The 72,089-nt window shown below is 31.8% G+C and overlaps 2 protein-coding genes across 3 annotated transcripts; both read left to right on the forward strand.

Moving 5' to 3' along the window:
* Positions 1-14,529: 14,529 nt before the first annotated feature.
* Positions 14,530-19,276, forward strand: LOC107892277 (DNA (cytosine-5)-methyltransferase DRM1). Its single transcript, XM_016817310.2, has 12 exons — positions 14,530-14,710; positions 14,941-14,984; positions 15,183-15,320; positions 15,778-15,877; positions 15,953-15,999; positions 16,159-16,258; positions 16,337-16,383; positions 16,629-16,745; positions 17,014-17,113; positions 17,530-17,621; positions 17,785-18,519; positions 18,678-19,276. The coding sequence occupies exons 2-12, from the start codon at positions 14,982-14,984 to the stop codon at positions 19,107-19,109; spliced, it is 1,911 nt and encodes a 636-aa protein (XP_016672799.1). The 5' UTR covers positions 14,530-14,710; positions 14,941-14,981; the 3' UTR covers positions 19,110-19,276.
* A 9,348-nt stretch (positions 19,277-28,624) lies between these two features.
* On the forward strand, positions 28,625-33,455 carry LOC107892276 (DEAD-box ATP-dependent RNA helicase 14). Of its 2 annotated transcripts, XM_016817309.2 has the most exons (10): positions 28,625-28,789; positions 29,456-29,570; positions 29,643-29,797; positions 30,095-30,250; positions 30,391-30,459; positions 31,001-31,270; positions 31,434-31,784; positions 31,914-32,188; positions 32,279-32,668; positions 32,800-33,455. In XM_016817309.2, the coding sequence occupies exons 2-10, from the start codon at positions 29,480-29,482 to the stop codon at positions 33,044-33,046; spliced, it is 2,004 nt and encodes a 667-aa protein (XP_016672798.2). In that variant the 5' UTR covers positions 28,625-28,789; positions 29,456-29,479; the 3' UTR covers positions 33,047-33,455. The 2 variants fall into 2 exon arrangements, with proteins under 2 accessions (XP_016672798.2, XP_016672797.2); XM_016817308.2 differs by having other exon boundaries at positions 29,456-29,797.
* The last annotated feature ends 38,634 nt before the right edge of the window (positions 33,456-72,089 follow it).

Here is a 72,089-nt window from a genome sequence, read left to right on the forward strand (position 1 = left end):
TTGTATCACAAACCAACTGGCCAACTTACCTTGTTTTTAAATAGGTAGTCAAGTAACTCATACCTGATCGTTTTAGCTCGTTTTACACCTTCGATCACAACTTATCATTGCCCGTTGAACCATTCGGAATTTAATAGGATACTCGGATAATCACATATATCGAACAATGCCAACGTCCTAGACGTGGTCTTACATGCTATCTTATATTGATGCCACTATCCCGAACAGGGTCTTACACGAATCAAATACGATGCCAATGTCCTAGACATGGTCTTACACGTAACCACATATATCGATGTCATCGTCCCAGACGTGGTCTTACACGAGAAAACATATCGAAAATCCTATGTCATGACATATGTATCCTAGCTATTCCTAAGGTTCGTACGGGGCTTTCGGACGTCGTAACTCAGTCGAAACGAATTCATAAACATAGCTTCCAAGCTTATTTTCATTTGGTTAACACATGTATAATTTCACATATTTCCTTTCAGCAAATAAAATTCATATTTAATTAAAATAAACAATATATTTGCTTATAGACTTACCTCGGATATCGACGGTATATAGAACGACTATTCAACTACTATTTTTTTCCCGATCCAAATCTGATTTCTTTTGTTCTTGATTTTGAATTAGCTCCAACAATGGCCGAATGTATGAACCTCTTCTTCTTCTTTTTTCTTAGTATTTTCGGCTAGTTAATGGACAAAATGAATGACCACTTTCATTTTATTATATTATAACATATAATATATTAAATCATTTACTTAATTAACCTTTAATAATAAATATAAAACCTTTATATAAATAAGTCAAAACCGTCCACTAACTTAAATTATGGCCAATTTTCAACTTAAACACTCCATGTTAAAAAGACAAATGCAATTCGGCCCTTGCACATTAAACCACCAAATTTTCATTTTACGGGATTAAGCCCTTTTATTAAATCGGACATCTAAATGATAAAATTTTTAAACGAAATTTTAACACATACTAATTCACACATTATAAACACTAAAAATAATTTTAAAATATTATTTTTATTTTTTTGACTCAGATTCGTGGTCCCAAAACCACCATTCCGATTAGGATCAAAATCGGGCTGTTACAATAATTGATAACGAACTAAGATGGAAATTGTATTGAAAAGTGAATTAAATACTCTATTAACTAGTCGGGCTAGTCGGATATAGTTGGCATGCCATAGGATATGGAAGAGTACGGGTTTTTGCCGGCTTACTGATCAGGCATTTATATGTCGACTACTGTTACTGTTACCGATTCGACACTTTGTGTGTTGAATATTGTTACCGTTATTGTTACAGATTCAGCACTTTGTGCGTTGAATATTATTTCTGTTACTGCTACCGTTACTAATTATTGTTTAGGTGCTGTGTACCGTTAAGGTACAATGTGTAGTACTAGTGTGTTGGTTGGAATTCGTGTATCCGCCGAGTCCGAGTCAAGTTAATAAGTGAAAATGAAATAAATTTACTGATAAAACTAAATTTGCATGATATGACATATGTGAAAGGTGAGAATTGAAATAAAGAAATAAGAATAGTATATATATAATCAAATGATAATATAAAAGACTGAATTGTTCATTAAGTGATGATAATTGTAATGTAAAAGTATGTGTGTGTGATTTAATGTATTTAAATATAAATTGAATTATAGTGATACCACTGAGTATATGTATACTCAGCATACGGTTGTTTCCGTGCGCAGGTTGTAGAAGTCAAGTACTAAACCAGCATCCAAAGCTAGACCTGACTTCAGCAAACTTTTGGTGATGTATATTTTCTTTTGGTAATATGGCATGTACATAGGATGTATATAAAGGTTATTATGTTTTGAATATAAATGGTTAAAAATGTTAGTAGTACAAGTCTAAGAATTATAATGAAAGATGTTTATCCGTTTCAATTTAATTTTTACATTGATAAATTTAAATTGATATTATATTCAATTGGTTGAATTGGTTATTTTTGGAAATGGATACAGTTTTGTTTGCAGGGGGTTTTATGTGAAAATAAGCAGAAGTGTTGTCGCAAAAAAAAATTACGGAGTACTTGAACGAGTCCTATTTCACTTTTAATAAATGTTTTAGACTTCGAGAGTTCATTATAAGGATTTAGTTATTCAATTATACTATGAATGTCATTTTATTTATGAATTATTCGTAAGTTGTCTGATATGTTCGGTAATACCTCATAATTTTGTTCTGGCAACGCTTCAGGGTTAGGGGGTATTACATAGTGACATTGAAGAAACAATTCATATGGTACAACTAGAAAACTTTGAGTTGAGAGACCTAAAGAATATGGTTTGAAAATTAACAAAATCTATCTATGGACTCAAACAAGCTTCCCGTCAATGGAACCAGAAGTTTCATCAAGTAATTGTCTCGTTCGGTTTTGAGATGAATATTATTGATGATTGTGTGTATCAAAAATTCAATATGACTAAGTATATATTCCTAGTTCTATATGTCAATGACATTTTGCTTGCCACTAATGATATAGGCTTATTGCATGAAACCAATAGGTTTTTATCTAAGCATTTTGAGATCAAAAATCTTGGGGATGCTTATTTTATTTTAGGAATTCAGATACATCAAGATCGATCTTGGGGTAGTCTTGGTTTGTCACAAAAGAGTTATATCGATAAAGTACTAAAAAGGTTTGGCATGCAAGGTTGTAGGCCAAATGACACCCTTATTGCTAAAGAAGACAAATTTAATCTTACTCAGTGCCCTAAAAGTAACCTTGAAATTCAAGAAATGCAAAAGATTCCCTATGCATTAGCTGTTGGGAGTCTAATGTACGCTCAAGTATGTACGTGTCTGGATATTGCGTACATTTTTAGGATGTTAGGCAGACATTTAAGCAACTTAATATGGGCCATTGGATAGCAACCAAGAGGGTTATGAGATATCTTTAGAGAACAAAAGATTACATGCTCACATATTTGAGGTTTGATAAGTTAAAGATCATCAGGTATACAGACTTCGATTTTGATGGAATATTGATGCAAAATTTTGCCACTAGGGTGCAAAATTGTGATAATAATTGGTAGTCTTTTATTCCAATAACAACAGGAGCACATCAAAGTCAAAGCACATAGACTTTAAGTTCCTGGTTGTTAAAGTAAAAGTTCAAAGTTGTTAGGTACTTATAAAGCATATTAGGACAAACTTCATGATTGCGAACCTGCTTACTAAGGGACTACACCCAAGGTTTTATAAGTGCACACTACTCATATGGGTGTAATGTCATTCTAAGATATTCAGTTTTAGTGGGAGTTTTTAATTTTAAATACTTTTCTGTTATAGACAAATTTTTGATTATTTCAACTTAAGGTTATTTTCTACAGAAATAAAGGTTATTTGGTTTATTCACACTCTGATTTTGGTAAGGTTTGATCTCATTAAGGTTAAGGAGGGCCAGTCAGAAATAGGAATGTTTGGTTCACATTGCATGTAATTTCCATGCTACACATCCATACTTGATCTATGACATTTGGTTATGTTAATATACGTGATCAGGGATGGACTTAGTTACGATATATGTAACGAAAGTCGTCTTGATTCTACGCTAATATAGTTAATGGACGAGATTGTTCGAAATAACTTTTGGATATGATAGTAAAGTTTTGAGCTCATAAGATTATATAATGACATGTAATTATAGAGTAATTAATATATATGTGGTCCAAGTGAGAGATTGTTGGAAAATATGGACATCACATATATAATAATAGTAATTACATGTATATTATTTACTATCATAAAAGATTATCTAAATTAAAAGTGACTAATTTGGTTAAATTTTATTGAGCTTTAGTTATCAAATAATGTATGGGTTAAATATGTATAGATACTCTAGTAACTACATTCTAATTGATGATGGGTTTATTAGAAATTAGGGTCAATATGCAAAAGTTATATATTAAGGTTATGGTCCCCAAATTACACATGCCTAACTTTTCTAATATCCCATCTCATCTTTAGAAAAGAGAGTCACCTTCTATAAATTACTTGTGTGCTAATTTGGAAGATCAAAACTATAAGATCCGAAGATTTCAAGAAATTGATGGATTTAGATATGCTTCTGTATCTAGTTTTATTTTTTAATTTTATTCTTGTTGATCTGACATGATAAATCTTAATTTGTTAAGTTTTATATTATATCTTATTTTACAGTCCTAACATTTGGGTCAAACTAAATACTCGAGCTTAAAGTTTTTTTTTTTTTTTGCGAAATTCGAATGGTGACAAGCTAGGTAAAGACGGATAGAGGCCATAATCGAAATATTAGAACAATTGAGCATGGATTTGAAAGATGTAAAGAGCCTATATTTCTAGTTTCAAATATTCAAATGGCTTAAGGCAAACCCATTCTAATGATAATTATAAATAATAATAAAAATTGAGAGAGATGAATGAAGGCTTGTGGCTCTAGTGTTGAAAGAAAAGAGAAAAATGATGGCTTTTAATACCTAAAAGGAAAAAGGGTTAGGCGTAAAAAGAAAAGGTGATGAATGATGATGATGTTAAAGTTAAAGTTGTGTTATTTATTGCTTTTCAGATGAGCTTTTGTATGTAAAAGTAATTTTTCCTGAAAAACAATAAAGAACAGACATCGTTTCAGAAAAAATTTTAACTTAAAAAAAGTATTTTTTGGCAGATGGAGAAGTTAAAAATTTTAACTTCTCCATCTGCCAAAAGTGCTTTTGGCTTCTATTTTCATTTTTAACCTTTGTCTTCTCCCAAAATTTTTAGTATTTATATTTGGTATATAAATATTATCCCTTTTTAAAACTTTAATCTAAATATATGTAATATTTTAATTTGTTAGGTTTATATTTTCTATGTTATGTTAATATCTAATATGAGTTATATATTCAAATACATTTTAAAATAAAATAATACAAATGTGTTAAAAGCATTAATTAAAAATAAAAAATAATTTTTAAAATAATACAATTGTGTCAATATCTAATTACAAACATTTAATTATTATATTTAAATATTTAAATATAGTTTATATATTCTAATTAAATTTAATAAATAAATAATATTAATTACTTATAAATATTTAAAATTAATATTATATATTAAAATATTAACAATAAGTTATAATAAATTATTTTTTATAATTTTGCAAAATATCATAATATTAACTAATTTGAACATTATTTAAATACATATTTGTTACTTTATAATATCATGTCTAAAATGGATATTTTATTTTTCAAAAAACACTTCTCAAAAACACTTCTCAAAAGTAATTTTCCACAATACTTTTCAAAAGCAATGAAGAACTGGCCCTAACGCATGAGATGGAAAATTTTGGTGAAAACAACGAAGAAGGGAAGAAACCCAAATAGCTTTTTTGCCAATGTTATAAAATAATTAAATGTATTAAATAAATTTTTGTAGTTGTGATGGTTTTAATTGTTGAATTAATTAAAATTAAAACTAAATTGATAAAATATGTAAGTGTTGAGAATTAAAAGTGTTATTGTATAAATTTAAAAGGTCACATCATTATTTTTATTAATAATTTAATGAAGGTAGATCAAAACAAAATCAACCGAAAACATTAATGATAAAATTGAATGTTTGCATAGTTTGATGATAAAAAAAGAAACACCACTAATGGTTAAGTGACTAATTATATAATTTATCTTAATTTTTTTATAAAAAGTCATATTTGATATTTATCATGATTATTTTTATATGAATATTTTAAAATTAGGGGGTAGGTTTACCAAATTCTAGTAAATAGTTAATGAGAAATGGGAGTTAGCTCATTAATGTACTTCACATTTTTACTTTCATCTTTTGTCAATTTTACCCTTATTTATTTATTTTTGTCTTTTAGTCATACTTACAATTATTTATTTAAAGTACGAATCTCACATCATAATGAAATAAGAAAAGATATGACAAATAATGTCACATGTTGCTTTGGAAAAGTTAAAGGAAGCATTCTATACATTATTACGAATGAACAACACAAAAATCAAGTTTCCATTTTCAAAACTTCTTTTATAGTTTTAATTATGTTCTTTAATATTTATTTAAATGAAATAAAAGTTTAAATACTTTTATGAGTGTTGCTAACAATCTCTTGATTTACTTGAAAAAAAGCATTGTGTTGTAAATACGATAGCATTCTCCTTCTTAATTAAGAGAAATAGAGAGATTTATCTTCAGTCATTTCAAAATTAAAGTCTCTGGAAAAACTTCAAGTGATCCAAATGGTTAAGAGTAAGGTCTCTAACAATAAAATCATATATCTCTAACAATCTTGTTATTTTTAAACAAAACTAATATTGGCCTAACGGCCTAATAACAAATTTGATCTCAAATTTAAAAAATTTAATAAATTTAGCCCTTAATGTTTACAAAATTTTTCATTTTAGTCCTAAATATAAAAATTATAAAAACTATTTAACAAATCTTAAAATTTTAAAAAGTAAATATAAAAACATTTTCAAGTTTTTGTACCCAAAATGACTTTCACAATTTCTTTCATTTTTTTCTTTCATTCAATTGACGAAATTGGAAATATAAAATGCTATGGCCTTCACCTGCAAGAGAACGCTAGAGCCTAAAATTGATACTATCTTTATGGCAAAGAGTACGGCCGTCGGAGTTGGTGTCATTAACTCAACCATTTGTCTAAGTTTTTAAATTTGTAAATTTTGAGTTTCTTTCTAGATTTTAATAAGCATTTTAGAAGAATAATGTAGCAAAAAAAAAAAGGACTAAATCAAAAGAGATTGAATAAAAAATAGTTTTACTTTTTGGGTTTTTGACATGTTTGGTTGATGAGAAAATGAATATGGTTGATAAGAAAAGGTAAATATAAATAATACAAATTTCAAAATTAAATACAAGTTTTTAAAAAGATTTTTAAATATACTTTTAGAAATTTTAGAATTAGAACTAAAATGAAAATTTTTGTAAACATTAAGGGATAAATTTGTTGATTTTTTTAGATTTAAGATCAAATTAATAGAATGAGTAAATAATTGAGAGCTAAAATGCTATTAGGCCAATAAAACAAAACCCACATTAGACTTCTGTTTGACAACTAACAGAAGAGTGACTAAAATATTTAATTTTAAAAAATTAAGTGATTAAATTGAAAATTTAATAGTTGGGTGATCAAAATAAAACTAATTGAATAGTTGGACGACTATCCTTGTACTTTGCCCATATATTTTAAAATTAAATTAGGTAATACTAATTTATTATTATTTTATACGCACATTCGCAAAGATAAAAAAAAATAGTTTATATATATTTGAATGTATATTTATATTTTTTAAGTTGTATTTATATAAAATTTTGTTTGCTAATGATCATGTTATATAAATTTCAATATATCTATAAATTGTTATTATAAATTTATATTAATTTTTTGGGTAAACTATACCAATAGCCACTCAATTATTAGCATCCTTTTGTTTTGGTCGTCAAACTATAGAAACTTTTAATTTCGTCATTAATATTTTCAATTAATTCTATTTTAGTCATCATTCGTTAAATTGTTATCGGAAATGATCGACATTACCTTTTTGAATTTATGCAATAACACTTTTAGTCCCCAAAAATTATACATTCTACTAATTTAGTCTTAATTCTAAATAATTTAACAAGTTTAATATTTCATATTTACGAATTTTATTAATTCAGTCCCCGAACATATATTTTTTAGTTATGTAGCAATTCTAACCAATAAAAAATGGCATATAGATAGAAAATAATCAATTGATGTGTAACATATCATTTAACTATCAATTTGTTTAAATTTTCAATAAATAAAATTTGTTATTATTTCTTTAATTTATTTTAAACCCAAAAAATGTTGGTAATTATTTTTCAAAAAGGGGTGATGGTACTGTTGGTGACCACCATCATCGATAGTTTTTTTTTTTTTTTCAAAAAACCATTAATAACAAGCTGAAGCCACCTTGACTGACCCAACCAAAACTACATAGCCTCTATCTTGAACTCGCTAACCAACCCAAACCAGAGAGAAAAAAGAACTAAAGGAACCCCAAAGGCTTTAGGGCTCCTTTGGATGCCCGTTTTCCTGTGGTGTGGTGAGATTGAGTGTTATTTTAATGTAATTGTGCTGGTGGAAGCTGTTTGGATTGCACAGCATCAGTGCGTTAAATGCTACACAACACCAGTAGAAATAGAATTTTTCACTGGCCAAAAAACTTGCAGTGAGTTCAACGCAGGCATGCTTTTACCATTTTGCCTTTGTGATGTGATTTTTTTTATAATTTATATACTTTAGATAAAATATATCTCATTTTATTTTTTATCCCAATCTCTTTTATATTTAAAATTTTAGTTTTATTAAATTTAAAAATAATGTTTCATTATAATAATATTGTTTGTATTTTCATGATAACAAATAATATTTTTAAGTGAATTTTTATAAAAAAATATTTATATAATTAATTAAAATATTTATAATAAAATATCAGAATATACATTTTAATATTTTATTAAATGAATTTATAAATCTACATATTTTAGTAATTTAATAAAAGTAAAATAATTTAAAAAAACTTCTATTATATACCAATTCTAATCTGATGTCCTTAATAGTCATTTTTTATTTCTCACCTCACCGCTACAGCTGCGTTTGGATCCAAACACACACTCCACCATTGTTTCTAATCTCACCGCTACAGTATCCAATCTTACCATTACAGTAACTAATCTCACCGCCACCGCTATTTTTAACCTCATCGGAGCTAAACACACCGCCCATCCAAACTAAGCCTTAGGTCAAACCAAATACTCCGGCTTGAACCATTTTTTCTTGATTCTAAAGTGCAAATTGAATTGAATTTCGATTTATTTAATTTTTTTATTTAATCAATTTTATGTTTAGTTTAATTGGTTTATTCGATCAATTTTTAATTTTAATATTTTAAATTGAATAAACCGAATGAGCCATGATTCATTTGCTTGCTTACCTAAACTTAAATTTGAACTTTAAACTTTCACGCTTTAAAATGCCTAAACCCATTAATATTTAAAACCTAAATTAATAAATTAAATTTTTTATGATATTTATTTTAATTTTTATTATTTAATATATATATACATATATATATAACAAAATTGATATATTCCTATTAAGAATAGTAGAAGGCATGAAATTGTATGTTGCACATGTAATAAAATAAATATTTTTTGAGTTCATTAAAATTATTTGATTTAATTTTAATATTTTTATAATGAATTGGATAAAAATAAATTTAAAAGTAATACAATATATTAAATTGAAGAAAGAAGATAATTATGTGAAAAATTAAAGAAATAAAATTATAAATACTTCAATTAGAAACTTTTTTTAACTAAAAAAAAAGTTAAAAATCGAAAAACTGAATTGAACCAAAAAAGCTTCGGTTAGGTTTATTCGGTTGTGCTCTCCAAGTAAATTCGATTTTATTTGGTTTACATAAATAGTTTGATTTATTTAATTTTTTTGTATAAAAAAATCAAATTGATGGACTGCACACACCTACTAGATTTTTTTTATACATGAACTATGATTTAATGTGTAATTGTATACATGAACTTTGATTCTGAGCAATTTTATACATGAAATTTTGATTTGATCAAATTCTTATAAATTATTAACACAATTATTGATATAACATCATTTTATGTTTATATATTGCATACATAAATATTTATATTTATTCAATATAAAAATAAATTGATGTATTTATTTCTTTAAATGTGTATGATTAAATCAAAATTAAAGTTTCATATATACATTTGAACCACAGTTAGAGTTTCACGTGTATAATTGCACCAAATTAAAGTTTATATATACAATTGCACATTAAATCAAAGTTCATGTATAACTTTGAGATTTATTCCTTTAATAATTAAAGGAAAAAAGGTTGGGAATAATAAGAATAAGGTGATGAATAACGATGACGTTGAAGCTAATGAAGAAGGAAAATTTTGGTGAAAAGTTGATTGAGTCTTAGTTTAATTAGTATGAGCATTGTTATCAATGCAAGAGGATGTGATTTGAGTACGCTGAAGCGCATTATCCTCCTATTTATGAGTTGGTGAGAGACTATGAGTAATTCTAGATATTATATATATAAAAAACATATATAATCAGAACCTATAATGAGATTGTTAAAAAAAATTGGTGAAAACAAAGGTAAGAACCCCAAATAGTTTTTTTTTTCTTTTGCTAATTGTATAAAGTTATAAAAATAATCAAATGCATTAAATAAATTTTGTTTTTTTTAATTGTTGAATTATTTAGAATCATAATCAAATTGATAAAGCATACCAGTGTTGAGGATTAAAAGTGTTATTGTATCAATTAAAAAGATCACGTCATTATTTCTGTTAACAATTTAATTATGAGTGACCAAAATAGAACCAAACAAAAACGTTAACTGCAAACCTGAAAGTTTTTATAATTTGGTGACCAAAATAAAAATACACTAATAATTGATTATTTTGTATAAAATGTCATATTTTATATTTATCATGATTATTTTTTAATTAGTATTTAAAATTGAGAGGTTGGTGTACCAAATTCTAGTAAATAGTTAATGAGAGATGGAAACCAGCTTATCATTACTTTACATTTTTACCCTCTTATTTTTTTTGTCAATTTTATCTTTATTTATTTAGAGTACGAATCTCAATCACATGTTGCTTTGGAAAAGTTAAGGGCGCGTTTGGTTCAAGAATTTTTGTATAAACCATTATATATGAATGAACATAAAAATATAAAAAGAGATAAGTTTTCATTTTAAAACTTTTTTTATAATTTTAATTATCTCTTTAATATTTGTTAAAATGGAAAAAAATAAACAGTTTTATTTATTAAATGATAATTAAAATCATATCATCATCTTAAATTTCATTTTAAATTGATTTTTATTTTATTTAATTATGTATTAAATCATTTGACAAAATAACACTTTTTTATATACAAAAATAGCACTTCTTTTAAAAAATATTTCAATTTAATAAAAACGATTTTCCTCGAAACCCTTTAAAAGAAATTCTAATTTTAAAAACCAGCTTATAAAATAATGTTATTTTTAAAATCAAGGTAAAACCCAAAATCCAATGCTCTCTTCTATCTACACGGTCTTGTCAACTCTCAACTAAAGAGAGAAAATCTCACGTGGGTGAAAATAAAATATATTTGTAGTTTGTTTTAAAATTTAATAAAATTGTATTTGATGTGCTGCATGCATCAATAAATTTATTAATAATTATTAAAATTAAATATAATTATATTTTCTATACCATTAATTTTTGGTCAAATTTTTCATTTCCGCCATAAATTTTAGTTATATTTTTTTAGGTTAATATTTGATGTCTTTTTAATTCATAAACAACTTTAAAAATTATCATTTATCTCTTTTTTAAATATTTATTTTTAATATTTTACTATATTCCGATAAGGTATTTGTTAACCTCCTGGCCCTATTTATGAAGTTTAAAAACTACATCGATAGTGTACTAAATATTTTCTCATATTTGTTATAAAATTTAACGGAAGAATATTTGATGCATTATTGATGTATAAGTTTCATATAATATTACTGAATAATAACATAATATCTTCTCATTAAATAAAAACAAAAAATAATTGAAGGCGTATAATTAAATAATAATTAGTGATAATATAGTACGTTATTCATTGATAATACTGCAGTAACCACGTATTAAATATGATTTCACTTTGGAACAGAGAATATCTTTAACTAGTGATATCTTATCCTTCGTATCTATTCCCAGCTTTTTAGAGCACTTTATCATGATGTAGGTATGTACGAAATTCGGTTAATAAATAGGAAACGTCAAATTACAAATAATTAAGTATAAAATAGAGTGCAAGTGTCCGTGACCATTACTGTGAGAATTTTTAAAATGTAAATTATGAAAATATATTATAAAACTTTTATTTAAATATTTTTAAATATATTTTTATAAAATTTAATTAACTAAAGTATTTTAAATAATTGAGATTAATATTTTAAAAAAAATATCAACTCTAACATTTTCATTTAGATTAAAAAACATTTATTTTACCAATTGAGTGTTAGCTCGATTAGTATGAACATTGTTGTCAATATAGTAAGACGTAAGTTCGAGTGTGCTGAAGCACATTATCCTTCAATTTATATGTTCAAAGAAATTATAGATTAGATATTATATTAAAAACAGATATAATCAGAATTTATAATGAATATTTAACTTTAGTAAATATTTAATGCATAGTGGAAACCAGCTCATGTTTACCCCTACTTATTTAGAGTAAGAATCTCAACACAGAACCAAAAGACAAAAGAGAAAAAGTAAGGCAAACAATGTCACATGTTTATTCTTTGAAAAAAACAAAGGTGTGTTTGATTCGATAAACTTTGTATAAGAATTAAAGAATATAATATATATTAATATTTTTTTTAATTCTTAAATAAGAGAATAAACATATTTTAACATACTTAAATTAATATTGATGTCAATTAAATTAAGATTTAATTGAGAACTTAAATTATTATTTTAAAGTATTTTGTAGTTAAATTTAAATAAATATATTTACTTAGTAATAATTTGAATAATATCCGTTTGAACTTTAAGAAACGCTAGAATTATAATATCATCTTATATGGTTTCATTTGGATGTTCTTTTATTTCTTTTATGTATTTTTATGAAATTACAATTTTTTAAATTGACCCTTTTTCTTAATGGAAATATATTTTTTATTTTTTAAAAAAAAACTAATTTTGATACTTGTATACCATAATTTCAAATTTTAAAAGTCATATGGAATATACAATAAATTCAGGGGGTAGCAAGGGGTTGTAGCAAGGGGAAGGTAGGAGTTGACCCCCTAAAATAGATTTTTTTTTATTTAGACAATTTATTTTTGAAAATTTTTAAATTAATAAAGTTAAAATTGTACTTTAATCCTCCCTAAAAATGATAAAATTTCTATTTAATCATTTTAAAAATATAAAGATGTATTCAAATGATGAAATTACATTTTTATTATCGTAAAAATTAAAATATAATTTCGACTTCCCTAAAAATTTTTTTATGTCTTTGTCCTTGACTAAGAGCTTGTTTAGTAATACTTAAAAAAATATTTTTAGCTTGAAAAACATTTTTGAAAAAAAAAACTATGCTAAACAAGTTACCTTTGATTGAAATTTTTGACTTTTTAAAAAGCACATTTGAAAAGCATTTTTTATCCTAAAAGTATTTTTGGTGCTTAATTATTTTTTCACCCCTCCAACAACATATTACTTTTCCTTCTTCTTTTTTTCTTGGTACTTAATTTCACATATGTTAAATTCATTAATTAAAATAAATTCTTTTTTTAAAATAATAAAAATGTGTTAATATTAAATAGTTTTATTTAAATATTCACAATATAATTTATATATTCTAATTAAATTTTATAAATAATTAATATTTATTGCTTAAAAATATTTAAAATTTATATTTCATATATTAAAATATTAACCACAAGTTATAATAAATTATTTTTTATATTCTTATTAAAATATAATAATACTAACTAATTTAAACATGATTTAAATGCATATCTGTTACTCGATAATACCATATCTAAAATAGATATTTTATTTCTGAAAAGTATTTTTTAATAACAATACCAAACCAAAATTTTCAAACCATTTCTCAAAAATATTTTTTAAAAGCATTATTAAACTAGCATTAAATTAGGACAGTTGTGGAAAATTTTTATGTAAAACATAAAAAATATTAACATAAACAAATAATAAGTTTTAAGTTCAAAAATTGGAGTTTTTAAAAATCAAATAGCGTCCATGGCGTCCAATAATTTCAATTCAACAGCCAAACAGGCCCGAGATTCGATACTTTCACTTCCATCTATACGGTCTCGTCAACTCTCAACTAAAGTGGGGAAATGATAATCTCACATGCGTGTGTATGAAAAGTAATATATATTAGATAATTTAATAGTATTTTTAAAATTAAGTAATTATCTATCGTCATGAATTTTGATAATTAATTTGAATTTGAATTATCAATACAATTTATAAAAATAAACATAAATTTTAATTTATTGATTGGGTGTTCACTTTTTTAAAAAAATTTTGAATTTAAATTTAAAACAACTTAATTTAATTAGAAGGATAACTAGTTTATAACTGAACTCCAACGACCTCGCAGTGGCACGATTATTCCATGCTACCTACAGAGGAAAACGGAAAACTGCTGCAAATTTTAACTGCGTTAGATTTTATTTATTTATTAATCTACTTTACTTTTCACTGCCCCTCAAGAATTCCGATTCCCTTTTTATTTATAATATAAAAAGAAATAATATAATATTTTTATAAATAAAGAATTATAACACTTTTTTTCTAATTAAATATATTTTTTCATATTTTTTCAATAAATTATTATAAAAATTTATAAATAATTACATAGGTGACTTTTCAAACACAATATCATTATAGAAAAAAATTGAAAAACCCTGTGAAAACTGAACCCACAGCTCCTCGTTTCCTCTTCTTCTCCGTTACCGCCGTTGGGGCTTCCCCTATGTATATTTTATTTCTTTTCCTCCACCGGTAACTTCTTTGTCAGAACTCGTCGACGATCGCCGCTGCTGCCGTGTATCCTTCTTCTTTCTTTGTCTTTTCCTCCATTCTCTTTCCTTTTTCTCCTCCTGTTTTTTTCTTCTCCTCTCAGTTCTCCCGCTGCCGTGTCCGTCGGTTTCCGCCGGATCTGATCTCGTATTCAGTGTCGGAAATCCGTGTCGGATCGTGTCGACACTGGTACGGCACCCCTAATTGCCGAGTCCGGGTAACGGAGTTCTGATAAGTTTTCATTGTTTCTTTTACAGGTTAAGAAACTGTTCTTGGGCTGTACTATAGCTCAAGGAAAATGGTACTGTCAAGTTCTATTACTTTTTTATTCCTTAATGTTATGTGTCGTCGTAATATTCTTCCTGTATTTTTCTAAAAATTCTCATTTGTGCACTAGGCTGTCAGTTGGCTAAAAGAAATGAAAATTCTTTAGTTATTTAATCTTATATATATTGTATTTGATATTATGAATGTGTGTGTGGTTTTGTAATTTTTGTAGGATCAAAATGGTTCTGGTGGTGATGCTGATAATTTTGACTGGGATACCGAAGATGAGCTGGAAATTGATAATTATGCAATCGCCTCTCGCTCAGGAGTGTCACTTACCAATGGGGAAGCTGTTTTAGGCACAGCAGAGGTACTTGCCCATGCATAATTGCATCACATGGCATTCTGGAAATTTTAACATGCAAATCGTTTTAATGATTATGAAAATTATCTACGATGAAGTTTTCTTTCATTTTTAATTTCCAAAGAAACATTATAGATATTAATTGATGAGTTCCTATGGGAATTTTCTCTGGAGGTCACTGTAGTTTCGCATCTCCCTTTCATGCACTGCTTTATTTAGTTGATGACATTACCAATGTCCCTGGCTTAAATTTCATTGATTAGCCTCCATAGCAATGAATATGTATGCATTCACTAAGATCAAGCCTTTTTACTTTTGTGTCTATCCCAGTTATTCAAATACCTGTGTTTGCAAACAATTAATCTTCTCTCTTGTACTTACATATATCTTTTTCCTGGCATATAATAGCTAAGGGACAAATTAATGTCAAAACGAACTCACGGTTAACTTTTATTGTCTCAAGGTGAGCTCGTCTGCAGATTCTCCGAATTCCAAGTTAATTGATCATTTTGTTGGGATGGGGTTCTCCCAGGAACTTGTTACGAAAGCAATTGAGGAAAATGGTAAAGCTTCTAGGTCTTTACTACTTAGAGCACAAGTTTTTAACTCTTTTATAATCCTGCTTTCCTATTGTCCAGGAGAGGAGAATTCAAATTTGATACTTGAAGCTCTCCTTCAGTATTCTGTGAGTTGTACATCCTATTTAAAGATGCTTATTAGTTACACACCCCTTGATGATAGAGAGCTGCTGCGGCTTTTGTGGTGGAACTGTTACTGTTAAATTACTGACGTGTTAGTGTGCAGATTTCATAATAAGTTCTTGATTTCTCTTTTTCGCATGCAGGCAAGCTCGTTGGCTAGTTCTTCCAATTCCAAGTTGATTGATCATTTTGTTGGGATGGGATTCTCTGAAGAAATGGTTCTCAAAGCGGTTCAAGAAAATGGTAATAGTCCTTTCTCATTTTATTAGACATCACTTTTGACCTCTATTGCTTTATCTGTGGTCATGTCTATATTTTCAGGAGAGGGGAATACAGATACCATATTGGAGACTCTATTGACATATTCGGTAAGCTGTACACCTGAAACCTTTGTTTAGTTATTTCTGAAGCATTTATTATTTGTTTGGGAAAGAAACCTATTGACGTTACTTGGAATCTTGATATTGATGCAATAACAAGTCAACATATTCAGTGGTTCAGGTTATATTGACAATCCTCCCCAAATAGAATCGTCTTTCCGTTGTTGAACTATCTAGCAAATTAGTTGTTTGCTCTCTCTGTTATATCATGAATGATTAATTTAAGATTGCAGGCTCTTGAAAAGTCTGCTCCTGTGCAACAACATGCTGATTCTGATGACTTCTCGTCAGATTGTGAAGGGAATTTTTTGGATGATTTCACAGATATTGATAGTTCTTCTGATACCGAGGTATCTATCCTTTAATGTTACATTTGCACAATTTGCGGAAATTTCTAAAAGTTACCTTTTGTGAATACAATGAGAAAATTTAATTTTAAAAGCTGTTGTGCTTTAGTTTTCTAGCCACATGGATAATAAAATGTGGCCTATAGTCATTGATTTGCCTTTTTCTTTTTATAGATTTTATAATTTAGTTACTGAATAGTTATGTATTTTATCGCATTTTACTTGTAGATTATTTATGTATGTTGTTTCTTTTTGTATTTCTGTGCTCTAGGAAATAATTAATCCTGGTTCTGATGAGGAGAGTAAACTGTTGTACTTGACAAAAATGGGGTACTCAGAGGCTGAGGCTTCAGTAGCCATGGAGAGATGCGGTGAGTGTTTTTATTTTTTTCAAAGGAAGAACAACAAAACACAACTTTAGATTTGGTGCCATGTTAAGCATCCTACACAACAGATTGATTACATGCGAAGGACATGACTTGAATACAGGACCACACGAAAGCGAATAATTAATAGATGTGGAATAACACCACTTAACATAAAGTATCAAAATTGGAATTCCCAATAACCCATTGCAGACATGATAAATTTGCTCCAAGGGTCTGTACTTGTAGGGAAACCCAAGTGTTTTCTTTAACCCAAGGTTTCAGTAATTAACTTTCTCTCTCTTTGGCTTCCATCTTTATAGGAGAAGATTGCGATACTTTGGAGGTTTTATCCTAAGTCTTTTATGTTGCAAGAGGGGAATGTATTTCTTGCACTAACATTAGCTCTTCAAATATTGCAGGTCCAGACTCATCAATTGCAGAGCTGACAGACTTTATATGTGCTGCTCAAATGGCTAAGGCTGCTGATGCACTTTTCCCTGTTGAAGACAGGGTAGTCTCTTTCCCCTTTCCAAGAATTCACTTATTATAAGCTTTCTGAATATTTTGTACTTTATTGTTTCATGTTTACATTTTAATTAAGAGAATATGCCAATTTGCTGTAGTTTCTGTGTATGATTTTCGGTAAAACTTACTCTTGCCATCCAATCTAACAGAAGCCATTCTGCAATGGCTCTAATTACAATAAAAGGCGAAACTTGGGCTATGATTTGTGGAAAAGGAAGAAGCAGATGAAGCTTGAAAAGAAGCTTCTTAATGAAGATGATGATGCCCTTCATCTTCCTAATCCTATGATTGGTTTTGGGGTCCCAACTGAACCAGATCTGATAACTCAAAGAACACTTCCAGAAGCTACTGTTGGGCCTCCTTATTTCTACTATGAGAATGTGGCACTTGCTCCAAAAGGCGTTTGGAGCACCATTTCACGGTTCTTATATGATGTGGAACCAGAGTTTGTTGATTCCAAGTTTTTTTGTGCTGCTGCTCGGAAAAGGGGCTATATTCATAATCTGCCAATTGAGAACAGATTTCCCCTTCTTCCATTTCCTCCACGCACCATACATGAAGCTTTTCCGTTGACAAGGAAATGGTGGCCTTCCTGGGACCCAAGAACAAAATTGAACTGCATACAAACATGTACAGCGAGTGCAAGATTGACAGAAAGGATCCGCAAGGCTCTTGAAGCTTATGATGGTGAGCCACCTTTGAATGTCCAGAAATACGTTCTTGATGAGTGCAGAAAGTGGAATCTAGTATGGGTTGGAAGGAATAAGGTTGCGCCACTTGAAGCTGATGAGGTGGAAATGCTTCTGGGTTTCCCTAAAAACCATACACGAGGAGGAGGAATGAGTCGGACAGATAGGTATAAATCACTTGGCAATTCATTCCAGGTGTGTGACTTTTACTCTTTTTCTTTCCCATAATTGCTTCATTCCTATATATTAATGGTTATGATTCATGTATTTGATTCCTTTTGAGTAATTCTTTGGTTTCGAGATACATGATCCATGCTTGCAGTATTGTGCCTTAAAGAAAAAGCTTATTTCAGGTCGACACAGTGGCTTATCATCTTTCAGTTTTAAAAGACATGTTCCCTGGTGGGATCAATCTTCTGTCTCTTTTCTCTGGGATTGGTGGTGCCGAGGTTGCCCTCCACCGGCTTGGGATACCCCTGAAGAATGTTGTATCGGTGGAAATATCGGAGGTGAATAGAAACATAGTAAGGGGTTGGTGGGAGCAAACGAATCAGCGGGGGACTTTGATTGATATAGCAGATGTGCAAGAACTGAATGGTGATCGATTGGAGCAATTGATGAGTAGATTTGGTGGATTTGACCTTGTCGTGGGTGGCAGCCCGTGTAACAACCTTGCGGGTAGCAACAGACATCATCGAGATGGACTCGAGGGTAAAGAATCTTCTCTCTTCTTCGATTATTGTCGTATATTAGACTTGGTTAGATGCATGCAAAGGAACCAATGATTTGATGTAAAGGGGGCTGATTTGTGGATACTTGCTCCAAACTGTATTTATCTTGCATCTTCATTATTGCCTGAGCATAACATTGAAATAATGACTGACATTCTTTGCAACTTATGACAACTTCAAATTCTTAGGGAAATGAAAATTGATGGAAAAGTTGTTGGTTACTGTTTTCCCCAAGTTTGTTTGTCACTGGGAATCTTTCCATTTTGCTTGAGTATTAAACTTATATTATCCGGGTTTAGGAGTGAGTGGTGTACATTGGATATTTTAAAATAACAATGTACAGATTGGATGATGAAATTGATAAGGATATGGATGAAGCTTGATCTGTTACTTCAATTTTTTTTATTGAAGTATCTGTGCCCGACGTCCCTTTTGGATGCATATCTGGTTAGGGATATGGATATATTATCTTTCAAGGACCCTACAAATGCATGGAGAAACTTGAAAAAAGTTGAACGTATTCTTGGATACATTGCTCTACATGGTTATGATTTACGAAGATACGAACTTTCAAGATCTTATAAATGTATGGAAAAACTTAACATGTTTGTGTTGGACCCGTGCTTATATTTGTTACATACACTTAGTCTGAGTAGCATGATATCTGGTCTTTGCTACTTAGGACTTTTTTTCTTTTTTTTTTTTTTTGCGTGGAACATCTGTGTTTGATGCATATTTGGACATAGTTACGGAGATATGATTTTTCATAGACCTTCGATATACATGGAAAAACTTTAAAAGAATATTCACATCGAATGCATATTCATATCCGATATGTACATTTGATTTCCTCTTTAATGTTGAAAAACATGAGCTTGGAAATCTAAGCTTGTAGCATTCGTGCGAATCCGTAATCCCCCATGGGCAATGGGAGTGGGGTAGGATTGTTTCCTCCACTTTCGTAGTTATATCTATAATCACTTCATATTGTTAAATCTTACTTTTATTAATAAATTTTTAACTTAATATTATAAAAAAAAACACATTTATAATCTATTTATAAACATAATCTCAACGTAAACACGGACCCGGAATCCTTGGAATGCAGTAGGAGAACCGGCTCATGTATAGAGATGACCCAAAAATGAACTAGGATGATCCTTAGGTCGACAAGGATATTCAACAGGATCAACACCGGATCAAGCATAACACGTAGGGTGTAGTCCGCAAGGATGTTTAGACCAAGTACTTGATAACGCAACCATGTGACTTTGTATCAAGGTATTGTGTCGACTTCGAGACCCTCCAACCCTCTCTTTGGGGCTTCGGTCTAGTGAGCACTCAACTTTTATGATACAGAGCCGATGGTAGCATTAAGGAGTAGTCGAGATTGAACTTCATTGTATCTACAATTTACCTCGCTACGGTGCTTGGTTGCAGTTTTCAAATCCATGGTAGCAGCCAATACCATGAGACTTTTGATGGAGAGGATCCACTTGGGTGGCACTTGCAGAGCAAGCCACTCATGTCTCATTGTTAGTTTGTGTGAACATGGAACAAAATAATAACTAAGAATTAGAGGAGAGAGCAACCAAAGAGAGAATTTAGTATGACACATTGTAGATTTCCTACACTAAGTGAATAGTGTATAGGAATTTATGACGCTCCATAATAAATGGTAAAGACTTCTTATGCAAAATGACAAAGATGCAACATGACGAAATACATAAAAAGACGAAATTTTTTGAAAATTACGTGTCTTCTCGGGAATGATATATTTGTCGTCATCCCGTGCCTTTAAAAATTGTATCTCAATTGTCCCATGGGAGAGTCAGGTGGGAATGGTCTGCTCCAAGAGTGAAATTGTATCTTAGGCTTTCGAGCCATTTTTTATGTGAAATTTTCATTTCTTCTTCGGGTGTTATCTTTGCGCCATCATCCATGAACATCGGTTTGCTGCTTCTGATCTCCTTGTTTTGGGCCATCTTAGTTTGCCTGAGTTCAGTGGTATGAAGATCTAATGGGTCGAAATTACTGCAAAGTTCATAAGGATCTTGTGAGTCTTGCCAGTAGATTGGCGGGTCTGGTTTCGAATCTTTAATCGGTGGGGTTTTCCAATACGTATTCCATTGCGTTGATTGGAGTTTGTCCGTGTTGAAATTGTATTTGAGATGAAGTGGCTCCATTGTTGGAAGTTTGAATTTTTTATAGTGCATGAATTTATCATTATTCAACTGGGTCACATAATTATCCGACTAGTCATCCCGTGTTGACCTTTCTTGATTCATCGGCCAAATCTATCGCGGAACACAACCCTGTTCTGTTCACATAGTTTCTTTTGGACTTCTGTATACTCTTTCGGATGTTGGTTGATGTCAGTATGGAGGGAGTATTTTGTCCTGTGAGAATAGCAGTGTATGGGGAGTACTGGATGCAATTCATGTACATGTAGGGCCCGTAGAAGGATATGAGTATGACAATATCAATGTGGGTATAAGGCTTGTATTTTTTCCAGTTTTGGATCTATGAGGTCCACATCGGGATTAGTCTAAACCAATTAAGGAGGTGTTTAAAGGCATTTTGGCTCGGGCTAAAAGTATGCTTTTTTAGGTAGATTGTTCCCTGGTGGAGTTTGTTCCGGGTTTTGAGGAAAATTCTTACCTGGAATTCAATGGCAATGTGGTATATGTGACACATGTACCAGAGGAATCAAAGGGTGTTCTGGGTGAAATTAATCCAATGGTGCTCTGGGAAGCAAAATAGGCGAATGAACGGGTGGCTTGGATGTATGACTAATGGTTGGATTGATGTGTCTCCCATGGCCTTAATTAGCATGCGCTGATATTTGATGAGGGTTGGCAGTTTGGGAGAGAGTTGATGAAGTGGGAAGTTGGCTTCCATTTTGTTCAGGGTTTGTATATATGGGATGGTGCTTTTGGTGGAAAAGGAAGAGCCTTGGGAATGGTAAGGATCCATGACAGCGATGACTGGTATTAGTTTAGGCTGAGGAGGTCTGGATAGCAAGCTCGGGACGATGTTGGTGTTGCTTTTTATATGCTCGAAGGCAAAACCTGTATTGGCTGAACCATTGTGCCCATCTTAAGAGTTGAGCGTTAGGTAGTCTTTTCGTTTTGAAATTCAGCATTTGGTTAAAGACTGCCATGTCAGATTCAATAGTAAATGACATTCGATCAGGTAAAACTCAAATTTTTTAATGCCATATTTTACATCTAGTATCTCTTTGAAGGTGGAGTGATAATGGATTTCTGAGTCCTTGAGTCATTCGCTCTTGTATCTGCATATCTGTCGTCTTCCGCTTATCTTTTCGAGGAGTATTGTAGACCAATACTTGTCGCTTGCATTTGTTTGAATCTTGCGTGACTGTTCACCTTGGAGGGAATCATTAAAGTTGGGATCACAGTAGACTTTTCCCTTAGTGTTTTTATAGCCTTCAAGTGCTTCTGATATAGGGTTGTGCGCGGACCAAGATCGAGTTGCCAAGTCACGAGATAACTCCTACGAAGTTTTAGACGATCAGATCTGAAACGAAACAGCAAAACTTAATTAAAATCAATTAGATCTGAAAACTAAAAATTCCTAATTCAATAAAGAACAGCCAAGAATCAAACACTTATGAATAGATGTTCTTGGAAGCCAAGAACACGAAATTAAGCCCCAAGATTAACTTCCAATCAGCTGAATCTATCAAAGAACACAAAACAACAAATAAATTAAACCAGAATTACGAAATCAATTGAAACTAATTCTAGGGATTGGACGGCAAGAAAAGAGGAGTTTTTGTGAAATCAAAAACGTTTCTTTATGTCTAAGGAAGTGCCGAATCAGATCTTGGAGTTTTGAAAAGGCTGAAACGCAACAAGAACAGCAAACAAATTAGCTAATAAAAATCGACACAAGCAGAAATTTAAAAGAGATTGAACAGCAAGAAAATAAAGATAAAGTCTTAAGAAGCCTTGAAACCCCGAAAGATTTTACAACTCCCTTCAAACGGCTCTAATCTCCCTTCCAATGAAGATCAATGGCAAGAAGAAGGCTAAAGATGGCTCCCACAATAAAAAAGAATGTTAAAACTACTTCTAAAGAAAACTCAAGAGAAAATTCTTGATAAACTCAAAGAGAATTTTCACTCAAAGCAAATCTGAAATTTTTAATGCAATTGTAATGTAACAAGGGTGGCTGGCCATGCCTATAAATAGGCCTTATAACTATTTCCTAATCTCATTAGGAAAACTTAAAAAAAAAACCTAATTAACAAATTTAAGAGGGAAATTCGGCCAAGTCATTTTAATGGGCTGCTTGAGCCGAATTTTTACCTATAATACTCCTAAAGTCTAAAAATTAAATTAAACAATTAAAATTTTTACAAATTGGGTCACTTTAACAATTTGGCTTGATTTTCAACTAACTATGGTTTGACTTCTTAGTTGGGCTTGGAATCCTTTTATTGGGCCTTGCCTTCAAGAACTTGGGCTTGTAGTCCATCTCCTACCGAAATTGGTTCGTTGATGCTCGTAACGGAGATCCAATGCGCTTTGGCTGCAAGATTCGGTTTCTTGGACCAAGATTTCCAAGATTTGAAATCTTGATTTTCTTGATTCTTGAAGTCGCTCCAAACAGCAAGATTGGGTCAAAATTCGGTTTCTTGATTTTCTTGAAAACAAGAAAGTGAATCTTGATTTTCTCTTTCTTTCGTGTACACATCTAAGGTCTTGCTAACAAATTCCTGAATGGTCCCATTTAGTTTGGAACGCATTTGTCGGGCCTTTGACCTCGTTATTGGGCCTTGTGGTAATTTGAGCCCATCACGTTCTTGAGCTTGGGTTGGGCCTTTGTGACTCGTATCAACTTCAGTGTCTACTGGTCTGGAGATTTTTTTCAATAGTTCTATGAGGGGACTACTTGAGGTTGTTCTTGGTTCCTTTTAAGAGAAAAGTACTTTTTAGTGAAAAAGTGCTTTTCAAACGGGAAAAAGAACGGGCCCTAGATATTCTCGTTGGGTTCGGAATGAACTTACTCATGTAGTTTACGATTCTGAAGAACCGTTGCACTTGTCTTTTCATGATATTTACATCAGGGAACTATTGAAGCTCTTGGGCGATGTGGGGCTGCGCTATGTACTGTCCATCTTTCAAGTGTATGCTTAGGAAGTTGATCTTTGGCATGCCTATTGCCATCTTCTGTTTTGAAAACATGATTTTGCGACTCTGGACAAGGCATTAGAACTTGTTTATTGTTATGGTAGAAGTATTGAAGCAAAAAACTAGAGAGAAAGGAAGGAGAGTAGAGAAATCATATAAGGGAAGAAATGGAAGTTGTGTTGAATTTTCTTAACTGCCTTGCCCATCCCTGAATAGTGCTAACTAGTTGGATTTTACCTTTTCTAAATTTGGACTTTATGTTAAAAGGTGTCCAACATTAACCCTTGTAAAATAAGTTTGTTTATATTTATAAATGTTGTAATTAGCATTTTGAAGCCCGCTATAGTTATTTTTTATGGGATAAATATTAAATCTATACATAAATTTTGATATAATTTACAGTGTTATACATTATCTTTAATTCGGTGCATTTGCATACATTAAACTTTTATTTTGGTTCGGTTTTCACACTTCACTTACCCCATTATCTATGTGGCACAATTTCTGGTTAAATCATGTGTAAATTGTTGACATGACCTTTTATTAGGTTAAAAACAACAAACAGATTTAAATTATTCCCACCTAGATTAAAATGATAAAAAATACTTAGAAAAGAGGTTTCTTTTTTCCCTCACAATTTTTTTTATTCTAAGTCGAAATAATTTAAATTTATTTGTTTATTTTTTTAACATAATAAAATGTCATATCAACAAATTTTACATGAATTAACGGAAAATTGTGTCATGGAGACAATAGGGTTAGTAAAATGTGAAAATTGAACCAAAATTAAAATTTGATGTGCACCAAATTAAAGTTCTTGTATAATATTACAAATTGTATATCAAAATTTATGTATAATTTTGGTTTTTATCCATTTTTATTTATATATGTTTATGAAACTTTTAAACATATAGTACTCGATATATTTTTATATTTTTATCATGGTATCTATACTATTATTTAAGTTTTTGTCTTAATTGATGTCACAAGTCGATTAGAACAAAATCAGTTAGAAAATGATAAAAAGATCATTCATTTTTTAAAAGTAAGTTATATTATTATGATAATATTTTTATCTTTTCGTATTTTTAATCAAGAATTATGAATTTTGATTTAAGATGATTAATGCCACAAAATAAATTCAAAACTATTGGGGCGTTTGAATTGAGGATTAGAGGAATAATTTCATTTTTATTAATATTTTTGAAATTCTAAAAATGAATTTATCTGTTCGGATAAAAATAATGAAAACTTCAAAATTTGTAAAAAAAATTAAAAGAGAATTTGAGTAGCTCAAATTAATTTCAAATTTCATCTTTTTCAAAATTCTTTTATTTCAATTAATACACATGGTTTCATTATGAAATAAAGATTTTAAACTTCAAAATATAATTTTTTATTTAATTTTAATATATATTTTAAATTTTATATTATTTATTTGTAGTATCATTGCTTTTCTTTTTATAATTATTGTTAAACTCATAAAATTTCAATAGTGTAAAATTTTAAATAATTAATTATTCAAACAATGAATGTTAATATATTGAATTGATGAATATTAACATTTTTAAAATTTCTAAAATTTAAAATTTTCATCCAAACATATTTTTATGCTTTTATTTTATTTTATGGTATGCTGATATTTTAATCAAATTTTTATTTTAGAAATTTAAATATGTTTACAAATTATAAAATACATCTTATGGCATATGACAATTCACTATTTCTAACTTCAAAAAAAAATCATATTTTACCATTTCATATTTTTTATAGTACGTTATATCCATTGATAATAATAATAATAATAATAATAATAATAATAATAATAATAATAATAGTTTTAAAAAAGCAATATGGTTTGATTTTTTATAATATAAATTAGGGATAAATATAAAAAAAAACTATACATGAACTTTGATTCAATATGTAATATCATATATGAGCTTTGATTTTGTACAATTTTCTATATGGAATTTTAATTTGATTCGTAAATGTATCATGGAGGCCTCTATACTAGGAGTTAGATTGCATTTTGCCCCTTTTACTCAAATAAATGGACAAATTAGTTTTTGTACATTAGATCAAATAGTAAAATGGTCATTTCTATTAAAAATTTCATTTATTTCTATTATGAAAAATTAACGTAGTTGACAAAATAATCAGACTGTTAAATGTGGTATGCTACGTATACCTTATGTTGACATACAAATACCAGTTTTAAACAGTAAAAATAGATGAAATTTTTAACAGAAGGATAAATTTGCTCTTTGATTTAATATACATGGACTAATTTGCCCATTTATTTGAGTAATGGGGCAAAATGCAATCTTACTTCTAGTATAAGATTCTCCATGATATTTTTACCAACTTGATTCAAATTTCACAAATTACTAACAATATTATCGAATTAGCGCCATTTTATGTTGATATATTACATACACCAATAATTATATTAATCCGATATGAAAATAAATGCATATATTTGTTGATACACAATATCAACAAAAGTGGAGAATAAAGAGAAGGGGGCGGTGTCGGAGGAGGTTGGTTCACCCATTCTAGGGCAGAGAACTAAAAAGGTAGAGGGACTCATGCAGAAGTGGTAGTGTATTAGAGTTGAGAGTGGAGAGAAGTCCCTTTACTAAATGGTATCTTAGGATATTTATAAGTAAATGATGGTTCCTACTAATTATGTTACTTAATGGACTTTGGGTGGCTCAATAGAGGGTCCAACCGAGTCCAAATTGAAGTAGAGATGTATCAGTATTTATTCTTTACATGTATTAAATTAAATTAAAATTAAAATTTCATATTGACAAAACACATTAAACTAAAACAAATTTATTATTTAAATTTAATATTTACCCCCATAAATTATTAACGTGTTCCATTGATGGTAATACATTATTTTATCATCATATGGTAATTCACATTAATAGATGAATCTTTTTCAACAATTTTTTTATTTAAAAAAAAGAAAATTTTCTTCTTAAATAAAAAAGTTCTCAGCTATTTTTTAAAGGGTTAAATATTAAAATTATAAATAAACTTTGATCTACTGTGTAATGTCGTGTATGAATTTTAATTTTGTATGATTTTATACATGAAATTTTTCTTTGGTTTAGTTTCATAAATCACTAACAACATTATCGAGTTAGCACAATTTTATGTTAATATATTGCATACACAAACAATTATAGTAATCCGATATAAAAATAAATGTTGTATTCATTTATTTAAATATGCATAATTAAATTAAAATTAAAATTTCATCCATACAAATAAACCACAATTCAAATTTGGTGTATTCCTTTTTGAAATCCATTACTTTTTTCTCATGCTCTTTTAATTGGGTTATGTATCAATAAAGGCCCATTTATGAAATTATTTACGAAAATAGGCCATTTCTAAAAATAATTACGGGTATGGACCGAAAACTCAAAAACGTGTTGACGTGAACTCGTTTTCAAGGGATAATCTAGAAAAAACATTTCCATGTCAACGCTTTTTTCCTTGTGTTAAGCAAAAGCGTGTTGACGTGGATGAGCTTTTGCCCATGCTCTAATGGCTATCGAAATAGCCATCGGACTAAATTTTTAAAAAATGTCATTTTTTAAAACATTTTCAAAATAGACCAATTTTTTTTGAAAATTTATGAGAATAAGACTTTATAAAGACCCAAAGTGGCAACACCAATTTTTTTTTATTTTTTGGTGCCACCAATTAATGTGAAAATAAAACTTACAAAAAAGATCTTTATATAGACCAAGGGAAACCAATCTTTATATAAATCTTTACACTGCTTAAGAAAACAAGAGAAATGAGACTTTAGTCTTTATAAAGATTTGTTTTGTAAGTTTTATTTCCACATTAATTTTTGGCACAAAAAAAAAATAGTGCTGCCACTTTGGGTCTTTATAAAAGTTTATTTTTGTAAATTTTTTAAAAAATAGTCTATTTTTGTAATATTTTTAAAAATGACATTTAAAAAAAAAATTAGTTCGATGGCTATTTTGATAGTTGTTGGAGCACGGTAAAAGCGCATCCATGTCAGTGCATTTTTATCTGACACAAAGAAAAAAATTGACGTGAAAATATTTTTCTGGATTATCCATTGAAAACGCGTCTACGTCAGTGTATTTTTAAATTTTCAGTCTACATTCATAATTATATTTAGAAACGGCCCATTTGTGTAAATAATTTCGAAAATGGGCCTTGTACATAACCCCTTTTAATTTCTCCAGATTTAATTTTAAAAAGAGGATAATAAGAAGAACAGCTGTCCAAAAGCGCGTACTTTCGGGATATTTTGGTTCATTTTAATTTAATAATGAAATCCAAATAAAAATAAAAATAAAAATAAAAATAAAAAATAGAATTAAAAAGCCTATAAATTTTCTCCTTCTATCAACAGCCTATTTTGAATCTCTCTACCTTTGTTTACGGAAACGCAGCGAAGAGAGAGAACACAGAGCCAAGAAAAACCCTAAAAATAGCAGAAAAGTTATTGCCTTTTAAATTTCGATATTCAAAAAATCGACTGTCCCTTCAGCTTCCTCGAGACGATAGCGTCAGGTACTTAGGTTTCCGTAAATTCTATTTGAGTTTTTCATATCTGAAATTTGTTTTTATATTTTTAGATGCCAATCTCAATCCCCTCTAATATTTGATAAAAGAGGTGAGAGTTTAGGGTTCCAACTTCTAATTACCCCTTTTCAGATTTCCTTTTCATAAATTGCATTTGGCTTAAACTGGGATCACGGTTTTAATTTTTATTAATATAGTATGTGATGAGGAAAAGTGGGGGTTTTCCGTATTGATTTTGAATCTGGCATCTGATTGAATGTGAAGCATGTAGGTGTTGGGAGTTATTTCTTCTTATTCGTTATTATTGTTGGAGTTGTTAGGTCAGCTTTAGTCAGAGTCTGCATATGCACGATTAAGCATGTAGTTGTTGGATTTGATTGAATGTGAAACTTTTGATTGCTGGAGTTATTATTGTTCTAGTTATATTGCCATCCGTGAGTTCCGAGGTTAGCTTAAACCTGGGAATGCATGGTTAAAGTACAAGTGCAAGAGGTAAAAGGAAAAGTAATGATTTATTATAAATGAAAAATTGATTAAAATGGAAATTCAGCTCATGATTTTGGTTATCCAAGCAATTTACATTTTGAGTTTGTAGTTATGATTTCTTTTATTAGTTTCTCATTTGCTCCTTTTTGGAGTTTTTGGTGCTTGTAGATTTTTATTGTTGCTTTTCTTGCAATGGCTGCTACTGCAACTGCTTCTTCTGCGGACCCAACATTTGCTCCGCCAGATCCCACTCTTCCCAAACCATGGAAAGGCCTAGTTGATGGTAAAACTGGTTATCTCTACTTTTGGAATCCAATGACCAATGTAACCCAATATGAGAGGCCCACAATTGTAGATTCTGTCCCGAAGTCTTCCCCAATGCGTTCTTCAATTCAGATTCAGCAATATTCTGAAGTGCGTTATGGGTATAATCCTGACAAGGAAAATGATCGTTATGAAATAGGCAACAATGGTGCATCAAAACCTGAGCCAGTATCAAGGTTTAACCAGGTATTTTTTCTACTTCTTTACTCTAAATCTTGCTCTTGATTCATTTGGTTTCTTGTTGGTCTTAGTTGAAATTGAAAATTAGTACATTTGCCTTAACTTGAGTAATGAAGTATGTCCCTTTTCTTTCTAGTGTCTAAAATTTTCAATTTGTCGCATTTGATTTTGAATTGGTTCTTGTTAAACCGTCAAAATTCTTGAAGCTTGGGTTTTCAAAAAATTAAAAGTGTTAACTTATAGATAGTTATATATGTCTGTTCTTCTAACTAGGATTAATTTGATGTTCTTAATTTGCAATAGAATGCAAGTGGTGGACCTATTCTTCCCCATAATACACCTAATGGGACTCACGGCTCTGTGGTTGGAGGATCTTCTGCTGGGAGACATGGATTAGTGGCTGAGGGAAGTAATTTGTCTGGTGATGCATATCGCCATCAGCATGAGATAACTGTAACTGTGAGTATGATTGTTACGATATTTTATTACCCATCTTAGTTTTCTATGTTTAGTCAGGGACTTTGGCTTCTGAAAATATCATATTGCTGGGTAACTGATAATGTTTCATGGATCAAATATTTTTCCTTAAATTTTGTCAGGGACATGAAGTGCCTTCACCCTTTTCATCATTTGAAGCTACTGGCTTTTCTTCTGAGATACTTAGAGAGGTATACTATTCTTCTCCTATATCCTTTTGGTCTTTATGACATTGGTGGATTTTAAAGTCAAATCTTGTAAGTTAAATCTAAGAATGCAAGTTGAATGTTTCTCGTGTAAAGTTCTGTGGTTGCTTGAGGTCCCAGTTGAGTGTCAAACTCATGTAATTCTTTTGCCATCTTTACTCTTTGTCGCAGGTGCGATGTTTGCTCCTTGGAGGAGCTAATGTCGTACGCTGTGGTAGCCTCTGTGGGGGCCTTGCTTATAATTTGAGGTGCCCTTGTATGGTGGACCAATTTTTGGAAGGGCTTTCTGAATGATCTACGTTCGGAGCTGGGACTGCTGTTGCTGATAATTCAGTCTGCCACTCGGTCCGAACGGATGAAGGGGCCTCCTGTTCCAGCTTGCTTCAGCAAGCATTGGCTGCCTGCATACGGGGGATGATGCTTCTTCTGGCATAAATCACTCCTGTATGACAAACCAACCAAGTCTTGAAGGTGGTACATCTGCTCACAGAGGATCCTGAATTTTTCTTTCTATTGCTTTTAACAGGTACACAGTGCTGGGTTTTCTGCTCCGACCCCAATCCAGGCTCAGTCGTGGCCAATTGCATTGCAAGGTAGAGACATTGTGGCCATTGCTAAAACGGGTTCTGGGAAAACTTTGGGTTACCTAATTCCTGGATTTATGCATCTCAAGCAATGCCGTAAAGATCCTCGAATGGGTCCAACTGTGTTAGTATTGTCACCAACAAGGGAGTTGGCTACTCAGATACTAGATGAAGCTCTCAAGTTTGGGAAATCCTCAAGAATTAGTTGCACGGTATGTTACCATTTTTTGAGTCAAGATTTCAAATTTGTTTGTCTTTTGTTGTAGTTTTATCATCCTTCAATTGCAGTGATAATGTTTATTATATTTATTACTTGGGATGATCTACCAATTATGATTTTTATACTTACGTGAGTTCCCATATGTTTTTTTGCAGTGTTTATATGGAGGAGCACCAAAGGGTCCTCAGTTGAGAGAGATTGAGAGAGGAGTAGATATTGTGGTTGCTACTCCTGGCCGGTTAAATGATATTCTAGAGATGAGCAGAATCAGCCTTCGTCAAGTTTCTTACCTTGTGTTAGATGAGGCTGATCGCATGTTGGACATGGGTTTTGAACCTCAAATAAGGAAGATTGTGAAAGAAGTGCCTAGTCGCAGGCAGACTCTCATGTACACGGCAACATGGCCAAAGGAAGTCCGGAAAATTGCTGCAGATCTACTCGGAAATCCTGTTCAGGTCAACATTGGCAATATCGATGAGCTTGTTGCAAACAAGTCTATCACACAGGTTTATACTCCATTATTGCTAATCCTGATTTTAATTCAAAGCAGAAAATGGCCATTATTTTGTAGTTTCTATTATGGAGGAAGGGCTACTTAAATGTCCTATAGAATTAACATTTCTCTTGTTTTGCAGTATGTTGAAGTATTATCACCAATGGAAAAACACAGAAGATTGGAACAGATACTGCGCTCCCAAGAACCTGGATCCAAAATCATAGTTTTTTGTTCAACCAAGATGTGTGATCAACTCGCCCGCAACCTCAGTCGACAGTTTGGAGCTGCTGCTATTCATGGAGACAAATCTCAGGCTGACAGGGACTATGTACTGAATCAGTTTCGAACTGGGAGGTCGCCAGTGCTTGTTGCTACTGATGTTGCTGCTCGGGGTTTGGACATTAAAGATATCAGGTAAATCTTCAATATTTTCATGTTGACTTTATTACATCTGCTATGTTGGTATATCATGATACTGATTGCATTATTTAACATCTTTCTCAGGGTAGTAATAAACTATGACTTTCCCACTGGAGTTGAAGATTATGTTCATAGGATTGGAAGGACTGGAAGGGCAGGTGCAACTGGATTGGCTTATACGTTCTTCGTCGATCAGGATTCGAAGCATGCTTCAGATCTCATCAAAGTTCTGGAAGGAGCAAACCAGCTGGTGCCCGCTGAACTTCGTGATATGGCTTCACGTGGTGGTTTGATGGGAAGGCCTAGGCGTTGGGCTCCAAGTTCTGGTGGCTTTGGTAGGGGACGTGGTGGACGTACTGATTTGGGCTATGGTGGCTGGGACAGTGGAAGGGGTGGTCGTGGAATTTCTACGTCCTCTACCTGGCCTGAGAAAAGCGGCGGAGGACGTGGAAATGATCATGAGTCTCGTGATAGGTAAATAATGATCTATTATACTTAGTATAGTAATGGATTTGTGTCGGTCTTTGCATTATGCTTTTTTGCGGTATTCGGATATCAATCTTTGACATTCACCCCTGTTTCTTAACCCTTATATGTATGAATAGGTACAATCGTGGTTTCCATGGTAGTAATGATAGGAGACGAAGTCGCAGTCGAAGTCCTGCTGGTTGGGGTGATCGTCATAAAAACACTGGCCATGATCGTAGCCGTAGTCGTAGTGCTGACAGGTATGATAAGGGTCGTCGCTTACACGACGAGATGATTAAACGTGATCGGTCACCCCCACTGCAACAACACATGCCCCCTAACAGTAATGGGATTTCAAGGGAGCCGAGAAATTTTATAGATTGACGGAACCCTTATCGCAAGGAGGACTTTGGAGGATCATATGGTGATTCTCAGCACGAGCGCAGAAGATCTGGAAATGTGAATGGGCCTCATACAGGTTCTGGCAATGATGAAGTAAGGCAAGATACATCCGTATGATCATCGATCTCCTTTACCTCAGAATTGAGGCAATATGTTGGTTCTATCTCTGCCTTTTGTTACTCTTGAATTACGTAGAGCTAGCGGCAAAGGCATAGAAGTTTCAGAAGTTTGACATTTCAAGTGGAATTTTTTGTTGATTTATCTTTAGATAATTTCCGAGTGTGTTCAGAAAGGTGGCAAAGTTGTAACGTATAATGTACTATAATGTGATGGATATGAGTCAGAGCTGCAAAATTATAAGTACTAATAAAGTAATTTATTTTTCAGCGCATTGAAATTTATCCAATTAGCTAACAGTGACAGGATTCACATTGAGAAAATACTGAGGCTTAATCACACGAGGAATATTCATCGAATTGTAGAAATCCAAGAGTTGGAAAATAACAATTTTCCATCAAATCTTTAAATTGAGGTATGAACTCTCAACTGCTACCCAAAGAGTGGCCGGAGGGACGGTTTCTCAATGATGTTGATTCCTCGATCTCATACTTCTAGATCCGGATCTAAATAATATGTCATTTGACATGCTGACAAAAGAGAATGCCTAGCGCTACAAAGATAAGGATGATGTTTCCCAAATTTATAGGAAACTAAAATGGGTTTCAAAATCTAGAAAGGAAAGCATGCTGGGAAAGAAATCTATTTTGCATATGAATGTCTCCCTGATTATTGCTATTTCTCTCATTTGTGGGAGATTCGGACATAGCAGGAAGGGGTGTACCCACTGCCTGAGTATTTTACTTATCCAGGCTTTGCCATCCTTCACCATGGGATGACTTCGTTGGTCATGACCTTGCTAAGAACAACACTTCACCAGGGCTCGTATGTGGCTCGTATGTGGGACTTTGCCTAGTTCATCTCCATCCCATTATTGCCCATTCAAAAGACTATTGTGCTCCCTAAGTGACCGACCATGATGAGATCTTTGTTGTACACATGTCAAGGCCCAAGGCTAAGAAATGATCACCCTCACTTATAAATACTCATCTTTGGGAAGACTCTTACATGTCTCCTACCACTCCTTCATAGAACTAGAGCACCTTGAACCCATAACTGTACCTTTAGCAGCTCTCGACACACTCCCCAATATGTGAACTGCTATCTCTTCCTCTTACATCATTTTTCCCTCAACAACTCAGTGCGGTAAGTGTGGATCAACACGACTTTTCCCAATGAGAATGTCTTCGAATGCCTGACTACCTCCACCCATCCTTCTACCTAGCATGTTGGTTAGTCACTCATAAACAACAAACCATGAAAACCCATATATTGATGTCTAGGTAGGCTAGTTTCATGAGTAGCCTAAGCATGTAACACCCTTTGCCTGACTCGGTCATCAGGTCCGAGCTATGGAATGCTACATTCGTTGCCGAAGCACCCACTATCAGATTTACAAAAAATAATCATTCAAATAAGAAACTATGTTTTAAACACATTTACATTATATTAAACAATCAAATCCAAGCCTTAATCAAGCTTACAAAAGCTTTTTTATTGACCCGAGCACGAAATATGATCAAATTGCAAAGTTTTAGAATTTCAAGGCTAACATTGTGACATCATCGCTTCCACGTTGAGACGTCGCCAAATAGTTTGTGACGTCGCGACGTCACACACTGTTGGCCGATTTTGTGATGAAGAAAAAAGGTTATCGGGATGAAGACTTTATTTTTGATAAAATTTGAGCCCTTTGGTACCTAGTTTAAAGCTTTCAAAGCAATCTATCAAATTGTATATCATATATAAACTTCAATTGAGTTTACAACACATCAAAACATACCAAACAATTCATTTAACTACTTATAACCAAAACCAATTTAACATTTCAATCTTTTACAAATCATCTATTCATACATTTCAAACTTTCATACCAAGGCCATCATTCAAGTCACCATAAAATAAATTCAATTCCTTGTCATATGCCATTTATATGATTATTAGCTAATACATCACCAAGCATGAGATGCATATGTATTGATTTCCATGTATAGACTAAGTTACCAAAACATTTCAAATTACCAAAGTCATCATAACAACGTATACTTTAAGGTATATACCAACACACTTCTATACATTGAAGGCACCTATATACATGCCACAATTCTGAACTTTAAATGATAGAAAAGCTACCAATTTGAAAACAAAATAGTGTGAGCTTTGTACGATCCGCTTGACGTGTTTCACAAAGTGATCTATAAGGAAAAGGGAAAATAAATGGGGTAAGCATATACGATGCTTAATAAGTTCATAGGTATTTAAACAAGAGACTTACCTCATTTTACAATTAAACATAACAAAAAAAATTAACTTAGCAAAGTTACCTAACATGGCAAATCACAACAAGGTGAGTTTATCATGTAATAAACTATAATGTCATATAAACTTATACCAATTCAATTCATTTCAATATTATGATCATACTCAATATAACATGTATCCATCTATACATCAAACTCATAATTTCATTTCACATTTCATTTAGCTATAAACACATAGCTCGATGAACTCTAGTAAATGGACTTGGATACACAAGTATCTCTGGTACAATAATTGCTTGTTTGAGCTGAATACATATTCGTGCCAGGTTACCAGTTCAGGCTAAACCTTTAATGAAACATTTAATTTCTTGGCCAAGTTGAAATTATACATGCAAGGTTACCAGCCCAGGCTAAACTTGTGTCACATGTATCTTCAAGTCCGCAACAAATGTTGGATCTCGGTAATCATCAGTAATCAATCCGTACAGGTGTGCACAAATCCTTTACTGTGTTCACTCGGGCATTTTCAAACACAAATATATATATAGATTTCTTTACAATTTAATCCAAATTTTACCTTTTGCAAACAATCCAAATTTCAACCAAACATACACATATTCATAATTTAAATACATAATAAAATCATACCATATGAACTTGCTTGGAAAAAGTAGCAATATTCAACAATTTTTTCCTTTCCTCGATTATTTCTGATTTGATTAGATTCCCGATCAATTTGAGGGACCGAATGTTGAAAGCTCAAAACCATATTTTTTCCCTTTTGTTTTGCGAAGAAGATGTATAGAAGAAAAGAAAATGCATTTGTTTCTTTTAATTTAACTTATATACCTTTAATTAAAACTAATTAATCATAATTTATTTAATTAAAGATTAATTAACAAAACTTTAAGCTTAATTAGACAAAAGTTAGTGGATTATAACTCATCCACCACTGTTTGACCAATTTAAAATGGTCAAATTGCTCAATTGATCCCTTGGTCATTTAAAAATCTATAGCAATAAAATTTTACAATTCAGTCTCTGTGCCTTAATTAACTATCAATTTGATAAAATTAAGGGAAAAAAATTTAATAATAACATCGAAAATATTATTTAATAGTTACAGACTCGAACATCGAAAATGGGGTTCCGAAACTGCCGTTTCTAACACCACGAAATACCACCAACATTGGTTCCCCACCACCAGTACCGCCATCATTACAAAATATTCGCATGGTACCCATGTTTGAAGAATAAGCCACTGAAAATCCCCACTTCAACCCCAACTTTTCACAACAATTTCTAGAATTAGAAGAGCAAATGAAGGCTTTAAGGGATCAAATACTCCAACAGAACCTAAGGCATTAATAATAATGGTTATATTACCAACACCAGCTTCGCCAAAACAATGAGACAACTTCAAAATAAACAAGATGAAGTTGCTTCTTCCATTAATGCCCAAGTTTAGGGGCGAAATCCCCATTCTTAATACTAACCAAGGCAATTTCATCCCTAGCAATAATAGGCACGACAGGGTGAAAAAGAAGCTTTAAGATGTGACATTCAAACTTTGAGACATGATATTGAATATATGGATTAGGTTTATTGTTTGAATAATCCTCTAACACTTAATATCACAAGGGTTGGCCTCCTTAGCACATTTAAGTCCCCAAGGAAAATTATAAGGGGAATAAGGACCTAACTGCTCATTTAATAAAGTATAATGATTATATGAATGTCTTAGGATATTTCAACTATCAGTATGTCTAAAATAAAGCTTAAAGAACAAATTTGGTGGAATTTCATAAATTTCACACGTCATTGCCATGGACTTGCTTATAAATTTGAGGCTTTAAGCCTTAGATTCCACAGAGTCACATACTTGAAATATCCCACGTAGGGCTATCATAAACATGTGCGCATATATCTCCATTCATTCCAACTGAACCTCCGCAAAAGCAATAACATGAGGCACAGAGTGCACAACATGACATTTCTTCATTTGCCATCTGTCATTACATACCTCCACACTCCGTATATCATTCATTTTTATGACTGACACATAACAAGAATTCAACTAAACATATTGCTAATAACAAAACATAGATCATACTAATTGTAAAACCTATCAGACCATTTCATTGATAACCTTTTTAGTAATTATTTTACTAGCAACAGTTCATCAAAACAACAAACCTATACATACAACCATACATGCATAATTAGATTAACTCTTTGCATGCTTCAACAATACAAAAAAATCCCACAACAATATAGTATTGGTATACATAAAACAAAAGTTGAGGATCTGAGTTTAGAAACTCACCAACAAAATACCTAGAGTTGACACAACTTACACTTACTTAGCCTTCCCTTTATCACTTGGGCCACCTCCTTCTTGGTTAGCTAAGGGTAACAACTGTATAAAGATCAAAATGAAAACATACATATGTAAGAAAACCTTAATTCATATGCATGCAGAGGAGTTATAAATGCTACCTACGACTTAAATCATCACAATTTCAAAATAAATTATGTTGAAAACCTTAGATTTTTCTTCCTTTTTCTTTAATCGAAAGGTACATAAGAGTTAGAAAGATTACCAGATTGCTAAATTCTCAATTACTTAGACTAACACTATAGATTCTTCCCTTCATGCAAACCACTCCTTAATTCCTTTTCTTATAGAATAAACTAGAGAAGAAGATGAAAGAAAGAAAAATAAATACCAGAATAAAAGAATTCCCCTATTATATAATCTTTTTACTATTGATCCCCTAACCCTAAGTTAGTTAGTACTATTAATATCCTTAATCATAATGTTTCCCACTAAAAAAAACATTTAGTTCTAAAGTAACATAACTAATAGTTGAAATTTAACCAATTACCAAATCAGTCAGCAAGATTCATGTAAGTACATTAAAATCCTCACAAACAAAAAGTTTTATAAGTAGGTACCCATCATTTTTGTTGTACTTATCTTTTAACATTTTCGGGTGTGACAATTCCCTCAGCCTTAAAGAAAATTTCATCCTCCAAATTTCTTACTCACCAAACAGATGGGGATATTATTCTCTCATGGAACTTTCCATTTCCCAAGTAGTGTCTTCCATTTTGTGGCTTCGCCAGAAGACCTTCACCAAAAGAATTTTCTTGTTTATGAGTTCTTTAACTTTCTTAGCAAAAATTCTGATTGGTTCTTCTTCATGGGATATATTAGGCTCCACTTCCAAGGTTTCTAGCTGAACCACGTGATTTGGGCCTGAGTGATACTTTCTTAACATAGAAACATGAAAAATATTATGGATTCAGGATATGTTTGGTGGCAACGCTAACCGATAAGCAACAGACCCTACTCTTTCCAAAATTTCATAAGGCCTTATGAACCTCAGACTTAGTTTTCCATTTAAACAGAAATGGATAATTCTTTTCTATGGCGAGACTTTAAGAAAAACCTTGTCACTAATCTCAATGATACATCCTTCCGTTTTTTATTTATGTATGCGTTCTGGTGATCCTGACCTATGCGTAGATGGTTGCGGATAATACTGATCTTTTCCTCGATATCACGAACTAAATTAGGCCTAATCAATTTGTTTTCACTTAATTCTACCCAGCAAATGGGAGACTTACATTTTCTTCTGTATATGGCTTCAAAAGGGGACATACCTAGGCTAGAATGATAGCTATTGTTGTATGCAAACTCTGCCAAAGGAAGGGGCCCTAAGCCGAAATCAAGTACACAATGCCACAACATATCTTCCAATACTTGTATCACTCGTCTAACTGATCATAAATTTGAGGGTAGAAATCTGTGCTAAAATAGAGCTTATTTATAAGGGATTCTTGTAATTGCTTACAGAATTTAGATGTGAACCTTGGATCTCTATCTAACACGATGGATGAAGGAATCCTATGAAGGCATATTCTCTCAGCAATATAAAGCTCTGCCAATTTCTCCAAGGAATAATCCGTATGGATTGCTATAAAGTGAGCTAATTTGGTGAGTCTATCCACAATCACCCAAATAGCATCCTTCCTCAAGGAAGTGAGCGGTAAACCAGAAACAAAATTTAGTGAAATTTTCTCCCACTTCCATTATGGTATCTCTAAGGGGTATAACGTTTCGGATGGAACTTGATGATCAACCATGACTCGCTGACAAGTTAAACATCACATGAGAAACTCTAGTATCTGTCTCTTCATTTTGAGCTACCAAAATAGTTCCAGGAGATCTCGATACATTTTAACAGTTCCTAGATGAAACCCAAATGATCCTTGATGAGTTTCCTTCAAGATTTCTTGCCTAAGGTTTTCTCCTTCAGGAACATACAACCTCCACATGTAGTATACTCACATTTTTGTCGAGGCTAAAAATTGTCGAGTCTTTCAATCCGGTACGATTTATCCAGTCTTTACACTTTTGATTTTCTAACTGAAACTCAACAATCTGTTGGATATAGTGGGTTGTGCCTTCAATTTTTCCAAAAGGGACCCATCCCTTTCTAATTAATTCGAGCTCTTAAAGATGCTGAAGCCATCGTTTATCTTTTACTGTAAAGCATTAGCTACCACGTTTGCCTTCCGCAAATGATATTCAATTTTCAAATCATAATCTTTAAGCAGTTCCATCCAACGATGTTGCCGTAAATTTAACTCCTTTTGGGAGAGAAGGTACTTTAAACTCTTATGGCCCGTGAAGATATACGCTTCTCACCATACAAGTAACGTCTCTAAATTTTTAACACCAATACAACTGCGACCAATTTTAGATCATGGGTGGGGTAATTTCTTTCATATTGCTTGAGCTTATGAGACGCGTACGCTATCACTTTCCCATTTTGCATGAGTACATAACCAAGGCCATCAATTGAGGCATTCATATACACTATATATTTAACCCCGGAAACGAGTTGCAATAAAATAGGTGCTTCAGTTAAAACAATCTTTAATTTGTCAAAACTTCTTTGACAGACTTCAAACCATACAATTTTCTCATCTTTTTTGGAGAAGTTGAGTCATAGGCAGAACTATCATGGAAAAACCCTTTACAAATCTTCTGTAATACCCCACCAATCCCAAGAAGCTACGCACTTCCGTAACATTACTTGGTAGCTTCCATTCCACAAAAACTTTGACTTTATCATGGTCCACCTTAATTCCATCCACGGAGATAACATGGTGTAAAAAACTTATTTCTTTTAGCCAAAATTCACACTTGCTAAATTTGACGTATAGTCGATTCTCACGTAAAGTACTTAATACTACCTGCAAATGATATGTGTTATCTAATTCACTTTTTTAGTAGATCAATATGACATTGATAAACACTACTAAAAACTTGTCTAAGTATCGTTGAAATAACTGATTCGTCAAATCCATGAATACCGCTAGCACATTAGTTAATCCAAATGGCATCACAAGAAATGACATCACCAAAAATTCATAATGTCCATAGCGGGTCCAGAAAGCAGTTTAGAGATATCATCACATTTTCTCTTGACTTGATAATAGCCAGAGCAAATATTGATCTTAGAGAACACCCTTGCACCACCTAATTGATTAAATAGGCCTTCAATTCTGAGTAGAGGGTATTTATTTTTAATGGCCGTCTGATTCAATTGGCAATAATCTATGGATAATCGTAATGAACCATGCTTCTTCTTTACAAAAAGAACTAGTGCACCCCATGGTGAGACACTAGCGCGAATAAATCCCTTTTCTAATACTTCTTGCACCTGGACCTTCAAATCTTTCAATTCCAAGGATGCCATTCAATATGGAGCGCATAAGATAGGAGTAGTTCTTGGAGTAATCTTAATAGGAAACTCCATTTCTTGATCTGACGGTACCCCTAGAAGTTCATATGGAAAAATATCTAGGAATTGGCTCACAACCTACACCTGCTCCAAATCCTTTCGTACTACTGTATTATTCATTATATACACTAGATAAACAATCGCTCCTGGCAAAACAAGTTTCCTTGTCGAGATCACCGAGATTAATTTATACTTTATGTCATGCATTACTCTAGAGATCAATTCTACATTACCAAAATATACTAATATTGCACCTCTATAGCACGACAATCTGTAACTGTGTTGTGCCTAATTAGTAACCAATCCAATCCTAGAATTGCATCGAATTCATAAAATTCGATCAACATTAAATCAGCCGTGAAAACAAAATCTTGAAACTTCATTGGGCAATCCCAAATTACCTTATCCACAACTGTACTCAGACTAGGAGGATTTGTAACTAATACCTTCATTTTTGTGGACTCAACATTTAAAATTCCTTCATTGATTAATATATTATAAATGTATGAATGTGTCGACCTGAAATCAATCAATGCATAAATATTAATGTTATATAAAGAGAAGCTACCCATAATAATATCTAGAGTCTCCGCGTCTTCCTTGGCACACATCACATACACGCGAGCCATGGCTTTAGAATCTAATATGCCAGTAGTCCTTGCATTTTCCACTGTGGGGGGGCATGATCTCGCGGTAGCTCTAGATCTTAATCTTTGTTGTACATCCTGATTCACTCGAGTGAATTGTACCGTGCCTTTAATTTCTCATTTTCGATACTCCTTAATCATATAGCCTTGATCTCTACATCCAAAAAAGGCACTCATCATCTTCCAACATACTTGTATGATTCTTCATACACTATTTGCAAGTAGGGTGGATCACTCTCCTAGAACCTCCTATGCATACCACTAATGTGGTGTGACATCTGTGATGATTTTTTTCTGAATTTATCAGGTTAGTGACTTTATGCCAGACTTGAAGAAAAAACCCCATCATCTCTGGTTCTCTTGAACCCAGAAATCATTGCCAAACCCAATAATCTTTTCCTTCATCTTTCTCGATCTTAGACTCTGTCCTTATCCTTTACCATAAATTCTATTTTTGTGCTTTTGCTGATAAAGTAGTAGGATCCTTTATTTTGAATGCTACTACAATTATCCGAATCTCTTTATTAAGTCCCCACTCAAACTTCACACATAGCTCTTTTTCTGTTGGTACCAGCTCGCGGGCATACTTGCTTAGTTTGATGAATTTCCTTTCATACTTGAGGACAATCAGTCTACCCGGCCTTAAGTTTAAAATTTCCCTCTTCATCTACTCAACACATAGTCGGTTTACATACTTCTCTCAAAATTTTCACAGAAGGAATTCCCAGCTGACTTACTCTTGAGGCATATTGCTCTTCACCGTTTGCCACCACTGGTAGGCTTCATCCTCCAAGAAGGAAACTGCACACCTTAGGCTATCAAGCGGAGTGCGTTGTAATTATTCTGTAACTTGTAGTACTCTTGACAGCCAGTTTTCTGTGACTACTCAATCATCTTCTTTTTCTCCCCTAAATTCCTTAGTGCCGCCTTTTCTTATCTCTTCTACTAGATCACCCCATGTCATATAGGGAACTTGAGTAGGATGGGGAGTTGGTTGTTGTACTGGATTGCCTTAAGGTTGTGTGGGCGGTGAAGGGGTCAACCCCCACAAATCTATTGAACTATGCTCCCAACGCTTTAAATAATGCATTCTTTGCTTCAGTCCCCAACGTTCCTTTACTCTCAAAAGGGGTTGGACCACTAGGTTGGGAGTGAGGAATATTACTCTCATTCTCTTCATCTACCAAATTTCTTATATCTTTAAACATCAATAATAAGGAGGAGCTACATAACACAAATTTAATTTAGTAACGATTTAAGAGACTAAGACAGGATAATGTAACATGTGTATCAGGGCTCTCCTTATCAAATCCTTATATGAGAATCGACTAAACCGACACTTTGGTACCACTAAAAATGTAACACCCAACTGGTAGGCTAGATGACCAACCCTTCGAGATTTCAACTATAAGTATGTGCAAAATAATTTAATAGCCATTCCACAATTCCATAGTGTATTACTGAGAAATCACAATATATATATATAAGAACAAGCTTCTGATAATTCTAAACTTTTTATAGAAAAAGGTCAATTTAGTCTTATGCGTTTGATTATAATTTGAACTAAATTTAAATAGTTTTTATCCACATAAAAAAGAATTTTAAGGCTACAAGTTGCCCTGATATCTACACATATTACGAAACGAAGGGTGACATGCTCACACAAGACCTTTTTTTCCTATGAACAATAGTTTAGAATATTTGAAACAAGGGAGAGAAACATAGTAAGTTCATAAGGAACTTAGTGTGTTGTATAATAAAATTTTTCCTTTTTTTAGTTCGAAAATTAAGAATTTGTCACTAATTTCGCATAGATAAAACTTGTGCATTCTTATTGCATAACTTATGCTTGGTTTGAATGACGTAGAGGCGCAATACGTAATGCATGAGAGTTCCTCCTGTGATAGATCATGAAGCATATAGTCTCTTCGATTAGACTTGTTACATATAATCTTAATAGAAAAACCCACTGAGTAGAGGGAGTCATCTCAGATTAACTTGGCGGACAATCCTGTAGACACTTTTGTGTGGATTTATAAATGTGGATTCTTATATGCGGACTCATACATTCGAACTCATACATGTGAATTCATAGAAGAAGCTTCATAGATATGTCAGACTAATACATGCTAATTCATAGAAGAAGATTCATAGACATGAAGGACTCATACATACAAATTTATAAAAAAAAGATTCATAGTTGCAAATTGTGTCACGAACTTTGTATGGTGAAGTCCCACATATAACTTTGACATAAAGCTTAGAGAACAAATTCGGCAGAATTTCATAAATTTCATACTCCATGGCCATGGACTTTCTTATAAACATGAAGCTTTAAGCCTTATATTCCATAGAGTTTCATACTTGAAAGAGCCTATGTAGGGTTATCATAAACATGTGCCCTTATATCTCTATACAATCCAACCAAACCTCCGCAAAACCACATATCATGCATATCAATTCTCAGGTACAATTTGCTTGAACCTCTGCAAAACCAATAACATGAGGCACAAAGTGCATAGCATGACATTTCTTCATCCGCCATCTGTCATTACATACCTCCACACTCCACATATAATTCATTTTCACGATTGACACATAACAAGCATTCAATTAAACATACTGCTAATAACACAACATAGATCATACTAATCTTATAACCTATCAACCATTTCATTCATAGCCTCATCGGTAATTATTTTACTAGTAACAGTTCATCAAAATAACAAACCTATACATACAACTATACATGCATATGTAGATTAACTCTTTTAATGCTTCAAAAATATGAAGAACATCCCATAATAACACAATATTGATATACATAAAAAAACGCTGAGTATTTGAGTTTAGAAACTCACCAACAAAATACTTGCAGTTGACACAACTTACACCTGCTAAGCCTTCCCTTTATCACTTGGGCCAACGCTTTCTTAGTTAGCTAAGTATAACAACCATATTAAGATCAAAGCGAAGACATACATTTGCAAGAAAACCTTAATTCATATGCATGCTAATGAGTTAAAAGTGCTAACTACGACTTAAATAATCTCAATTCAAAATAAATTATGCTAAAAACCATATATTTTCCTTTCTTTTTCTTTAACTGAAAGATACAAAAGAGTTAGAAAGATGACCAGATTGTTAAATTCTCAATTATTTAGGCTAACACTCTAGATTCTTCCCTTCATGTAAACCCTCCTTAATTCCTTTTCGTACAGAATAAACCAACGAAGAAGATGGAAGAAAGAAAAATAAATACCAGAATGAAAGAAGTCGCCCATTATATAATCTTTTCATTATCGATCCCATGGCCCTAAGTCAGTTAGTACTATTAGTACCCTTAATCATAATGTTTCCCACTAAAAGATACATTTAGTTCTAAAGTAACAGAACTAATAGCTGAAACCTAACCAATTACCAAACTAATTAGCAAGATTCATGTAATTACACCAAAATCTCTCAAAAATAGAAAGTTTTAGAATTAGGTACCTAGAATTTTTGTTGTAATGATATTTTAACATTTTTGGGTGTGACAAATGTAAATCTCTTCCGTCTACTCTAAGAGTTAGTGCAAAAAATTAGTATTTGTGTCTTCCTAAGGGCCCTATCCATAACTTTGAATAGTTAGGTCTCTAGTTCTTGGGACAATTCCAAGCACATAGGACCATAATTGTAATGCTCTTAAAATCGCTATGCTATAAAAGTGGCATTGAGTTGAGACTATGTATAATAGATTTCTTTGTAAAGTGAAATAAAGTATACAATCGATAAAAGAGAAGGCTTATGGATGCCAAAGGAAGTTGACTCGTGGTGTATGTCATGATAAATTAATTTAAGGTAGGTCTAAATCGTAAAGATGTAAATTTTTTTGGATTTGATTGAAAATATTTAAAATTTAAAGGGTTAATATTATAAATTCCTAAGGGCAATATGATCATTTTAGAAGAGATTATTTTAGAAAATATTACCAAAAATACCCTTGAATGAATGGTTGAATTGTCACCATTGGGTTTGCTTAGTCTTAAAGTATAAAATATGGTCCCTTGGATTATAATCTTGATGTTGGTGATATTTTATACTATTTAGCCATCTAAATATTATTCAAATAATATTTTATTAAAGATATTTTATCATTTTTAATTAATAAATATTAGATAAAGATAAAATTCTTCATTTGCTTCCAATGTCCAAAAAGAAAGAGAGAAGAGAGAGTTTTGCTTTTTATGTAATTTAGTCATTTTCCATCCATTGTATTATTTTAAACCAAAATTCATAAGAATTTTCATAGTCAGAAAAAAGGAAAAGTGAATTAGAGATCCTAGAGAGTTTGATTATCTTATTGGAAGTAAGAAATTAGCGTTGGACGTGAAAAAAGTTGAGAAGATAGTGAAAAGCTTAAATAGACAAGGCAAGAATTCAAGTGTTTTCTTATAAAATTTATGTTTAGATGAAGTAGACATATGAGAAAGTCATTTCTAGTAAAGAAATCGATTATGTTTTAATAAAATTAAAAAGTGAGAAAGAAAAGAAAGTGATGGGAATATTATAGACAAAGGAGAGCAAGTGAAAAAAGTATGGTAGGATGAGAAGTAAGAAAGTGAAATCTAGCAAAAGAAATGTAAATACTCCTGTAAATTCTATTTGTTTATTTAAGTAGTAAATTAAAATATGTAATAAGTTGTGTAGTGAATGAAATATAGCATCTAGAAATTATAAGAAACTAAGTGAGAAAGTGTATCGATATGTAAATGTGGAAATAAGCTTATGAATTTCTGTTATTCTAGTTTAAGAGACTAAATTGAATAAAATATAAAAATGTATTGAATCAGGATAAAGTAAATATTTTTTTGAATAAATCATATAAAATATCTAGAAAGATAATAAATGAATGAATTGGGTAATATTAAGAGATCTTGAAGCATAAAATAGTATTGAAACAAGAAATAAAATAGTAATTGTCATTAAAAATGAGAGAAATTTCATGTACAAATCATAGAAATATATAAAGAGGAGTTTAGTGAATTATAAAATATTAAGTGATGTGGAAAAATAATTTAGTATTGAACCAAGGAATACTTTGTGAAAAGTAAGAGAAATATATTAATAATTCAGTGTGAATTTATACAATCCGATTTTTAGTGGTGCCAGAAAAGGTAGTTTTAGAACCTTATTTTTATAAACCAGATCCGTAAATATTAAATATGAATATTTATAGAGTTAGTATAAAAGAATATTAAAGTTTGGTCTGTAACACCCTAACCCATATTCGTCGTCGAATTAGGGTTACGAAGCATTACCTAACAAACACAACCATTTTTATAATCAAACTGATCACAAACATAGAAATTAAACCATTTTCACATGACTATTTATATATTTTACAATCCAAATCTAACCAAAATATACTCAAACCTATACATGCCATAAGATCGAGTTCAAATTTTTAACAAAATACCAAAAGAAGTCGATAGTGTGACAGACTTTGCTGATGATCCCCGAGCTCGTAACGCGTCTCCAAAATCTATGAAACAAATGAACAAGAACAATCAAAGTAAGCTTTTATAGCTTAGTAAGTTTATAGGATATCTAAAATACATATAAACGAACATATGAAAAATCATTATATGCTTATAATCAAGTTACGTACACAATCATTAATTGCATATACAAATTCCAAATATACTTATCATTTTCATTTCATGAATACATATCTATGATCTTCCAAATACATATGTCAAAAGCTTATATTTTTACTTATCAACTACATGAATCAAATGCACATTTATACTTCTAATCCACATGTGCCGATTTCATACATGTATATTCAACAATTTCATAGCAACCAATATATGTACTTACTCACTAAACACATAGATCCAAACATTTATAAGCTCATCGAATACATATAAATAAGTATTTATATATTTATTCATTATATATATAACCCAAAATCATTTATATATATCACATGCATATAATCACTTAATTTAACATATTCACCGGCACTTAGCCTGCTAGGCTTATAGCCTGATTCAGATCACCGGCACGTAGCCTGCTAGGTTTATAACCTAATTCAGATCACCGGCACGTAGCCTGCTAGGTTTATAACTTGATTCAGATCACCGGCACGTAGCCTGCTAGGTTTATAACCTGATTCAGATCACCGGCACGTAGCCTGCTAGACTTAAAGTCTGAATTAATTCACTGGCACTACATCCGCTAAGCATCGAGCCTGAATACCACATGTATGAAATTGGTCTTTCACAAAATTCTTAATAAGAAAATCTAGATATTCTTTTTATCTCATATAAATCTTTTCAATAATTGTATCTCAGCAAGAATCAAATTATTATTTCAATCTTCGTAGCAAACATACATTTGAATAACATCTCTATAGTTCATATCATTAAATTCGGTTCATAGAACTCAATACTTGTATTCGAATATTATACATATTTTCTTCTATATTATAAGCTTCAACTTATAAAACTCAAAGCAAACATTAACTACATACATATAATTCATGTGATTAATTTCAACTTATCGAGTTCAATACATACATTCGGCTAACATCATGTAATCTATTAAATTTCATCCAACTTATAAAATTCAGCATATATATATTCGGCTAAATATATATATATATAAATAGAATCTATGCAATTTATTTTAACTTATAAAACTCAACTATACATTAACTAATACATATATATATACAATTCATACATTATATTTTAACTCATATACTTACACTTATACGAAATAACTATATATGTATATTATTACTTATTCGATATTTCCATATATATAAATATACTTAACATTTAAACCTTGAAATATGTTCAGAACTTATTCGAAAATATACATGTATATTCTTCAATTCCCACAGTGACATTCATTCAAAATTATTAAAGTATATACAATATATACCCTTAATCAAACTCAAAGATTATACTTATTTATACATATACATATTCGAAAATTAACACATATATATACATATAATTTCTTACTTATACTCAATATATATAAGTATTTATTCATATATATACATGCTTATTCAATCCAACTTATACCAATATTTGATACACATACATATATGTATATGTATATTTGTATATTTGTATATTCATACTCATTCGAACCTAACACATATTTATATATACACATAATTTTCATTCTTTCCATTCGATTTATATACTTTTAAATTTTAACTCAACATAAATACATTTGATATTCATACATATAAACTAATTTAATAAAAATTAAATAGCTAATAGACTTACCTCGGACGATGGAAAATCGAAGTCGGACGATTATTCGACTAATTTGGCTTTTCCCCGATCTAACTCCAATTTCTTTGGTTCTCGATCTAAATATATTTAAAATAAGATAATTTATTTATTAACACATTCAATTTAATCCAAAAACGCATAATTTGGAAAATTACTATTTTGCCCCTAATATTTTCACTTTTTGCAATTTACTCCCTATTACATAAAACACAATTTATACAAAATTTGCCCATACCACACAAGGGCCGAATATTCATGGTTCTCATACAAGTCCGCACATTGCATTTATTTCACATTTTAGTCCCCCAAAAATTTAATTTCACAATTTAGCCCTATTTACTCAATTGCACTATAAATTCCAATACAAAACATATTAATCTATCACATATCTTTCATTTTTCATCATCAACTATCACAAAGTCTAAGCATTCATCAATGGCACATTTCAAAATCATCAACAATTTACAAAATTAAAACATGAGTTTTGAAGAACACAAAGCAACGATCTTTAAAACATAAAAATCATCAAAAACCGAACAAAATCCATACCTTAATCAAAGCTTGAAAGTGCCGAATGAAATAAGCTTTAAACCCTTTTATTTTCTCTCCAATTCGGCCAAAAGATGAAGAACATGGCATTTTAATTTGTTATATTATACATATATTAACCTTATTGTTAATTTACTATATTAACCTTTACTAATATATATATAAAACATATATAATAAGGTTACATTAGTCCTTTGCCATCCACTAACTTACATAGTGGGCTAATTGCATAATAAAACCTCTAAATTATAAAGACAACAACAATTAGGCACTTTCATATTTAACCACTACATTTTTATTTTACGCGATTTAATCCTTTTATTTAATCAGACACTCAAACGGCGAAATTAAAGCACGAAATTTTTACACTAGTAAATTCACACATAATAAACACAGAAAAAATATATAAAAATATTTTTCTAATTCAGATTTGTGGTCCTGAAACCACTATTTTGATTAGGGTCAAAACCGGGTTGTTACAACTCTCCCCCCTTTAGGGATTTTCGTCCTCGAAAATTCTTACCGGTGAATAGGTTTGGATAACGCTCTTTCATCGTATCTTCTGACTCCGAAGTTGCTTCTTCAACTCCGTGTTTATGCCACAATACTTTAACTAACGGAATTTTCTTATTTCGTAGTTCTTTGATCTCACGAGCCAGAATGCTAACCGGTTCTTCTTCATATGACATATCAGAGTTAATTTCAATCTCCGTCGGACTAATCACATGTGAAGGATCAGATCGGTATCTACGGAGCATCGAAACATGGAATACGTTATGAATCTTTTCTAACTCAGGCGGTAACATCAATCTATAAGCAACCGGTCCAACACGCTCTATAATCTCATACGGTCTAATGAATCTTGGACTCAATTTGCCTTTACGACCGAATCTGAGTATTTTATTCCACAGTGAGACTTTCAAAAACACTTTATCCCCGATCTGAAATTCTATATCCTTTCTTTTCAAATCTGCATAAGACTTCTGACGATCCGATGCTGATTTCAGACTATCCCGAATCAATTTCACTTTCTGTTCAGTCTCTTTAATCAAATCAACCCCGTGTATCTTATTTTCACTGAGCTCGGTCCAATACAATGGTGTACGACATTTATGACCGTACAAAGCCTCGTAAGGTGCCATTTTGATACTAGATTGAAAGCTATTATTATAAGCAAATTCAATCAAAGGTAAGTATCGTTCCCACGTACCTTCAAACTCGAGAATGCAACATCTCAACATATCCTCAAGTATCTGAATGATTCGTTCGGATTGACCATCTGTCTGCGGATGGAAAGCTGTGCTAAAATGTAGTTTCGTACCTAAAGCATATTGTAGTTTCTTCCAAAATCGCGATGTGAATCTCGGATCTCTGTCTGAAACAATAGAAATAGGTACACCATGCAACCTCACAATTTGTGAAATATACAATTCTGCAAGTTTATCGAGTGAAAAATCTGTACGAATCGGAATAAAGTGTGTCGATTTTGTCAACCTATCAACAATAACCCATATTGCATCTTTCTTGCTAGGTGTCAACGGTAAATCGGATACAAAATCCATCGTGACTCGGTCCCATTTCCATTCAGGTATCATGATCAGCTGAAGCAACCCAGATGGTACCTAATGCTCGGCTTTAACTTGCTGACAAATTAAACATTTCGAAACAAAGTCAGAAATGTCTCGTTTCATACCATGCCACCAATAGTGCTGTTTCAGATCGTTATACATTTTCGTACTACCTGCATGAACAGAAAATCGGCTATTATGAGCTTCATTCAAAATCACCTGTATTAACTTTGAATTTCTCGGAACACATAATCGATTTTTGAATCTCAAACAATCCTCAGCATCAACTAGAAATTCTGAATCAACATTTAAGTCACACTAGCTCGTTTTGCAATTAAATCATCATCAGCTTTCTGAGCTTCACAAATTTGTTGAATAAGTAACGGTTTTGCTTTCAATTCAGCTACTATCGCACCATTATCAGATATAGCCATATGTGTGTTCATTGCACACAAAGCAAACAGTGATTTTCGACTTAAGGCATCAGCAACAACATTAACCTTTCCCGGATGATAGTCAATCACAAGCTCGTAATCTTTTAGCAAATCTAACCATCGGCGCTGTCTCAAATTCAGATCTTTCTGAGTCATCAAGTACTTCAGGCTTTTGTGATCGGAATAAACATGACATTTTTCACCAAACAAATAGTGGCGCCATATTTTTAATGCAAATACAATAGCTGCCAATTCCAAATCGTGCATCGGATAATTCTTTTCGTGCGTCTTTAACTGTCTCGAGGCATAGGCTACAACTTTGCCTTCCTGCATCAAAACACAGCCCAAACCATTTAAAGATGCATCACTATAGATAACAAACTCTTTACCCGATTCTGGCTGAACTAATACTGGAGCTTCGGTCAAAAGAGCTTTCAAGTGATCGAAACTTTTCTGGAAATTTTCTGACCATTCAAACTTAACGTCTTTTTGTAGTAACTTTGTCATCGGGGTCGCAATATAGAGAACCCTTTCACGAACCGTCTATAATAACCAGCGAGCCCCAGAAAGCTTCGAACTTCTGAGACATTCCTCGGAGGTTTCCAATCAAGTATAGCTGAAATTTTACTCGGATCAACCCGAATACCCGATGCTGATACAACATGGCCCAGAAAACTGACTTCACGAAACCAGAACTCACATTTACTAAACTTTGCATACAACTATTTATCTCGCAAAGTTTGCAACATAAGTCTCAGATGTTCGGCATGCTCAGTTTCGTCACGAGAGTAGATCAAAATGTCATCTATAAATACCACCACAAACCAATCCAGATACTGTCTAAAGATCCGATTCATCAAATCCATGAAAACAGCAGGTGCATTAGTAAGTCCGAAAGGCATAACCAGAAACTCGTAATGTCCGTACCTCGTTCGGAAAGCTGTTTTTGATACATCAGAGTCTTTAACTCGCAACTAATAGTAACCCGATCTCAAATCTATCTTCGAAAACACTGAAGCCCCTTTTAACTGATCGAACAAATCATCAATACGTGGCAACGGATATTTATTCTTTATAGTCACCTTATTGAGCTGCCGGTAATCAATACACATTCTCATCATTCCGTCTTTCTTTTTCACAAATAGAATTGGTGCCCCCCAAGGAGAGAAACTCGGTCGTGCAAAACCTTTATCAGTCAACTCTTGCAACTGTGCTTTCAATTCTTTTAATTCGGTCGGTGCCATGCGGTACGGAGCTATCGGAATTGGAGTCGTCCCCGGTACTAACTCAATACCAAACTCTACTTCTCGAATAGGTGGTAAACCCGGTAATTCTTTAGGGAACATATCTGGATACTCACATACAACAGATACTGATTCAATCTTCTTTTCTATCACTTTACTATCAAGAACATATGCAAGATAAGCTTCACAACCTTTTCTCACATACTTCTGAGCCAACATAGAGGATATCACTGCCGATAAACCATTTAGATCATTAGATTCAATCCGAATAATCTCATCATTCAGGCATCTTAAATCAATACTCTTCCTTTTGCAGTTAACCACAGCATCGTGTAAAGTCAACCAGTCCATACCCAAAATTATATCGAACTCGTTAAATGGCAACAACATCAAATCAGCCATAAAACACAAATCTCGAATCATCAACGGACAATTCTTGCACACTTTGTCAACCAACACACACCGGCCTAGGGGGTTTGATACTTTAATTACAAACTCAGCAGACTCAACAGGTAGAGTCTTACTGGATACTAAGGTCTCACACACATAAGAATGAGTCGAACCAGGATCAATCAACGCAATAACATTAGTATCATAAAGAGTGAAAGTACCAGTAATAACATCTGGAGAAGAAGCCTCCTCTCGAGCTCGGATGGCATATGCTCTGGCAGGTGCACGAGCCTCAGATCGAACTGCTGTGTCCTTTGTCCCTCTCTGACTACCACTTATATTACCCAAGTGCTTTGGCGGTCTACCCCGTCCTGACATATTACTCGATCTGGTATTCTGCACAATGTTTTGATTAGCTACCATCGGACACTCTCGAATGAAATGATCCTTTGAACCACACTTAAAGCAAGACCAATCATGAAATCTGCAATCTCCAGGATGCCATTTCCCACAATGCTTGTATTCTGATCTATTTTGTCGAACACTACCAACGCTAGCAACTGAAGTAGCTCGTGAACTCACAAAGGGTCGATCTCGATCATGCTTAGGAGACCCTGCAGTAGCTTTAGATCGGCTATGATCCTCTCTGGATTTCCTTGAGGCCGACTGGAATGATTTACTAAATGATCTTTTACGGGAATCTCAAGCTTTATAGTCAGCTTTTCTCTTCTTTTTCCCGAGCTCCTCGGCTTTACAAGGTCGTTCAACAAGTACTACGAACTCCTTTATCTCAAGTATGCCTACTAACAGTTTAATATCTTCATTCAACCCATCTTCAAATCTTTTACACATAATAGCTTCAGTCGAAACACACTCTCGAGCATATCTACTGAGTCTTACAAATTTTCGCTCATACTCTATCACTGTCATCTGACCCTGTTTCAATTCAAGAAATTCCTTACGTTTCTGATCAATGAATCTCTGGCTAATATATTTCTTACGGAACTCAGTCTGAAAGAATTCCCAGGTCACTCGCTCTTTTGGAACCACCGATACTAGTGTATTCCACCAGTGATATGCAGTGTCCCGTAGCAAGGATATGACACATTTCAAGCACTCGTCAGGGGTGCAAGATAACTCATCAAATACTCGAATAGTATTATCAAGACAAAATTTAGCTCGCTCAGCATCATCGTCATCAGTAGCTCTAAACTCTTCGACCCCGTGTTTTCAAATTTTATCAACAGGAGGTTTAAGTAATCTTATCGGATCACTTACTTGAGGTATAACAAGAACCGAAGATGGATTAGTCGGGGGTGGAGGTTGTTGTGCAACCGGATTAGTTCGGACATATTGAGTAAACCAGTCATTCATCATTTGGTAGAAGGCTTGTTTAGCCTCTCCCTCCTGGTTACTCGAGGTCGGTCGAGAATCTACCGGCTCTGTCCCTTGTGCGGGAGCAAATGCTATACTCTCAACATCATCGGCTACGGCTCGATTGGGATCCATTACTATACGAAAACATATTTTAGATGTCAACAGTCATCACACTATCTCGGCATAAAAATATGGCATGTATAGCTAGACTCATACACATACGTTAGTCCAAGAATCGACTAAACCGTAGCTCTGATACCAATAAAATGTAACACCCTAACCCGTATTCGTCGCTGAATTAGGGTTACGAAGCATTACCTAACAAACACAACCATTTTTATAATCAAACTGATCACAAACATAGAAATTAAACCATTTTCGCTTGACTATTTATATATTTTACAATCCAAATCTAACCAAAATATACTCAAACCTATACATGCCATAAGATCGAGTTCAAATTTTAACAACATGCCAAAAGAAGTCGATAGTGTGACAGACTTTGCTGATGATCCCGAGCTCGTAACGCGTCTCCAAAATCTATAAAACAAATGAACAAGAACAATCAAAGTAAGCTTTTATAGCTTAGTAAGTTTATAGGATAACTAAAATACATATAAACGAACATATGAAAAATCATTATATGCTTATAATCAAGTTACGTACACAATCATTAATTGCATATACAAATTCCAAATATACTTATCATTTTCATTTCATGAATACATATCTATGATCTTCCAAATACATATGTCAAAAGCTTATATTTTTCTTATCAACTACATGAATCAAATGCACATTTATACTTCTAATCCACATGTGCCGATTTCATACATGTATATTCAACAATTTCATAGCAACCAATATATGTACTTACTCACTAAACTCATAGATCCAAACATTTATAAGCTCATCGAATACACATAAATAAGTATTCATATATTTATTCATTATATATATAACCCAAAATCATTTATATATATTTCACATGCATATAATCACTTAATTTAACATATTCACCGGCACTTAGCCTGCTAGGCTTATAGCCTGATTCAGATCACCGGCACGTAGCCTGCTAGGTTTATAACCTGATTCAGATCACCGGCACGTAGCCTGCTAGGTTTATAACCTGATTTAGATCACCGGCACGTAGCCTGCTAGGTTTATAACCTGATTCAGATCACCGGCACGTAGCCTGCTAGACTTAAAGTCTGAATTAATTCACTGGCACTACATCCGCTAAGCATAGAGCCTGAATACCACGGGTATGAAATTGGTCTTTCACAATATTCTTTATAAGAAAATCTAGATATTCTTTTTATCTCATATAAATCTTTTCAATAATTGTATCTCAGCAAGAATCGAATTATTATTTCAATCTTCGTAGCAAACATACATTTGAATAACATCTCTATAGTTCATATCATTAAATTCGGTTCATAGAACTCAATACCTGTATTCGAATATTATACATATTTTCTTCTATATTATAAGCTTCAACTTATAAAACTCAAAGCAAACATTAACTACATACATATAATTCATGTGATTAATTTCAACTTATCGAGTTCAATACATACATTCGGCTAACATACATGTAATCTATTAAATTTCATCCAACTTATAAAATTCAGCATATATATATTCGGCTAAATATATATATATAAATAGAATCTATGAAATTTATTTTAACTTATAAAACTCAAATATACATTAACTAATACATATATATATACAATTCATACATTATATTTTAACTCATATACTTACACTTATACGAAATAACTATATATGTATATTATTACTTATTCGATATTTCCATATATATAAATATACTTAACATTTAAACCTTGAAATATGTTCAGAACTTATTCAAAAATATACATGTATATTCTTCAATTCCCACAGTGACATTCATTCAAAATTATTAAAGTATATACAATATATACCCTTAATCAAACTCAAAGATTATACTTATTTATACATATACATATTCGAAAATTAACACATATATATACATATAATTTCTTACTTATACTCAATATATATAAGTATTTATTCATATATATACATGCTTATTCAATCCAACTTATACCAATATTTGATACACATACATATATATATCTTTATATATCTATTCGAACATCATGTAAACATATATAACAAACAACATTAACTAAATTCAAACTTTATTCACATATATACATACCTATGTTCGAATACATCACATACCTATATATATAGTTCCATATCTAAATTATTTACAAGGGCATTGATGTATGTATATTTGTATATTCATACTCATTTGAACCTAACACATATATATATACACATAATTTTCATACTTTCCATTCGATTTATATACTTTTAAATTTTAAATCAACATAAATACATTTGATATTCATACATATAAACTAATTTAATAAAAATTAAATAGCTAATAGACTTACCTCGAACGATGGAAAATCGAAGTCGGATGATTATTCGACTAATTTGGCTTTTTCTCGATCTAACTCCAATTTCTTTGGTTCTCGATCTAAATATATTTGAAATAAGATAATTTATTTATTAACACATTCAATTTAATCCAAAAACGCATAATTTGGAAAATTACTATTACCACACAAGGGCCGAATATTCATGGTTCTCATACAAGTCCGCACATTGCATTTATTTCACATTTCAGTCCCCCAAAAATTTAATTTCACAATTTAGCCCTATTTACTCAATTTCACTAAAAATTCCAATACAAAACATATTAATCTATCATATATCTTTCATTTTTCATCATCAACTATCACAAAGTCTAAGCATTCATCAATGGCACATTTCAAAATCATCAACAATTCACAAAATTAAAACATGGGTTTTGAAGAACACAAAGCAACGATCTCTAAAATATAAAAATCATCAAAAACCGAACAAAATCCATACCTTAATCAAAGCTTGAAAGTGCCGAATGAAATAAGCTTTAAACCCTTTTATTTTCTCTCCAATTCGGCCAAAAGATGAAGAACATGGCATTTTAATTTGTTATATTATACATATATTAACCTTATTGTTAATTTACTATATTAACCTTTACTAATAGATATATAAAACATATATAATAAGGTTACATTAGTCCTTTGCCATCCACTAACTTACATAGTGGGCTAATTGCATAATAAAACCTCTAAATTATAAAGACAACAACAATTAGGCACTTTCATATTTAACCACTACATTTTTATTTTATGCGATTTAATCCTTTTATTTAATCAGACACTCAAACGGTGAAATTAAAGCACAGAATTTTTACACTAGTAAATTGACACATAATAAACACAGAAAAAAATATATAAAAATATTTTTCTAATTTAGATTTGTGGTCCCGAAACCACTATTCCAATTAGGGTCAAAACTGGGTTGTTACATGGTCTAGCAATTTTGTTGAATTAATAGTTAATTTAGGTGCAGGGACTAAATTGTAAAAGTCCAACACTGATTATTTTTAATTATCTGAAGGTTCAAAATGGTAAATAAATCATTTTGGTTACATCAAATAGGTAGATGATGATGTTAACTTCCACTAATTTTGATTAATTGTGATTAAGGTTTAATTAAGTTAATTCAGTAATTAATGATTTAATTAAAGTATATAAGGGGAATTTTAGTGGGATTTTTCCATCCTTTTCATTTCACCTAACTAGCCATGCTTTGAAAACTTAAGAAAAACCATTTTTAAAGCTCAATCTATTCAGTCCCTAATTGGTAAGTATTTTCAAGCCATTTTTCTTGTAATTTCTATGTTTTTGAGGTCATGAGAGCTTGATCTAACTAGCCCATGCACCAATTTTCAAAAATGTTGAAGTTTTTGAAAGTTGCCATTATTGATTTCTTGAAAAAATTGATGTTAAATTGATAGATTTTAACCTTAGATTATGAAAAATGACTAGATTGTAAAGTTTAATTGTTAGTTTTGCACATAAGGACTATATTGAATAAAATAAAAAATTGACATTTTGATATAAATAGAGAGTAGATCAATGCTCAAAATTTAAAGATATGACTATTTTGATTTTAAGGACTAAATTGAACAAATTGTAAAACTTTAGGGTATAAAAAATGAGATTAGGTTCATTCATGTCATGACATAATGTAAAAATATTTGGTATTGAAAAATTGAATGGAATAATTATATTTATCAAGAATTGGATAAACTAAAATTGTCAAGTAGTCCCTGAAAATTCAACTTGTTTGGTGTTTTGACAAGGGAAGTTCATATGGAACTTACTACTTTATTTTAATTATGTATGAATTATACTTGAATTTATATATATACTTGTTAAAATTGAGTAGAATTAGGGAATTTGGCACAAATGTCTTGTATTGGATCGAATTGTAAATTCGTGTAAATATTGGTTGTATGGAAATAATACAAGGTGTCAATATAATTATTGTTTGGTTATATGACTCGTAAATGAAAAATAAAAAATGTGAAGGATTTGATATTGTCATTTATATGGAAGTAATACACGAGTGAACTTAGTAAAAGGTTAGGCTACATATGGCATGCCATTAGGGTTATACATGTATTTGATCAGGGATTTACATGTTATTACGAGATCTAGCATTTGTTGCAGATTCTCGAGTTAAACATATTGTAGGTTTAGCCCAGACGGGTAACCTCAATATATGTTAGCTTATGTGTGTAACCCTAAAATACTGTTAGCTTGTGCGAGCATTACATTCCCGTGAATCCAAGTCCAGTTTATTACAGTTCCATCAGACGATGTTCAATTGATTGGAAATGTAATTTAAATCATGAAATGAAAATGAAATGGTATTGGTGATACTTGACATATAGATTGCTATATGATTCAATTTTAAATGTTAACAATACTTGCGATTCGAGAACGTAACTAACGCATTCGATTTATGGGTCATATCAAAGCTCACACTATCTCCAATTTAGTACCTATTTGATCATTTTAAGTAAAGGATTATGGAATGCATATAAGGTGTCTTGTGGTACATCTTAGTATGTAAATGTGTTTACTTATGGCAAGTTTGTTTTAATCTTTACCTATCATGTTGATTTGGTGATTTGAATCATACATGTTGTTGGGAATATATGTATGTTTATGCTAAAGAATGTGATGAACTATATTTATAGATTTGGCATGTTACAATAAAGCATAAACGAGTTTGAAAATGTTATCGTGACATAAAATTTAGTGAATTAAGTGGAAAACTATATGATTTATAAATGAAATTTTAATATATATAAATGGTAAATAATATTCGTGCAGTTATAATAATATAAATATAAAATTATTGTGTGAAAAGTGAATAATTTGAAGTGACATATAATCATGTTAGTAAAGAATTAAAGAATTGTTCAAAATATTCATTTCGTGAATTATATGTGTAATAGTGGTACTGTGAGATAAGTAGGAAATTGAAACTGTAAGGAAATAATGCAAGGAATTATAGAATTTGAGCATAAGTGGTAGAAATGTATAATATATTCATTTCGTGATATAGGGTAAAAATGAAATATAAAGTGTAATTGTGATAAGAAATTAAGTCTCGTAATTAAATAAATAAAATCGTGCAATCGTGTAAAAGGCCTTTGTAAACTACGCAGGACTCGTGGGATATAATTGGCATGTCATAGAAACCCAATCACTCCCGTGTTATTCGTGTTACGGGTGACATTCGTCGCACTATGGTGCAATTCATTTTTTTCGGTGTATCTTTCGTGGTTCTCCATCATTTACTTAGGGCATTCATGTAAGAAAGAATAAAATAAAGGTCTTGAAGTGTATAAAGTAAGTAATAATTTGTGCTAAGTAAACCTTTAAGATTAGATATTATGTTTATAATATTAAGTGATAATAATATTTCTTGGTAATTCATCTATGAAATGACATATTGTGAATAATCGTTCTTATAAAGAATTAATGTATTAAATTATTTTTATATTAAATATCTAATAATAATTAGAATTCATTCGAGTACTTACCAAGCTCAAAGAAGCTTAACACGTTGTTTCTAATGTGTAATGTACAACCAATGCTTAGGAGGAAAAGGGTTTGACTAAACTAGATAGGTCACATCTCATTATCGACAATGTATGGATTATGATTTGTGTAGACAAATGATGGATTTAGAGTGATGTGTACATAAGTAAACAATTGATTGAAATTCAAAGATCGTGTTATGGTGCATTGATGTCTTAAAGTCAAGTGGAAATTTTTGAGGTAAATGTGGATAATGGTTATTTAGTGAAATTAGTGCCCAAATCTGGCTTCCTTTGCTCGAGTTATTTATTTAACTTTGGTAAGGGGTGTTACAATAATGAATACACCTATGAGTATCTTTTTCGTTAAACATAAATTAATTGAGAACTTGTGAGATTATTTTAAACATTTTCACATGACAACCCTCAATACTAAAAACTTGATAGATTAGTGAGTTGTAGATGTCGTTACGACAAGGGTTGTCATATCTCAGAAATTAGATTAGAATAAATTAGGTTAGTGAAATCAAGAGTGGGCATGTCCTGATTTTTAGTTATGATTGTGAAAATTTTGTTAAGTGAATTAATTTGGTTTAGTGGTTAGGTGTTCTACTTGGGTTTGAGAGGTTCGGAGTTCAAATCTTTTGTCTTGCATTTTTGTTATTTTGCCTAAAATCCTTGTCTTTGAACACCTGATTTATATATTATCTTCGTTCAATTGATGATAAGAATGAGACTACTAGTTTAGTGATAAGGCTTTAGCTTACCCTTCGTTCAATTGTTTTTGGTTTTGAACAATGAGGAAATATTATGGGTGGTTAATTAGTGTGATTTAGTGGGACGTGGGTAGTTGAATTAATCCCTTAAACCACTCATCTTTTTACTATTCATCACCCCCATTCCTTTGTTTCACGTTTCTATTTTTTTATTTTTCTTTCTTCTTGAATTTCATCTTTTCTTTCTTTTTGTTTTGTTTTTCCTTTTGTTTTGCTGCTATTAAGTTGCCAAGGAATTATCTTTTTGACTCTTTTCGTGATCGTAAATCCAAGTAAGGGTAAGTAACTTCGATTTATTTTTTGGTTTTGAAATTTAACTCATTTTTTGGGGAAAGGTATGAGATGCTTGTGCTTAGTCTCGGCTTTGTTGTGTTAAGTGTTTTTGTGGTTCTTGATTAGGCAAAAGGGGTGAAAATCAAAACCTTACAACAGAGTAGATACAATTTTTATGTTGTTCCAGAAAAGTAAGTGCGTGAACTTCGTCTTAGGGACTGAAATTTTGATTTAAGGATGTTATTTTGGATGATTTTTCGATGGTTAATTAGTGTAATTTGATGAATGATTGTATGATTCAGGGGTTCCAGTTGTGTGATCAATCAAATCTGCCATCAGGGGTGATTCTAACCCAAAACATCGATTGGAACTCAGAAAAACTAAAAAATAGAGGCTATTTTGAAACTATTTTGCATTACACAATCGTGTCCCAAATCGTGTGGGCCACATGGGCTGGCCAGTTGGGCTGTGTGGGCCCATTTTTTAGAAATATTCCACTTAGGCCTGTTTGACCTAAAAATCCATAATTAGACCTTTCGTAGGGTTCGTCTGGCTCAAATTAGACTCGAAACGTGACATCTGTCAAGATGTGTTAGCATGTGCTATGGTTAAGGTAGGTGAAAAACTTATGTACAATTTGTGTTTCAATAACTTTGAAAGTATAATTACATGGAAAAATGTGCATGAAACCTGTAAGTAAAAATAACTGTTAGTATAAGCAATATGATATGATATTATCTGTATAAGTTATGTGTTGTGTTATGCTTCGTATAATATCTATTTATGCATGCATGCCATACAACCTATGTGATATGTATGCGTGCTAACGTGATTTTGCATATGCATTGGGGTGGGTTCTGATTTGAAATACTGCAATTTTGGCAGTTAAACCGCAATATATGTCTTGTAGCTCAGCTGCACTACTATGAGTGGCATACCACCATGACCAAGTGTGTTTGGATGGATGGACTCTTGTAGTCCTATTTGGTGTGATTGGTTGGAAAAAATTGGTGTGTAGCGGATGGGTTTAGGATCTGTGATTGCATCTATATCAAAATTTGCATTTGCAATTGTATCTGAATCTGATTATGTTGAATCTGAATATGCATCTGTATTCGATTATGAAATACATCTGGTTCTGTATAAGAGAATGTGCTTGAGATTTTTTATTCTGAAATTATGAATTCCATTATGATATATGATTATGAAAATATGATATTCCGATCTGACATATGTTTCTGGTAATGTGTACATTATAAGTAAAAATTTTGTGATGATATCTACAATTATGTTTGTTATAAGTATACACTATTTGTGGGCTGAGTCATACACTAGGCTACTAGCTCACCTATTTGTTTAATACGTTTCAGGTGACTTTCAGACTTAGGACTTGGCAGCGATTCTGGAGCTTAGTTCAGACAATTTAGTATAAGTATTTTTTGGATTTTGATTTCGAACTTTATGGTCTTTTGGATTTTAATTTGTTTTGGAAAGTTAATTTTTTGTTTTTGGTATTTGTTTTCACGGACGTGGTATTTACAACTCGTAAACACACCCAAGATGACATAACTGATGGAACCCCTAAGATTTTAAGGGATAAGAATTTTTAAAGTAATTTTTCGCTACAAGGTTTTGAAATTAATTACGTCATTTTACCACTCAATTGGTTAAACATTCAAGATTATTTTTATAAAATTAATAAAACAAGGTTTGTGTTAAAGTGTCCACACACGATCTTCTGAATACTTGTATTTTTGATAAATTAAATAACTTTATTACTCTGAAAATAAAACTAAGTTTTCTTGTAAGTTAATCGACAATGTTTTTATGAACGTTGTAACATTCATAATTCGACCTTAACGACTAGGTCGAATTTGAGGTGTTACAATAGTGGCTCATCAACATTGAAATACTCTCTCATAGAAAATAAGCCCCAACACCTTGCCAATCTATAAGAGAGAGCGCACAAGTTTGTAGAAATTGAAGAAATGGATAATTCTAATATGAAGTTTAGCACATGATTTCTACTTCATCATACCAACAATGATTAATATATCTTGTTCACGAGCGAATACTTAATAAAGATCAGTGTAAAACACACCCTATCTTGGGGGTAAATTTTTTTTAAGGTGGGGACAACACTTATGTCCTCTAAGTTTCCAAGGAATATCTCTTCGTGTTTTGAGTCTTATGAAGACAAAAGATACTCGGTCCATATAGTAAATACACTAGTTACACCCATTTGAACTCCTTGCGAGCATGCATTTAGAGTTAGGTTCAAGACCAAGGTATTGTCGAGAGTCCTCCTCTAATGAGATCTTGTAAAACCCCTTATCCATCTTGATGATTGATACAAGTAGGTGATGTCACATTAAGAAGAATATCACTTTAACAAAATGTCTTTCTATCAAAAATCAATATTTATCCATATAATAAAATTTCATAAAATGAAACTCAACATTTTGAAAGCTTTAAAGATATTTTAAAATCACTTACCATTATTTTTCGGTTGCTAAAATAAGTGAAAATATAAAACGAATCTTTTGAAGCACTAGAGTGGCTCAAAATGCAAGTTTTGAATTTGATTCAAGTATGAAAATGTTAAATCCAAAATCATTAACCAACCTTTAATTTTTCACATATCATTATATAATTTTCAAGGTTTTAAAAGTCATTTTATACCATCTCCAGAGTCCCATTACAAAATGAGAATGTTCGGGCATCATTCAAAGTTCTTACGAGGCTTAAACATACATGTTTTATGGTGCAAGGCAACATGTCTCTAGACATACACCCTAGGTGCATATCTTGAGACATGGTATGGAAACTATAACAAACCAAATACTGACTTGCATGTCTTAAGCCATGAGGTTCATGTCTCGAGACCTTGCATCACTGGAGCAAAAGTTGGCTTAAAAACACATCAAAATTTCCCCAAACATCTACTATGATATCAATAAGTTTCAAATAATTTTAAAACTAAATCAATGTACATTCAAACAAAAATTTAAGTCATACATATGTTAAAGGACAATGGTTATACAAGCCAATATACTTGTACTAACTAAGACTAGCCTAAGCCTTTATGTACATGCGAAACCAAAAATATAGTAATACAAATCACTACTTACCAAGCTTCAAACCTCAACAGTGATGAAATCCTCCCAAGATTTGATATCAAGTTTCTCGAAAAACACTTTAACCTACGTGTTTAAAAAAATAATGCGTTAAGCTCAAAGAGCTTAGTAAGTACATTTAGATTTAGTAAGTACATTTAGATTTCTTATCTTACCCTATTTGAATTATTGTCGGGTCTTTTTGTAACAACCTATTTTCACTGATAAAAGAAATAGTGGTTTGAGACCACAAATCTGATGAGTGAATTATTATTTTATTATTTATTCAGTGTCTTTGGGGTATCATTAAGGTCGTAGTAAAGTTTCATTAAGAAATTTTGGTGTTTGAATGATTAATTAGGTAAAAAGGACTAAATAAAAAAGGCGTAAAAGTTGAAATCTATTATTTAAAAGGGCTAAATGGTTATGGAAAGGAATATTAATGGACTTGAATGGTAAATATACCAATTATTAAGTTAGTGGATATGCATGGATAGATTTTAATGAAATTTCCATGAATTTTTAAGGTTAAAATGGTAATTTGATTATTAGGTTAAAATATTAAGTTAATTAAAAGGAAATAAGGTATCATCTTCTTTCTTTTCTTGTTTTTGCAATCGAAATCACCATTGGAGGAGCTCCAAGCTTTGGTCATCTTCTTTTTGTGTATGTGAGCTAATTTTTCGCATATTTCTTATAATTTATATGTTTTTGAGATCGTTACAACTAGGTACAACTAGTCCGCACCTTTGTTTTTGAATCTGTTAAAATTTTTAGAAGTTGCCATTGATGAATCTTGAATATTTTTTATGATGGCTATGTGTTTGAAGCTTTGATTGTGGTGTTTGGTTGTTTTGTAAAATGGTTTTTGTTAGATTTTGAGTTAAGGATTTAATTGTTAAAATGCTAAAATTGCAAAGTTTGATAGTGAATTTAGTGTGTAGTATGGACGGTTGAAGGGTTTAGTATGTTTGGCTATAATTTGATTATTAGGAAATGGTTAATTTGATAGTTTTCGGGTTAGAAGACTAAATTACAAAAGATGTAAAAGTTTAGGGAAAATGTGTAATTAATGAAAAGTTAAGGGTTATATACATTGAATGGAATGTGAAATATGTGTGAGATTAATATATTATTTTTAATTATTATATAGATCAAAACTTGGATCAAAAAGATAATAACCGAGGAAAAGGGAAAATAGCGGATTAACCCTTACTCGTGGTTCGGAATCGAATAGTAGGTAAGTTCGTAGTGTTTCAATATGTAAATGAAATACTATTTGTACTTTTACATTATAGTTTATTAGTTAAAGATCGATAGTTAATTATTGAATATTTTCACATACGTGCTCCTGTTTGTACTTCGGTACCCCTGTTTGCACATACGTGCCACTGTTTATACTTCGATACCCCTGTTTGCACATGTGGCTAAATATGTGTCTCTTAGGGTAGTGACATGTATATGTGGCTAAATATGTTGGTTTGATACTTTACTAAACTACGTCAATAGTTATTTTATCATGCTTGTAAATAGGTTTCTTTTTGATGTAGTTAGATTGGTATGAAAGTGAATACTTGTGGTATGTTTTGGTATATGATTGAACTAAGTTACTGTGCAAGTATTGGATCAATGATGATATGTTTTAGTTGTTGATGTTTTGTTATAATTGTGATGTCTGTGAATGGCACACTGGTTGGTTGACTTTAGGACATTAAAGTAACATGTTTGTCTAGTGGTGAGTGATGTTTATGTTCATTTGGATGCATGTTTAAATGGTTAGATTGGTTAGGTGTGAATTGCTTGTGGAATGGCTAGATTATAGGTAAATTTTGGATTCACACGGCTTGGGACACGGGCGTGTGACTCAGCTGTGTATTTGACGACATGGCCGTGTGCCATCTGAAGGTTTCAAAGGGTTCAAGTCAATGAGTTACATGGCCTAAGCCTAACACGTGGCCTGACAAACGGGCATGTGGGGCAACTCAGAGAGTTACACTGCCTGCCACATGGGCATGTGACTGTAACGCGTAGGTTTGTGCAAGTGTACACAGTCGTTATCAAGTAATAAGTAAGTATCGAGTTATCGTCTCCACAGGGATTGTATTTGTGCTAAGTCACTTAATTTGTAAAATTATATTAACAATTTGGAAAATAAAAACACAATATAGTTGAGAAGTGGTGATTAAAATATATTAAACTAAATGCAATGATATCTAATGCAAATTATCCTAAGTATGCAAACTATATGAATGAAATAGATTTTAGTAAAATTAAACACAATTTGCAATAATTATAACATAAATAGACTAGGACAATTACTTTAATTAAACTTAATTTATTATCAACATGCTTAATAACATTCGAAAAAATATTTCATGGCAACTCGATCTTTCATGAGTTTGGAAACCACATTAGGTCCTTTCAAAATCCTTTACTTAGTAAATACACATTTTACTGATCCTTGTTTACTAAGGGTTTCTTAGCATTTGTGTGAGGTAACAGGGACGTGTTAGGTTTGAAACAATTTAATAACACAAATCTAAAAATTATGCAGATAACAGAGCTTGGTTAGAGTTATTATGCAACCTACAATTCAATCGTGTTAGGATCTAAATTGAGCATGCACATTTCAATTATGCGTCCATTAGCTGTCGTCTGGTTAGGATCGCTCAGCTAATTTAGGTGCATTTCAATAATGTATGAACGCAATACAAACTTGATTTTAATTGAAAACATGATCGATTGGGGCACAAACATTATAAGCATGAATCAAATAAATATTATTTAATCAAAGCAATCATCCTAGCTTAAATAAAATTAAGCTAACATTGTTGTAGACAAGAACAAAGAACACATAGCAAACATCTTTATATTAAATTAAAGAAAAGAAAGATTAAACCCAATTCAGAGTGGCTGTCACCCAAGACTCTGACTGACGAGAGTCCTTCGTTCCTTTGCTTTGCTCCTTTGCTGATGGCTCTCCAAGGTGGCCGACCAAGGGTTCTTTAAGAGGCTTAATTGCTAAAATCTCTATGAAGAGATGATGCTAGGCGTGGGAATGGAAAAGGCTAAGAGAAAAAGAGAGAATGATGCTTGATGGATGCTTGAGGGATGATTGAGGGATATGAATGAAGGAATGAAAGGGTCTTATTTATAGGTGATGAAAGAGAGATAGTTTGTTAAAAATAGGAGTTTCCATATTTTGAAACATCTTCCATGGGTGGTCGGCCATAATTTTAGTAAGTTAAGCTGATTTTTCCTTGATTTGTAGTCAATTTGAGTGCCACAACAACTCAGGACTGAGACTCGGTCAAGTGCAAATCTTCAGGTAAATCTCTAATTTCTTTAACTCTTCAAGGACCTTGTGCAATTAAACCAAAATGTTGTTTATGGACAGCCTTGTGCAGCCGAATTTTGGGTTGACTTGGTCTCCAATTTGGACGGTTTTGTAATCTAGCAAAGCTATCAGACCTGTCCAAAATAAATCAACAAGTTAGAGGACCAAAGAATTAAATTTATCCAATTTAATTAGTTAATTAAAACCCAAATTATTAATGAAATATTTTAAAATGAATTATTAAATATAATTTTATATTTTATTATTTAATTTAATCATGCACGACCCACTTTATGTCTTAAAAAATATAATAAATTCAAATTAATATAAAATAAGCCATTTATTGCATGAAAACTATATAATAAAACATAAAATCAAATTTTAATAATTTCTATGCCCTAATTTCATATTTTCATATATTTCATTAATTTATTAAACAATTACTTAGTTTTAACAACGAATTTAAGTAAAAAGGTGATAAATTACATAGGAAAAATCCTATGTATTTTTCCATTTACACACCCCCAAACTTAAATCATTGCTCGTCCCGAGTAATGTTTATGCACAGCAAAAGGTCTTGCTAAGGGAAAATTCCTAATTGTGTAAGCAGCATCAATCTTTGTCCAATAATCATGCATTAATAACTTCATGCTTATCGATCTTCTTTATTAACAAGTAATTCATATGCAAACATTCCTTAAGATTATACTAAGCTTCAAAATATGCCAACACAAATCATAGTTTGCATGTATGTCACAGCTATAGATAACATTATTCATTCAACATAATTTCCTATCAATCAAGCAAACAATCACAAGGCTTATTTATGATCTTCATATGTTGAACTTAGGACTTCCTCTCCACTAATGTAGGTGACATAATCATCAAATCAACAGGTCTTTTATAAGGTTGTAATGGGGCTCGGTTAAAGGTAGGGATTTTAAGAAGTGGGACATTTCGGTTTAAAAATCTTAACCTTTAACTTTGTCTTAGTTTTCTCATAATACAAACTTTTTCTTTGAGTGAACCTTTGGAACACCCCCAAACTTATTTTGAACTCGAACTCATACATTTTTCATTTTTTTTAGAGACTGAGCGAACTTTTCTTCGCTTTTTTTTTTGTTTTTTGTTTAAGTATGAGCACATACATCTTTATGAAAATTTCCTCAAATGTTGATTCCCAAGACAACTTTAGTTAAGATAGGTGCACAAATTTAGGATAGCTTTTAAAAAAAAATGGTAACTGGCTTATAATGTAGGTTCATTGCAAAAACAAGCCTTTAAGCTCAAAATTAAAGTTCCAAGGGTCTAATATCATAGGGTTGGCTTGAAAAGGCTCAAACGATCCAAAGAAATAGTGTCTATATCATTTTAGATTTTTATGTCCCCTGAATTTCGCCTCAAGAAAGTTACTAAGTCAATTCTAAAGATATAAACCTTCATGCATGTTTAATCTCAAAAGAACTAAGTTTTCATGGCAAACATTGCTAAGGCTAATATTATACAAGCATTCCATTCTTCATGATAACATACTTTCACTTAGATAAAATCATCATTCATACTTGCATACAAACTATCTCAGTAACAAGAATATCTCTAAACATTCATTTATTAAAACATACTTATGAAAGAAATGATTAAAACATACTCGAAAAACTTAAAAGTTTGAGCAATTTATTTGTCTTACCCCCTTTAAAAAGAAGCAATGTCCTCATTGCAAGAACAAAGTAATGAATGAAAACTGAACACCAGGTAGGGTTGTAAAGAAAGAGAGGTGAGTCATTAAGACTGCTTAAGTACCAAGTTTTTCCTAATAACCCAATCCTAAACATGTTTATTCCCATTACCACATCACTCAGTCTTATTCTTTCTAAAGAACTGCTAAGTTTGTTCATGCTTGCTATGTTTTATTCTGCAGAAATTAAATCCTAATTACGAAAGAAATAAATTCCTAAAGACCAAAAAATAATTAAATAAATAACAGGACAAGAATCCCCCATTTTATTTTTCTGACTTATTCCCCTTGTCTTCTTTAGCTCCATCTCCGCTTGCATCGTCAGTACCTTCCGTCCATGTCTCAAAGATATCATCTAGGAACTCAGGAACAAAAGTATTAGAGATATTCTTAAAAGTATTTCGAATTGAGCCATCTCTAATTTTTGCATATTTCCAGTAAGTTTGTTGTTGATTGTGCATGAACTTGTACATATCCATCAAAATTGACAACTAAGATTTCCTTGAAGTACTTGCAGAAGTCGGCATGACAATTGTATATTCAGGTTCAACACTTAGCTTGACCTGTTCTTCTTCTGGCTCAACCCTTGGTTCAGGAATGTTCGATTCCTTATCAGATTCTTCCTCTTCAGTGTCTGTGATTGAATTAGCTTCAGTTTCAGTTCCAACTGTTGACTCCTCTGTATCCGGCTCAGTTGACTATTCTTGCTTGCCTTGATTTAGTTCATGCACCCTCTCTACTAATCTTTCAAGATCATAATTTGTAATGCATCCTTGAACATATCGCCCCTTCAGATTTGCTTGTATTTTAACATGAGCTTTTAAGCAAAGTGAAGTGATTAATGATGGAAAATAAGCACTTCGTGCCTTCTTTTTAGCACAATTTTGAATCTCCTTGAGGATAATTTTTCCAACATTAATGGACTTTTCTGTCAAATTGCATATAACAAAAGCATCCATTCCATCGAGATGGTAGAACTATGTGAGATAGGCATAAAACTATAGCGAACGAAATAAAACCATACCTTTGCTACTGATTTAAGTATTCTCTTTGACAAGAATGACTTCCATAGTTTCTTATAATCCATTGGGATCCCAGATTTGTCACAACATCAAGCACTTGTTGAAGAAAATCCCAATTGATATTGCTCATCATAGGGTAGTACTCATCTTCTTCAACATCAAGTAAATTAAACAAATCATTGATGGACTTAGAAGTAAGATGTACCTTTTCTTTCGAACGATGACTTCAGTAGCATCTTGCGTAGTCAAACTAGCATAGAATTCTCGAACTAATTCATCATCGGGAAGTGAACGAACATCACAAAATCGTTCCCACTTGAGAGCATTGATTTTCTTTCTAATCGGTATAGGAACAACCATCAAATCATTACTCTTCAAGCCAAAACCTTTTTCCGACATCATAGGTTGATGCTTGAAGATTGAATCAAATCTCTCTTTCACTTCTTCATCGATTAAAATCGAGTTTTCAGGAGTAGTATTTGACTATCTGGTTCTTTTGCGAGACATGGTATCTTTTCCCAAAAATTCGGCAAAGTTTCTACATAAAAGAGAAAAGAGAAATCGGCAAAGTGGGTAGAACTTTCTACGGCAAAAATCTTGCAACGGCAAAAGGGAATTTTGGCAAAAAGGGAAGGGAAGAGAACTTGCAACGGCAAAAATTTTGCAACGACAAAAATACAAAGTATTAATAGAAATAATAAAATAATTCTAAAATCTTTATTTTGTGTGTCAATTCGAGTTCTCGTGTCAAAGCTTTCGTGCAATCCTCATATCCACTCGTTTCCCATATATGACAATAATTATACCTACATAAAAAATAATTGATTAAGTGCATTATCAAATCCCTCCCTCCCCTCACTTAGCTAATGTTTTCCCTTAAGTATTTCATTCATTTATCAATTTGAGCATACTAAAAGCATCTAAGTCAATTTAATTACCCCAATTCTCAATTCAATCAAACAAATATACATTAGTAAAATTTCTATCCTACAATCATCTTTCTTAAGCTAACACATCGATTCACAATTCAATTAATCACACAATTTTTCAAATAG

The sequence above is a fragment of the Gossypium hirsutum genome, chromosome D09, assembly GCF_007990345.1.
Source record: "Gossypium hirsutum isolate 1008001.06 chromosome D09, Gossypium_hirsutum_v2.1, whole genome shotgun sequence".
NCBI lineage: Eukaryota > Viridiplantae > Streptophyta > Magnoliopsida > Malvales > Malvaceae > Gossypium > Gossypium hirsutum.

What these genes read in the sequence shown, in the direction of transcription:
- LOC107892277 (XM_016817310.2), top strand. An exon ending in CAAAGCGGTTCAAGAAAATG is followed by an intron (nt 16,259 to 16,336) that starts GTAATAGTCCTT and finishes CTATATTTTCAG; the next exon opens with GAGAGGGGAATACAGATACC. An exon ending in CACTTGGCAATTCATTCCAG is followed by an intron (nt 18,520 to 18,677) that starts GTGTGTGACTTT and finishes AGCTTATTTCAG; the next exon opens with GTCGACACAGTGGCTTATCA.
- LOC107892276 (XM_016817308.2), top strand. Translation starts at nt 29,480, where the DNA reads ATGGCTGCTACTGCAACTGCTTCTTCTGCGGACCCAACATTTGCTCCG. An exon ending in CAGTATCAAGGTTTAACCAG is followed by an intron (nt 29,798 to 30,094) that starts GTATTTTTTCTA and finishes AATTTGCAATAG; the next exon opens with AATGCAAGTGGTGGACCTAT. An exon ending in TTGGACATTAAAGATATCAG is followed by an intron (nt 32,189 to 32,278) that starts GTAAATCTTCAA and finishes CATCTTTCTCAG; the next exon opens with GGTAGTAATAAACTATGACT.